Genomic DNA, 72,089 nt, shown 5'->3' with positions numbered 1-72,089 from the left:
TAGCATGGATAATAAACGATTATCTTGATACAAGAATTATAATAATAACTATATTTATTATTGCCTCTAGGCATAATTCCAACAGTCTCCCACTTGCACTAGAGTCAATAATCTAGCCCTCACATCACCATGTGAATTACATTGTAATAAATCTAACACCCATACAGTTCTGGTGTTGATCATGCTTTGCCCGTGGAAGAGGTTTAGTCAGCGGGTCTTCTACATTCAGATCCGTGTGCACTTTGCATATATTTACGTCCTCCCCTTCGACGTAGTCGCGGATGAGGTTGAAGCGTCGTTTGTTGTGTCTGTTCTTCTTGTGAAACCGTGGTTCCTTTGCTAAGGCAATGGCACCCGTGTTGTCACAGAACAAGGTTATTGGATTCAGTGCGCTTGGCACCACTCCAAGATCCGTCATGAACTACTTCATCCAGACACCCTCCTTAGCCGCCTCCGAGGCAGCCATGTACTCCGCTTCACATGTAGAATCAGCTACGACGCTTTGCTTGGAACTGTACCAGCTTACCGCACCCCCATTAAGAATAAATACGTATCCGGTCTGCGACTTAGAGTCGTCCGGATCTGTGTCAAAGCTTGCATCGACGTAACCCTTTACGGCGAGCTCTTCGTCACCTTCATACACGAGAAACATCTCCTTAGTCCTTTTCAGGTACTTCAGGATATTCTTGACCGCCGTCCAGTGATCCACTCCTGGATTACTCTGGAACCTGCCTGCCATACTTATGGCCAGGCTAACGTCCGGTCTAGTGCACAACATTGCGTACATGATAGATCCTATGGCTGAAGCATAGGGGACGGTGCTCATATGCTCTCTATCTTTATCAGTTGTTGGGCACTGAGTCTTACTCAATCTATCATGAACTGTTCCATTTTGAACATCTTCAAAACTTTATCAAGGTATGTGCTTTGTGAAAGTGCTATCAGGCGTTTTGATCTATCCTTGTAGATCTTAATGCCTAGAATGTAAGCAGCTTCTCCTAGGTCCTTCATAGAGAAACTTTTATTCAAGTAATCCGTTACGCTCTCCAAAAACTCTACGTTGTTTCCAATCAGCAATATGTCATCCACATATAATATTAGAAACACCACAGAGCTCCCACTCACTTTCTTGTAAATACAAGATTCTCCAACCACTTGTATAAACCCAAATGCTTTGATCACCTCATCAAAGCATTTATTCCAACTCCGAGATGCTTGCACCAGTCCATAAATGGATCGATGGAGCTTGCATACCTTGTTAGCATTTTTAGGATCGACAAATCCTTTGGGTTGCATCATATACAACTCTTCCTTAAGGAAACCGTTAAGGAACGCCGTTTTGACATCCATCTGCCAGATTTCATAATCGAAAAATGCAGCTATTGCTAACATGATTCTGACGGACTTAAGCATCGCTACGGGTGAGAATGTCTCATCGTGGTCAACTCCTTGAACTTGTGAAAAACCCTTTGCCACAAGTCGAGCTTTATAAACGGTCACATTGCCGTCAGCGTCCGTCTTCTTCTTAAAGATCCATTTGTTCTGAATAGCCCTCCGGCCCTCAGGTAGCACTTCCAAAGTCCACACTTTGTTTTCATGCATGGATCCTATCTCGGACTTCATGGCCTCCACCCAATTGTTGGAATCTGGGCCCACCATTGCTTCTTCATAATTCGCAGGCTCATTGCTGTCCAACAACATGATTGATAAGACGGGATTACCGTACCACTCTCGAGCAACACGTGCTCTCGTCGACCTGCGTGGTTCGATAGGAACTTGAACCGGAGTTTCATGATCATCATCATTAACTTCCTCCTCAACTGGCATCGCAACGACAGGGGTTTCCCCTTGCCCTGCGCCACCATCCAGAGGGATGAGAGGTTCGACAACCTCATCAAGTTCTATCTTCCTCCCACTCAATTCTCTCGAGAGAAACTCCTTCCTGAGAAAAGCTCCATTTTTAGCAACAAACACTTTGCCCTCGGATTTGAGATAGAAGGTTGTTGGAGCATATATTGAGCATATATCTCCATATGTGGTTTTGGTACTTGATGACAATTCCTATGGACTAATGGTTGCCTTAAGTTACATTTATAGGATTTGTCCATAGGCACTTCTTGAAGTCCATCTGTTGGGTTCAAGGAGTTTATATGATGACCAAGATGGTATTCAAGGTATTATCCAAAGAATGGTCATAGAGACGCATGGTTGATCAAGATCTCAGACAAAGAGTAAATCAAGATGATCAACACACAAAGCCTACAAGATGTACCGAGAGGGATCAAGTGATCCCATGGTATGGATTTGTCCATAGGCACTTCTTGAAGTCCATCTGTTGGGTTCAAGGAGTTTATATGATGACCAAGATGGTATCCAAGGTATTATCCAAAGAATGGTCATAGAGAGACATGGTTGATCAAGATCTCAGACAAAGAGTAAATCAAGATGATCAACACACAAAGCGTACAAGATGTACCGAGAGGGATCAAGTGATCCCATGGTATGGTAAGCATTGTCCATTACGTGTTTGTGTACTAACCCATGGTCTTCGTGAGAGTTCTATGTGGGGGTTAGGTGTGTTTACATGGGCTTGCGTCAAAAGGAAGATCTCATACAACCCATGGAGTATGACGTCAAGTTGTGATCATCATCAATGGTTGATCAAGATCTCAGACAAAGAGTAAACCAAGATGATCAACACACAAAGCGTACAAGATGTAGCGAGAGGGATCAAGTGATTCCATGGTATGGTAAGCATTGTCCATTACGTGTTTGTGTACTAACCCATGGTCTTCGTGAGAGTTCTATGTGGGGGTTAGGTGTGTTTCCATGAGCTTGCGTCAAAGGGAAGATCTCATACAACCCATGGAGTATGACGTCAAGTTGTGATCGTCATCAAGATTGCGACGTGCAAGTTCACGAAGATAGCATGCTTGAAGCTTGCCGTCCATTATGGTGGCAATGGACTTGTGAAGATATGCTGAAGAGTGGCTCACCCATAGTGAGTATGGGGGAGCAATCAACTAGTATTCATCAAGCCAACACAATCAAGAAAGGTGGTCCATCTTGAGGAAGCCAAGATCATCATCATCTAGCTCAAGAGGATGAGGTGCAAGGTATAGGTTTGCCCTTGATAGGTTTTCTGGTTAGGATAGATTGTTGTTCTATCAAGGGGGGCTCTCAAGTGAGTAGCTTGATCGTATCGTTCGTTGAGAGCTCAAACCATTTGCATCCTTGCATCATACTTCTTGGTTCTTAGTTGGTGTTTCTCTTTGTGAGTTTTAGAGCTTATGGTCATCTTCATGACAAGCTCGAGTTCATCGAAAACGGAGTCCATATGCATCTACTATGATGTTTTCGATGTTGGAGTTTTGGCCGGTTCTTCATTCATAGAGATCTCACATCTCTATATCTTTGGCATATTCATAACCGCATGGTCGTTGTTTGGATAGCCCTTCTCGTCCTGAATCCAACAAGCTTGGGTTTGCTCGATTCGGAGCTCGTATGCGAAAGTTATGGCTGTTTCAGTGGCGAGCGGTAGTACCGCTGGACCTAGCGGTAGTACCGCTGGACCTAGCGGTAGTACCGCTAGAGTTGGCGGTAGTACCGCTGGCCCTAGCGGTAGTACCGCTGGCTCGCGGTAGTACCGCCCCTGGTCAGCGGTAGTACCGCTCCAGGAGCTTAGTACCGCCTGCCTAGCGGTTGTTCGTGGACGGACCTTTTTGCGAAGACTTTCTTGGCGGTGGTAGTGCCGTTGCACTACCAGGGGCCCAGCGGTAGTACCGCTGGGGCCAGCGGTAGTACCACTGGAGTGCCGGCGGTAGTACCGCTGCAGCCAGCGGTAGTACCGCTGCAGCCAGCGGTAGTACCGCTAGCTAGCGGTAGTACCGCTGCAGCCAGCGGTAGTACCGCTAGCTAGCGGTAGTACCGCTGGAGTACCAGCGGTAGTACCGCTGGAGTGCCAGCGGTAGTACCGCTGGAGTGCCAGCGGTAGTACCGCTGAAGCCAGCGGTAGTACCGCTGGAGCTCGGGCAGAAAGTGGGGGTAACGGTCTGATTCCTTCCCCCACTATATAAAGGGGGTCTTCTTCCCCCTTGGTCTTATCCATCGGTTGAGCTCTTGTTCTATCTCCATTGTTGACATTCTTAGAGCTTGATTACTCTCTATCCCTCCAATGATTCTTGCTTGTTCTTGAGGGAAAAGAGAGAGGAGATCTAGATCCACATCTCCACCAATCACTTTCTCCTCTATGTGAGGGGAACCCCTTGGATCTTGATCTTGGAGTTCTTTGTGAGCTCCTTGTTCTTCCTCTCATATTTCTCCATAGCTTTTGTTGTTGTGGAGGGATTTGAGTGTGAGGGACTTGACCACTTCGTGTGTTCTTGCCATTGCATTAGTTGCATCGGTTTGAGTTCTCCACGGTGATACGTGGAAGTGAGAAGTTGAGAAGCTTACTACCTTTGGTACTTAGTACCCTTGATATTGTTCTTCGTGGATGCTTTGGCGTCCTAGAAGCTTGGTGGTGTCTCGGAGCTCAATCATTGTGGTGTGAAGCTCCGGGAAGCGTCGGGGTCTCCAATAAGGTTGTGGAGATTGCCCCGAGCAATTTGTACGGGTACCGGTAACCGCCCCCAAGGGTTGCCACGTGTACGGGTTCGGTGACCGCCCCCAAGGGTTGCCATTTGTACGGGTTCGGTGACCGCCCCCAAGGGTTGCCATTTGTACGGGTTCGGTGACCGCCCTCAAGGGTCCCTTAGTGGAATCACGGCATCTTGCATTGTGCGAGGGCGTGAGGAGATTACGGTGGCCTTAGTGGCATCTTGGGGAGCATTGTGCCTCCACACCGCTCTAACGGAGATTAGCATCCGCAAGGGTGTGAACTTCGGGATACATCATCGTCTCCCCGTGCCTCGGTTATCTCTTACCTGAACCCTTTACTTATGCACTTTACTTTGTGATAGACATATTGTTTATTGTAATATATCTTGCTATCACTTAGTTGTTTATCTTGCTTAGCATAAGTTGTTGGTGCACATAGGTGAGCCTAGTTGTTTGTAGGCTTTGTGCTTGACATATTAAACGTTAGTTTTATTCCGCATTTGTTCAAGCCTAAACCTTAACTATTTTAAAGCGCCTATTCACCCCCCCCCCTCTAGGCGACATCCACGTCCTTTTCAAAGGTGTACCCAACTGTCTCTTTTGGGTAACCTATGAAGATGCACTTTTCCGCTTTGGGTTCCAGCTTTTTAGGCTGAAGCTTTTTGACATAAGCATCACATCCCCAAACTTTAAGAAACGACAACTTTGGCCTTTTGCCATACCACAGTTCGTATGGTGTCGTCTCAACGGATTTTGATGGTGCCCTATTTAAAGTGAATGCAACTGTGTCTAATGCATAACCCCAAAACAATAACGGCAAATCGGTAAGAGACATCATAGATCGCACCATCTCTAATAAAGTACGATTACGACGTTCGGACACACCATTACGCTGTGGTGTTCCAGGCGGTGTCAACTGTGAAACAATTCCACATTGTCTTAAGTGAGCACCAAACTCGAAACTCAGATATTACACCCCCACGATCAGACCGTAGGAACTTGATCTTCTTGTTGCGATGATTTTCAACTTCACTCTGAAATTGCTTGGACTTTTCAAATGTTTCCGACTTGTGCTTCATTAAGTAGACATAATCGTATCTACTCAAATCGTGAGTGAAGGTGAGAAAATAACAATATCCGCCGCGTGCCTCCACGCTCATCAGACCGCACACATCGGTATGTATGATTTCCAACAAGTCACTTGCACGCTCCATTGTTCCAGAGAACGGAGTTTTAGTCATCTTGCCCATGAGGCATGGTTCGCACGTGTCAAGTGAATCAAAGTCAAGTGACTCCAAAAGTCCATCGGTATGTAGTTTCTTCATGCGCTTTACACCAATATGACCTAAGCGGCAGTGCCACAAAAACATGGCGCTATCATTGTTAACTCTAACTCTTTTGGTCTCAATGTTATGTATATGTGTATTATCACTATCAAGATTCAATATGAACAATCCTCTCACCTTGGGTGCATGACCATAAAAGATGTTACTCATAGAAATAGAACAACCATTATTCTCTCACTTAAAAGAGTAACGTCTCGCAATAAACAAGATCCAGATATAATGTTCATGCTCAACGCAGGCACTAAATAATAATTATTCAAGTTCATAACTAATCCTGATGGTAACTGAAGTGAAACTGTGCCAACGGCGATTGCATCAACCTTGGAACCATTTCCTACGCGCATCGTCACCTCATCTTTCACTAGCCTTCGCCTATTCCGCAGTTCCTGTTTCGAGTTGCAAATATGAGCAACAGAACCGGTATCGAATACCCACGCACTACTACGAGAGCCGGTTTAAGTACACATCAATAACATGTATATCAAATATACCTGATTTTTCTTTGGCCGCCTTCTTATCAGCCAGATACTTGGGGCAGTTGCGCTTCCAGTGACCCATACCCTTGCAATAGTAGCACTCTGTTTCAGGCTTATGTACAGCTTTGGGTTTCTTCGTCGGATTGGCAACAGGCTTGCCGCTCTTCTTTGAATTACCCTTCTTCCCTTTGCCGTTTCTCTTGAAACTAGTGGTCTTATTCACCATCAACACTTAATGCTCTTTGCGGAGTTCAGACTCTGCGACTTTCAGCATCGTAAACAACTCGCCGGGTGACTTGTTCATCCCTTGCATGTTGTAGTTCAACACAAAGCCCTTATAGCTTGGTGGCAGTGATTGAAGAACTCTGTCAGTGATAGCCTATTGCGGGAGTTCAATCCCCAACTCAGCTAGACGGTTTGAGTACCCAGACATTTTGAGCGCATGTTCACTGACAGACGAATTCTCCTCCATCCTGCAAGCATAGAATTTATCGGAGGTCTCATACCTCTCGATCCGGGTGTTCTTCTGAAAGATAAACTTCAACTCCTAGAACATCTCATATGCTCCATGGTGCTCAAAGCGACGTTGAAGTCCTGGCTCTAAGCCATAGAAGACTGCACATTGAACTACTGAGTAGTCCTCCTTACATGTTAACCAAGCGTTCTTAACATCTAGGTCAGCCGTAGCGGGTGGTTCATCTCCTAGCGCAGCATTAAGGACATAATCCTTCTTCCCAACTTGTAGGATCAACTTAAGATTACGAGCCCAGTCTACAAAGTTGCTTCCATCATCTTTCAACTTAGATTTCTCTAGGAACGTATTAAAATTCAGGGTGACTGTTGCGTGAGCCATGATCTACAACACAAATATATTCAAAGTGGACTTAGACTATGTTCAAGATAATTAGAGTTTAACTTAATCAAATTACTTGCTAAACTCCCACTCAAAAAGTACATCTCTCTAGTCATTTGAGTGGTTCATGACCCACTTACACTAGCTCAAGTCCGATCATCACGTGAGTTGAGTATAGTTTCAGTGGTAAGCATCCCTATGCTAATCATATCAACTATATGATTCATGATCGACCTTTCGGTCTCATGTGTTCCGAGGCCATGTCTGCACATGCTAGGCTCGTCAAGCTTAACCCGAGTGTTCCGCGTGTGCAACTGTTTTGCACCCGTTGTATGTGAACGTTGAGTCTATCACACCCGATCATCACGTGGTGTCTTGAAACGACGAATTGTAGCAATGGTGCACAGTCAGGGAGAACACAATTTCGTCTTGAAATTTTAGTGAGAGATCACCTCATAATGCTACCGTCGTTCTAAGCAAAATAAGGTGCATAAAAGGATTAACATCACATGCAATTCATAAGTGACATGATATGGCCATCATCACGTGCTCCTTGATCTCCATCACCAAAGCACCGGCACGATCTTCTTTTCACCGGCGCCACACCATGATCTCCATCAACGTGTCGCTATCGGGGTTGTCGTGCTACTCATGCTATTACTACTAAAGCTACATCCTAGCAAAATAGTAAACGCATCTGCAAGCACAAACGTTAGTTTAAAGACAACCCTATGGCTCCTGCCGGTTGCCGTACCATCGACGTGCAAGTCGATATTATCTATTACAACATGATCATCTCATACATCCAATATATCACATCACATCGTTGGCCATATCACATCACAAGCATACCCTGCAAAAACAAATTAGACGTCCTCTAATTTGTTGTTGCATGTTTTACGTGGTGACCATGAGTATCTAGTAGGATCGCATCTTACTTACGCAAACACCACAACGGAGATATATGAATTGCTATTGAACCTTATCCAAGGACCTCCTCGGTCAAATCTGATTCAACTAAAGTTGGAGAAACCGACACTTGCGAGTCATCTTTGAGCAACGGAGTTACTCGTAGCGATGAAACCAGTCTCTCGTAAGCGTACGAGTAATGTTGGTCCAAGCCGCTTCAATCCAACAATACCGCGGAATCAAGAAAAGACTAAGGAGGGCAGCAAGACGCACATCACCGCCCACAAAAAACTGTTGTGTTCTACTCGAGATTACATCTACGCATGAACCTGGCTCATGATGCCACTGTTGGGGAACGTTGCATGGGAAACAAACATTTTCCTACGCGCACGAAGACCTATCAGGGTGATGTCCATCTACGAGAGGGGATTTCCGATCTACGTACCCTTGTAGATCGCATAGCAGAAGCATTAGTGAACGCGGTTGATGTAGTGGAACGTCCTCACGTCCCTCGATCCGCCCCGCGAACCGTCCCACGAACTGTCCCGCGATCCGTCCCACGATCTAGTGCCGAACGGACGACACCTCCGCGTTCAGCACACGTACAGCTCGACGATGATCTCGGCCTTCTTGATCCAGCAAGAGAGACGGAGAGGTACATGAGTTCTCTGGCAGTGTGACGGCGCTCCGGAGGTTGGTGGTGATCTAATCTCAGCAGGGCTCCGCCCGAGCTCCGCAGAAACGCGATTTAGAGGTAAAACCGTGGAGGTATGTGGTCGGGCTGCCTTGGAAAAGTTGTCTCAAATCAGCCCTAATAGCTCCATATATATAGGAGGAGGGAGGGGAGGCTTGCCTTGAGGCTCAAGGATCCCCAAGGGTTGCGCACCAAGGGGAGGAGGAGTCCTCCTCCAATCCCAGTCCAACTAGGATTGGAAGGTGGAGTCCTTCTCTCCCTTCCCACCTCTTTTTTTTTCTTTTCTCTTTGATTTTCTATCTATGGCGCACAGGGCCTTCTTGGGCTGTCCCACCAGCACACCAAGGGCTGGTGCGCCACCCCCAATGCCTATGGGCTTCCCCGGGGTGGGCTGCCCCCCCCCCCCCCCCCGGTGAACACACGGAACCCATTCGTCATTCTCGGTAACTCCGAAAACCTTCCGGTAATCAAATGAGGTCATGCTATATATCAATCTTTGTTTCCGGACCATTCCGGAAACACTCGTAACGTCCGTGATCTCATCTAGGACTCCGAACAACATTCGGTAACCAACCATATAACTCAAATACGCATAAAACAACGTCGAACCTTAAGTGTGCAGACCCTGCGGGTTCGAGAACTATGTAGACATGACCCGAGTGACTCCTCGGTCAATATCCAATAGCGGGACATGGATGCCCACATTGGATCCCACATATTCTACGAAGATCTTATCGTTTGAACCTCAGTGCCAGGGATTCATATAATCTCGTATGTCATTCCCTTTGTCCTTCGGTATGTTACTTGCCCGAGATTCGTTCGTCAGTATCCGCATACCTATTTCAATCTTGTTTACCGGCAAGTCTCTTTACTCGTTCCGTAATACAAGATCCCGCAACTTACACTAAGTTACATTGCTTGCAAGGCTTGTGTGTGATGTTGTATTACCGAGTGGGCCCCAAGATACCTCTCCGTCACACGGAGTGACAAATCCCAGTCTCGGTCCATACTAATTCAACGAACACCTTCGGAGATACCTGTAGAGCATCTTTATAGTCGCCCAGTTACGTTGCGATGTTTGATACACACAAAGCATTCCTCCGGTGTCAGTGAGTTATATGATCTCATGGTCATAGGAACAAATACTTGACACGCAGAAAATAGTAGCAACAAAATGACACGATCAACATGCTACGTCTATTAGTTTGGGTCTAGTGCATCACGTGATTCTCCTAATGACGTGATCCAGTTGTCAAGCAAAAACACTCTGTACATAGTCAGAAGACCCTGACTATCTTTAATCAACTGGCTAGCCAACTAGAGGCTTGCTAGGGACAGTGTTTTGACTATGTATCCACACATGTATATAAGTCTTCATTCAATACAATTATAGCATGGATAATAAACGATTATCTTGATACAGGAATTATAATAATAACTATATTTATTATTGCCTCTAGGGCATAATTCCAACAACAGGCTGGATTCCTATGGCTTAGGATCGGGGTCCTGACAGTGAACACCGACTAACAAAGTGAAAGCGTAAGCAAGAATATAAAGTCAGTGAGAAACACGTACTCCCCCAAGCTTAGGCTTTTGGCCTAAGTTGGTCTACTCCCAAGGAGGGAAATAACCATCTCTGGGGTACTCTGGAGTGTACTGAGGGTGCCACTGCTAATAAGGAGCAGGCAAAGAAGGGTGCCACTGAGGGTGCCACTCCGAGGTCATAATAATGTACCTGCCTAGATGAAGATTGAACAAAGAAGGAGCAGGCAAGGTAATAGTCTCACGAGTACCCTGACTAAATACCAGGTTATAAATCATCCTCTTATTTATATCTTTATCAAGAAAGTCATGGCGAACCATGCTATCATAATCTAGATATCTTTCAGGAAGAAGAATCTCTTCTTCCTCATGCAGTCTAATAGGTATCTCAAAATGTCTAGCAAGACGGGTAGCATAGATACCTCCATAAACAACGCCTTTAGAACGGTTCGTGTTCAACCATTGACCTACTATAGCGCCAAAGCTATAAGTTTTATCATTATAAAGGGCTTCGCGCAAAACCGCAAGATCTGGGGAGCTAAGGGCCCCAGCTTTCCCACGGCCAATCAAACATTTTCCCACGAATAATGGGAAGTACTGAAGCACGGGAAAATGTATGCTAGCAGCTCTAGCAGAAGACACTCCTCTCTCCTCTCCTACAGCAATAGTATCTATGAAAGCCTCCAAGTCCCTTGGACGAGGTTCATGAATATCCCCAACATAAGGTAATTTGCAAACATTGCAAAAATCCTGAAGTGACATGCGCTGGGGGATATCATATAATTTGAACTCAACCATAGGAGGACTCTTCCTTGGATAGAAGTTAAAGTTGTGCATGAAAATATTAGTGAGGAGGAGGTATTGTGGACACTTATCTTTAACGAAGGTGGTAAGGCTTGCGTTCTCCACCAAGTAGTAGAAGTCCTCATAAAGTCCGGCGGCGCGTAAGAACACATCGCTTGGCCACTCGCACGCTCGAACTTCTGCAACTCGGGGGACCGGATACTTGGGTTTCTTCTTCTCATTTTCATCATCCTTGGGGTCACGGCTTGAAGAGACTCTTAAGAACCTCCTCATCTTTTCCTTTTTCTATCTCCGAAAATTTCTGAAATTTTTAGTAACTCTAAGGAAAAGTGAACAAGGCTCAACGAAACTTATAGCAACTACTCCGACAAGTGCCTAGAGGCCATATTACGCATCAAAACTACTTGGGACCACCTAAAATTAGCATGCAAAGCTCAAGAATAGGGTCACCAAGGCAGCAAAAATACGCAACAAATAAGGCACTAGAGAAAAAACTAATTGGACCAATGAAGGAGTCACATACCAAGGAGCAATTTCCCCAAAACAGTTTGGTGAATGGGGCTTTGCACAAGGAGATTGGAAATCGCACCAAGAAGAGCAAGAACACGGGTTTGAGCTGCGAAACGATTTTTTCTCGAAGTAGGAGAAGGAGATGGGAGCTGGAATAAGTGAAGGGGGGACACGTGGGCCCCACAAGCCTGGTAGGCGCGGCCAGGGGGGTGCCCGCGCCTCCAGGGCTTGTGGCCGACTCGTGCATCCCCGAGACAGCTCTCGATCTCAAAAAAATTCAAAAAATTCAGAAAAAATCATACTTGATTTTCACGACATTTGGAGAACTTTTATTTTCAGGACACTTTTCTATGGGACGCAAAAACAAAAAGCAGGAAAAACTAAAGCTAAATCTATCATTTTTCTTCTAAGCAACCGAAGGTGAAGGCTTGGAACAGAGGGTTGTGACTCCTCGATTCATCCATCCCATGGTCATCAAAAGAAATCCGTCAATGAGGTTGATCAAGTCTCCTTGATAAACTTTTTCGAATCACATAAAAAAGAACGGAGAATTTTCAAATAGTCACTAGGTTACCTCAATGGGGATGTGCATATCCCCAACAAGCAAATCATACTTCATCTTAACAGTAGGTATAGGGCATTCAAAGCTCCCAATAAGAATCGATGAAGTTTTTTCAATAGCATTAATGCAATGTACTCGATATTGTTTCTTTGGAAAGTGCACCGTATGCTCATTACCATTGACATGGAAAGTGACATTGCCTTTGTTGCAAACAATAACAGCCCCTGCAGTGTTTAAAAAGGGTCTTCCAAGGATGACCGCCATGGCATCATCCTCGGGAATATCCAAGATAACAAAGTCTGTTAAGATAGTAACGTTAGAAACCACAACAGGAACATCCTCGCAAATGTCGATAGGGAAAGCTGTTGATTTGTCGGCCATTTGCAGAGAGATTTCAGTGGGTGTCAACTTATCCAGTTCAAGCCTACGATAAAGAGAGAGAGGCATAACACTAACACCGGCTCCAAGGTCGCATAAAGCAGTTCTAATGTAGTTTCCTTTAATGGAGCAAGGTATAGTGGGCACTCCGGGATCACCTAGTTTCTTAGGAGTTCCGCCCTTGAAGATGTAATTAGCGAGCATGGTGGAAATCTCAACCTCAGGTATCCTCCTCTTATTAGTCACAATATCCTTCATGTACTAAGCATACGGAGACATTTTGAGCATATCTGTCAAACGCATTTACAGAAAGACAGGTCTAATCATTTCAACAAATCGCTCAAAATCCTCATCATCATTTTTCTTGGATGGTTTGGGAGGAAAGGGCATGGGTTTCTGAACCCATGGTTCCCTTTCTTTACCATGCTTCCTAGCAGTGAAGTCGTTCTTATCGTATCTCCTATTCTTAGGCTGTGGGTTATCAAGATCAACAGGTTCAATCTCCAGATCCTTATCATTGCTAAGTTGAGCATGAACATCACTATCGATATTATCATTAGGCTCATGTTCATCACCAGATTGCGTTTCGGCATCGGAAACAGAGATATCATTTGGATTCTCAGGTGTAGTAGCAACAGGGTTGCTAGCGTGCAAGTTCCTATCATCTTTCTTCTTCTTCCTAGGATGACTAGGTGCATCAGTGCTAACTCCTTGAGAATCTTGTTCAGTTCTCTTAGGATGACCCTCAGGATACAAAGGTTCCTGGGTCATTCTACCGCCTCTAGTGACGACTCTGACAGAATTGTCATTCAACTCATTTAGCAAGTCATTTTGGGCCTTAAGTACTTGTTCTACCTGAGTAGTAACCATAGAGGCATGTTTACTCAACAGCTTAAGATCATTGACGTTTCTGTCCACACAAGCACTTAAATGACTAAGCATACGAGCATTCTTTTCCAATTGTGTGCTAACATAATCATTGAAACTTTTTTGTTTGTCAACAAAGTTATAAAATTCATCCAGGCATAAGCTAGCAGGTTTATCAAAAGGAATATCATTCTCATTGAATCTACGACGAGAATTTACTTCTACTACCTATATCAGCTTATCAAGACCATGGGTCTCTTCGATAGGTGGTAGATTTTTGACATCTTCAAATTTAATGCCTTTCTCTCATATAGATTTCTTAGCTTCTTGCATATCTTCAGGACTGAGGAATAGGATACTTATTTTATTCGGAGTTGGCTTCGGAGGTGTTTCGGGAATAGTCCAAGCATTCTCATTGCACAAGATATTATTCAATCGGATCTCAGCTTGTTCTACAGTTTGTTCCGTGAAAACACAACCAGCACAACCATCTAGGTGGTCCTTAGAAGCATCGGTTAGTCCATTATAGAAGATATCAAGTATTTCATTCTTTTCAAGAGGGTGATCACGGAAAGCATTCAGTAGTTGGACAAGCCTCCCCAAGCTTCTGGGAGACTCTCTTCTTCAACTTGCGCAAAGTTGTATATTTCCTGCAAGGCAGATTGCTTCTTATGGGCAGGGAAATATTTTTTAGAGAATACGCACACAACGAGGAGCAAGATAAGTGAACCAAGTCTTAGCATCATCCTTTAGCGAGAAAGGAAACAGCTTAAGGATATATTAGTGGCGGATCTTTTCCCTACTCGTGAATAGGGTGGCTATATCGTGCAGTTTGGTAAGATGTGCTACAACCATTTCAGACTCATGATCGTGAAAAGGATCAGATTCGACCAGAGTGATTAACTCAGGGTCGACGGAGAATTCATAATCCTTATCGGTCACAAAGATAGGCGAAGTAGCAAACTTCGGGTCGTATTTCATCCTAGCGTTCAAAGATTTTTCTTTCCACTTGCGTAGTAAATTCTCAACATCATAGCTATCCTTACAAGCAAGAAAGTCCTCAGCTATCTCTCCCTCCATAACATAACCCTCACGCATATGAGGCAATTCATATCTAGGAGAGCTAGTTCTAACAGGCGAAATAGCAGGTTCTACTTCAATAATCTCAGCAATTTCAGAAGTATCATCACATCTAGCAGCAACTCTAGCAATTTGTGCATCAAGGAATGCACCTAGTGGAAAAGTAGTATCGAGAAAAGCATCATCACAAGCATCATGGATAGCAGAAGTAGCATCATCAAGCACAGGCGACACATCAAAATTTCTAGCACGAGGTGGTGTCGCAAACTTACTCATAACTGAAGGTGAATCAAGTGCAGAGCTAGATGGTAGTTCCTTACTTGTCCTCGTAGTTGAGGGCAAGACTTTAGTTTTTGGATCTCTCGGATTCCTCATAGTGATCAGCAGACGTAAATCCCAAGTGACTCAGAGAATATAGCTATACCTCCCCGGCAACGGCGCCAGAAAATAGTCTTGATAACCCACAAGTATAGGGGATCGCAACAGTTTTCAAGGGTAGAGTATTCAACCCAAATTTGTTGATTCGACACAAGGGGAAGCCAAAGAATATTCTCGAATATTAGAAGTTGAGTTATCAATTCAGCCACACCTGAAAGACTTGGTATCTGCAGAGAAGTATCAGTAGCAAGGTAGTGATAGAAACAGTAGCAGCAGTGACAGCAGTCGCGACAGAGTAAGAGTAGTAGCAACGACAGCAATAGCGACAGAGTAACAGTAGCAATAGTGACAACAGTAGCGGCAAAGTAACGTAGCAAGGACCAGTAGGAAAAACTCGTAGGCATTGGATCGGTGATGGATAATTATGCCGGATGATATTCATCATGCAACAGTTATAACACGGAGAGATGTAACTAGCTCCAGTTCATCAATGTAATGTAGGTATGTATTCCGTATGTAGTCATACGTACTTAGGGAAAAGAACTTGGATGACATCTATTGTCCATCCCTCCCGTGGCAGCGGGGTCCTAATGGAAACTAAGGGATATTATGGTTCTCCTTTTAATAGAGAACCGGAACAACGCATTAGCACTTAATGAATACATGAACTCCTCATACTATTATCATCTCCGGGAGTGGTTCGGCTATTGTCACTCTGGGGTTGCCGGGTCATAACACATAGTAGGTGACTATAACTTGCAAAATAGGATCAAGAACACACATATATTGACGAGAACATAATAGGTTCAGATCTGAAATCATGGCACTCGGGCCCTAGTGACAAGCATTAAGCATGGCAAAGTAGTAGCAACATCAATCTCAGAACATAGTGGATACTAGGGATCAATCCCCGTCAAAACTAACTCGATTACATGATAGATCTCATCCAACCCATCACCGTCCAGCAAGCCTACGATGAGATTACTCACGAACTGTGAAGAGCATCATGGAATTGGCGATGAAGGAAGGTTGGTGATAACGATGGCGACGATCTCCCCTCTCCGGAGCCCGGAACGGACTCCAGATCTACCCTCCAGAGGAAGAACATGTGGTGGCGGCTCCTCCGTGTCGTAAAATGCGATGAACTATTCTCCTCGATTTTTTTCCGGACGAAAGGGACTAAATAGAGGTGGAATTGGAGGAGGTGGAGCTCCGAGGGGCCCACAATCCTGCTAGGCGAGGCCAGGGGGCCGCGCCTGGTGGGCTTGTGGGCTCCTCACTCCACCCCTCCGGTTGATTCTTGCGCTAGTATCTTTTATATATTCCACAAAAAATCCTCGTAAAGTTCCAGGTCATTCCGAGAACTTTTATTTCTGCGCAAAAACAACACCATGGCAATTCTGCTGAAAACAGCGTTAGTCCGGTTAGTTCCATTCAAATCATGCAAATTAGAGTCGAAAACAAGGGAAAAAAAGGTTGGAAAAGTAGATACGACGGAGACGTATCAACCCCTCGCAAGAACACCACCGCCTCGCTCACCGGAGTTCTCCACGACCACCGCGCCATTGCTGACGCCCCGCTCGCTCCCGACCTCCCCAGCCACCGTCGCCACCTCAACTGGCATCGCCTTGTTCGCTTGCACCCCTGTTTTCCTTCCCCCGAGCCCAGAGCCACCGGAAACTCCTTCCCAACAAGCACCCGAACGCCCCGCCGCCCCACAGCTCGCCATTGTCACCACCGTCATCCCCGACTACCCCCCCTAATGCCACATGTGTGCTCGTCGTCCTCGCCCGCGCCGACCGGTGCCATCGCCATCACCGGAGACCCCGTGGAATGTCGCCACATCCATGCCCGAGCCACCGTCGCCATCGAGCCACCGTCAGCAATCCCCCCGTGAGCACCTCCTCCTCCTCCTCCCATAGACATCCGAGCCATCGCCGGCAACCCCCCGTGAACACCTCCTCCTCCTCCTCCCATAGACAACCGATATGGATCCTAAAATCCCAATTAGAACAAATTAAACATCAAACTGTTTTCTTTTACAAACTGAGCGTTTGCCCATTTAGACATCGCGTGCACACCTCTCAGCCACTCAGGAGACGCCACATAGCCTTATCCGTTCGTTAGATTTTTTTTTCTTTCTATTTTGTGTTTTAGTTTTTGAAAACACAAAGAGTTCTGGTTTTATTATAGCTACATCTATTATGTTTTAAAAAAAATCAGTAAAACTATTTTGCATTGTGTCAAAAATTTGTCTAGTTTGTGTAGATATAAAGTTTGACCATGTTTGAATATTTTAAATTTAAATTCAAACAGATTTGATTCAAATCTTGTTTTGCTTATATCTTGAGTTTAAAAATAGTTTTTGAGTTAATTCCTTATGCTAGTGGCCACTAATGACCTTATTTGTCAGTAGGTATAATTTCACAATTTTTAGAATAGTTTAAACTAAGGTTTTAAGTAAAATAGATTTTGTTTTAGTTCTTTTTAGGAGCTTTGCTATTTCTTTTGTTTTAATTAATTTAATTTAATTTAATTTTTTATTAGTAGACAAGTTTTACTTTGTTTTCTGTTTGTTAACATTAGTATTTCAACAAAAATTATTTTTATTTTATTTATTGTTATTTGATAGCATGAAATCAATTCAAGTTCTATAGTAACTTGAAATTGATTTCAATTTTAATAAATTCTTTTGGAAAATACTTTCTATGAATTGTTTTATTATGTTTATTCTATGTTAATTTTAGTTTAGATCAGAAACAATTTGTATTATAGTTGAAATTGTTTTTGATTTAATTCAAGTTAACCTTGTTTAGTTCATAAGAAGGGTTTAACAAAAGCTTGTCAATTAGTTCCTTTTGCTAATAAGGTTTTATGAAAAATAATTTTTGTTATGTTAGTTGTTTTATATTTTTGTTTTCTGTTATTTTACTATTTTACTGTTTTTCGTTGCTATTAAGTTTCATTAGGACAAAAACATTTTTGTGTTGTTGTAGTAGAAGACTCCATAGCTTTTCTTTGAAGTTTCTTTTGGATTCTTATTTGATCATTCCTACTGACTTTATTGCATCAATTTTAATTGTTGTTTGTTATATTGATTGTTAGGATGATTTCTAGTATGATTTCTTATGTGAATACTATGTTTGATTATATGGATTTCATCGGAGAGTGATGAATACTTCTATCAAGTTTTTTTCTGTGAGCGATATTTATCTTCATCTACCTGGCCACGTAAGTTCACATTGATCATGTTTTTACCTATGGTTTTATTGCATTAGTTCAACCTTCTACACCCATTGCATGCAAAGTAGGTACTCGGAAATTTGGTTCTTGAGTAGTACTCCCTCTGTAAACTATTATCAGAGTGTTTAGATTACTAAAATAGTGTTCTAAACGCTCTTATATTAGTTTACAGAGGGAGTATCATGTGGTAGGCACCCATCAACCCTTGTTACTTTGGCCCGGGATGTTATTTTTATTTTTTCTATGCTTCTAGTAGACGGGATTTGGTTGAGTGTTTATCATGAGTGTTGTGAGAACTTAATAATCAAGACCGAAAGACTTCAAGACTTTCAAGACCGCATGATGTAATATATCTCTGGGTGAAGGATGGTTTAGATGGGCACCCTGGAGAAGCTAGTGGATGACCCGGGATGCATGGAGAAGCGCCATGACACATCGTGGAAAGCTTCACCCATGCACGAAGAGATGGACGGATACTTCAAGAACCGAGGCTTACATGCACAGCCACAAGTCATTATGGGCTCTGGCTTGGTTGGACATCGTGATGACTGGACGAGCGGTGCTATGAGATGTAGAAGAACGATAGGATTGGATGGGCACCGACAGTGGCTCAGAGAAACCCTTTGGAAGACCATGTTTTGATCATCTGGTTCTCAAACACCCTGAAGTGCAAGGACTTAAACCTGTGTCCACCGTCAAAACTCTGTATAGTACTGAAACCTAATCGATTAGCTGTGTCCACCGTCATGGACGACTTGAGCCATAGGAACTAAAACCATGAGGAATTCTGAACACCAATAACTTAATGATGTGGGTATTATCGATAACTTGGGTATGAGAAATGGTTGGTGGAACCTTCTCATTAGCAACCAACAATGTAGTAAATTTTGCTTTTACCCTCTCTCTTGTTGTAGGAAAAATTTGCTTTACGCAAAACTTAAACTTCAGCCCCACCTGCCATATATGCATATAGTATAGATGATATTGTCACCCCTCTCTTTTGTGACTTGCCGGCATATTCAATCTGCTGACCTACAGGATGCAACATCTTATGTTGCAGATACTTTCTACGACGAGTAAGAGTACGATTCAGGGTTACGGTCTGCACTCAACCTGTCGTTCGTGTTTATTGGGACTCCACTCCCATTGACTGTTTCCGCTGAGATTTTGAGGTATATATCAGTTTTACGTTATTTACATGTGATTGCACTTTGATATATACATTGATGTACATGTTGGGGAACATCACATGGGAAACAAACAATTTCCTACGCACATGCAATACCTATCCATGGTGATGATCATCTACGAGAGGGGAGAGTGAATCTACATACCCTTGTAGATTGCTAAGCGGAAGCGTATATAATGCGGTTGATGTAGTGGAACATCTTCGCAATCCAAATTGCAGCCCGTCCCGTGATCTCATCACGATCCGTCCCGCGATCCCATCAAGATCCATCCCAATCTAGAGTCGAACGGACGGCACCTCCGCGTTCAGCACACGTACAGCTCGATCACGATCTCCGCCTTCTTGCTCCAGCAAGAGAGACAGGGAAGTAGATGAGTTCTCCGGCAGCGTGATGGCGCACTGGTGATGGTGGTGATCTATTCCTGTAGGGCTTCGCGTGAGCACCGTAGAAATCCGATCTAAAGGAAGAACTACAAACTAGAGGAGAGGGTTGCACGTGGCTGAAATTGTGTCTCAAAAACACTAAAACCACTAGTATATATAGGAGGAAGGAAGGGCTAGGCTTGCCCACCAAGGGAGCCTTCCCTTGGCTCACCTAACTAGGAGAGGAGGAGTCCTCCTCCAATCCTACTTCGAGTAGGACTCCTCCCCAAGTTGTCCACCTCTTTTGGTTTTTCCACTTTTTACCTCATGGGCTTTCTTTGGTTGACTAGTCAGCCCACTAAGAGCTATTGCGCCTCCATCAAGTCTACGTGGCCCTCTTGGGGAGTGGTGGGCCCACCTGATGGGCCCTCGGTACCCATTCGTCAATCCCGGTACATTGCCGATAATCCCGAAATCCTTGCGGAATCCAAATACCAACTTCCTATATATCAATCTTCGTTTCCGGACCATTCCGGAACTCCTCCTGACATCCGGGATCTCATCCAGGACTCCGAAAAAAACTTCGATCACCAACACCCATCACTCAACTATACCAAAACGTCACCGAACCTTAAGTGTGCAAACCCTGCGAGTTCGAGAACTATGCAGACATGACCTGAGGCACTCTCCGGTCAATATCCAATAGCGGGACTTGGATGTCCATATTGGATCCTACATAGTCTACGAAGATCTTATCGGTTGAATCTCTATGTCAAGGATTCATATAATTCCATATACCATTCCCTTTGTTCTTCGATATGTTACTTGCCCGAGATTCGATCGTCGGTATCTCCATACCTATTTGAATCTCGTTACCGGCAAGTCTCTTTACTCGTTCCGTAATACAAGATCACGTGAATAACTCTTTAGTCACATTGCTTGCAAGGCTTGTATGTGATGTTGTATTACCGAGTGGGCCCCGAGATACCTCTCCGTCACACGGAGTCACAAATCCCAGTTTTGATCCATGCCAACCCAACAGACACCTTTGGAGATACCTTTAGATCACCTTTATAGTCACACAGTTACGTTGCGAAGTTTGATAACACACAAGGTATTCCTCCGGTGTCCGGGACTTGCATGATCTCATGGTCATAGGAACAGATACATTGACATGCAGAAAACAATAGCAATAAACTGACACGGTCATATGCTACGTTCATAGTTTGGGTCTTGTCCATCACATCATTCTCCTAATGATGTGATCCCTTTATCAAGTGACAACACTTGTCTATGGCCAGAAAACCTTGAACATCTTTGATCAACGAGCTAGTCAACTAGAGGCTCACTAGGGATAGTGTGTTGTCTATGTATCCACACATGTATTTGAGTTTCCAATCAATATAATTCTAGCATGGATAATAAACGATTATCATGAACAAGGAAATATAATAATAACCGATTTATTATTGCCTCTAGGGCATATTTCCAACAGTACTATGTGTGCCGGCATACTGATCCAGGAATGGCACAGAAGACACAAAGGCTTGACTCGTTTTGAGTCAGGTCGCTACAATTTGTTAAGTGTTCCTGTTGCTAGCATCTTATAGGTTGCTCACTTAGTTCCATATCTATACAACCTATTTGTTGCTAAACTTAATTTGATTAAGAGAAGCTTAAAAATCATTAGTTGCCTATTCACCCCCCCCCCCCCCCCGCCGCCGCCTCTAATCAACCATATCAGTCCTTTTACACGGGGGCTGGGGCATCTATGTGGGGCCCACAAGCCATAGGGCGCTTAGAGGGTGGGCGTGACATGTTGGCTTGTGGCCAGTAGGTGGCCCCCCTCTGGTATATTTTAGGCATAATAACTCTTATATATTCCATAAAAATTCTCTGTGAATTTTTAGGTGAATTGGAGTCGAGTGAATTTTCACCCTTTTTCTTGGTTTTTAGGTCCAGAATTTCAATTCCCCGCAATTTACCTCTTTGTGATGTACCTTGTAAATGCAAAGAGAACAGGCGTAAGAATTGTATCATAAAGTGGAATAATGATCAATAATAACATAAATATCAATAGGAAATCATGATGCAAGATGGACGTATCAACTCCCCCAAGCTTAGACCTCGGTTGTCCTCAAGCGAAAGCCGAACTCGATAATAATGACCACATAATTTGAGAGAGAGGTGTCAATAAAAATAGAATACAAACATGAAAGCATCATGAATATTAACATAGCATCAAGTTTTTCATCATATAACTACTCATAAATATGTAACAATCTATTCAAAATTGTTGAAGTATGAAGCATAAACTTTATTTACAATGAACAAACTATATTCTTAGTCATTTAGACAATCATAACTCATCAAATTTCAGAGAACGGTCTATGTAAGAGCTTTCATTTTAGCAATTCACATACTCGACTATCATCTAGTCTTGTATGATTGTTGACTCTCATTGCATATTTTTGGAGCTAATGTTTCCATCAGACACATGGGAAGAAAAGGGGTTTATTTTTTTGCCACCCAACTCATTTACCTCAAGGATTATGTCAACAATAATGAATCATGATCACCTACATTCAACCGGATATACATATTTGGATCTTTTCCCAATACATGATGCTTGCCACCTATAGAGTTAATAGGTAGGAATAGGGATAAACATTACTGACTCCTGCATGAAAATAAATACATGAAAGTAAAAGATAGGCCCTTCACAGAGGGGAGCATAAAAATATACATACTTTTAGTTTGGATTTCTCTTAATGGAAAGGTACATCACTTTATGTTGCCCCTTATGATAGCAAACTTTATTATGCAGTATGTCGCTTTTATTTCTTTGCCATCACAAGATCGTACGAAGCTTATTTTCCCTTACAATAAAAGGTCATACATGTTTAGGAGCAATTTTTATTGCTTTGTGCACCGATGGCAACTTACATGAAGGATCTTATTCAATCCATAGGTAGGTATGGTGGACTCTCATCGCAAGAACGTGGATTTAAGGGTTATGGATGCACAAGTAGTATATCTACTTAGTGAGAATTTTGGCCTAGCAAAGGATCTAAAACAAGCACCACATGTTAGAGGATCCATGGAAATATAACTTCTATGTGAATATAAGCAAACATAACCATTAGATTGTCTTCCTTGTCTAATATCAACACTTCGATCATTATATAATATTTGGTGGGGGCTTACAATCATAAAAGATGTCTAAGATAGTATATTTGTATATGAATCTCCTCTCCTCTATCATAATCTTTCATAGATTGTATCAATGATTAATGCTATGTTTGTTTACTCCCAATAACTTTTATCTATCATAATTTTCTATGTGGAGTCATCACTCCCCATGGGATTAGCATATGATATTTCTATTTCTTTTGTTTCATCACTATGTTTGATGCATGAGATTATATCAAGAAAGCTCAAACTAATATTTATTATATAATTCTTACACTCGGTTAGAAGGATAGATCGATCTCAAAGCAAACACTCTAAGCAAAGCAAACTTGAAATTTTATTCCTGTAAATCACGACATAACTAAGGATCAAACTAGGATAGATAATAATGGTAAAAGTGATGGTAATACGACACCGGGGTACCACCCCCAAGCTTGAAACAAGCTAAGGGTGGTGCCCATACTCGTGTACTCACATGTCGGTGATGGTGGTGGTTGATAACTCACAAGTATAGGGGATCGCGATAGTCTTAACATGTAGTATTTCACCCTAATTTATTGATTCTACAAAATGGGAGCCAAAGAATTTTTTTTGGCCATAATAGTTGAGTTGTCAATTGAACTGCACCCTGGATATCTCAGTGGAGCAAGGATTTAGTAGCACAGAAAATGATAGTAGCAACAGTAATAGTGATAGCAACAATTTTGTAACAGTAGTAACAATAGCAATTGAGTAGCAGGTGTGACAGCAGCAGCAATAGTAGTAGCTTAGCAAGATTCAGTATATATAAAGCGTAGGCACATGGATCGGTAATGGATAATTATTTAGATCAAATTGATCATGTAACAGTTACACACTAGGGCGACACAAAACTAGCTCCAATTCATCAATATAATGTAGGCATGTATTCCGTATATACTCATATGTGCTTGCGATAAGAACTTGCATCACATCTTTTGTCCTACCCTCCCATGGCAGCAAGGTCCTATTGGAAACTAAGGGATATTAAGGCCTTCTTTTAACAGAGAACCGGAACAAAGCATTAAGCCATGATGAATACATGAACTCCTCAAACTACGGCAATCACCGGAAAGAATCCCTATTATTGTCACCTTGGGGTATGGGATCAAGACACGTAATAGGTAACTAAAACTTGCAAGATAGGATCCAAATAACTCTTATATTCATGAAAACCTAATAGTTTCAGATGTGAAATCACGGCACTTTGGCCCTAGTGACAAGAATTAAGCATAGCAAAGTCATAGTAACATCAATCTAAGGACATAGTGGATACTAGGGATCAAGCCCTATCAAACTTACTCGATTACATGATCTATCTCATCCAATTCCACCACCTTCCAACAAGCCTACAAAGGAATTACTCACTCCCAGTGGTGACCATAATAATAGTGTCGATGGAGAAGGGTTGGTGATGACGACAGCGATGAACCCCCCTCTCCGGAGCCCAAACGGACTCCACATCAGCCCTTCGGAGGAAGAACAGGAGGTGGCTGTGGCTCCGGCTCGTGAAACGCGATGAAAATATTGTTCTAATTTTTTTCTCTTGAGATGTGATTTTATAGGACCAGAATTAGGGTCACACGAGCAACGTGGCCCCCAAAAGCCATTAGGGCGCAGCCTCGGGGGCGCCCTGTTGGCTTGTGGCCCCGTGGGAGCGTTTCTCCCATAGGTATTTGCTTGATAATTCACCATAAATCCCAGAAATAATTCACAAAAAGTTCCGTCCAATTCCGAGAACTTCTATTTCTACACAAAAATAACCCCAAGGTATTTCTGCCGAAAACAACGTCAGTCCGGGTTAGTTTCATTCAAATCAGGAAAATTAGAGGTCAAAACTAGATCAATAGTGTTTGGAAAAGTACATACGATGGAGACGTATCAACTCCCCCAAACTTAATTCATTTCTTGTCCTCAAGCAATTCAGATGATAAACGAAAAGTGATAAAGAAAACTTTTACAAACTCTTTTGTTCTTGTCGTTATACACATGCTTAGCTAGTTGTTCAAGTTTTTAGCATAAATAATAAATAACCACATCCATGATAAAAATTAAGCATCATATTCAATCATTGCAATACATAACCAACTAGCGAGCGATAATAAGCTATCTCACATGCCAACAAATTGTCAAAGCAATAACGATATAATATGGTGACATGGTATCTCGCTAGCCCTTTCTGAGACCACGAAACATAAATGCAGAGCACCTCTGAGATCCAAGTGGTGACTAAGTATTATAATTCGGAATAGAAAAGATCCTAGTCATACAGATATCCAACATTGACTAGACTTAATGCATAAAATGACAATAGTTCTCTCCAGTTTGATGCTTTAGGTAAGAGGGCGATGACTCAACATAAATTAAATAGATAGTCCCTTCGGAAATCGAAGCATTGATTTCTAGAGATGCAAGAGCTCAAGTTTTTAAGAAAGATTGAAAATATAGTTTTTGAGTCGCGTTCTTTACTATCAACGTTATGACAAAGGTTTTCAGTATCTCCATGCTAAACTCATTATTGGTGGTTCCCAAATAGAATTATAAAGTTTTACTCCTATCCACCATCCATACACAACCATGGCTAGCCGAATTCACGGGTGCCCTCTGATACATCTCCAACGTATCTATAATTTTGTATTGTTTCATGCTATTGTATTATCTGTTTTGGATGTTTAATATGCATTAATATGTTGTTTTATATTATTTTTGGGACTAACCTATTAATCTAAAGACTAGTGCTAGTTTCTGTTTTTTCCACGTTTTTTAATATTGCAGATAAGGAATATTAAACGGAGTCCAAAGGGAACAAAATATCCAAAAAGATTTTTCTTGAACCAGAAGTCACCCAGGAGACTTGGAGTAGGGGGCAAGGCACTTGCTGGGAGGCCACAAGCCTGCACGGTGCGCCCTGGGGGGTGGCCGTGCCCCCTGGCTTGTGGCCCCCTTCAGGTCTCCTAACCCAATTTCTTCGCCTATAAGTTCCCAAATATTCCTGTACCGCCAAAAAGAGCCACGAAAATACTTTTACGCCGTCGGGAGCCTTTGTTCCCGAGAGATTCAATCTACGAGCCTTTTTCGGTAATCTTCCGAAGATGGAATTGATCACGGAGGGCATCTACATCAACTCCATTGCCCCTCCGATGATGTGTGAGTAGTTCACCATAGACTTACGGGTCCATAGCTAGTAGCTAGTGTTGGAAATATGGCCTAGAGGTTATGATAAAATAGTTATTATTATATTTCCTATTTCAAGATAATCGTTTATTATCCATGCTATAATTGTATTGAATGAAAACATAGATACATGTACGGATACATAGACAAAACAATTTCCCTAGCAAGCCTCTAGTTGGCTAGCTAGTTGATCAAGGATGGTCAAGGTTTTCTGACCATATGCAAGTGTTGTCACTTGATAACTAGATCACATCATTAGGAGCATCATGTGATGGCCTAGACCCAAACTATGAATGTAGCATGTGATCGTGTCATTTTATTGCTATTGTTTTCTGTGTGTCAAGTATTTATTCCTATGACCATGAGATCATATAACTCACTGACACCGGAGGAATACCTTGTGTGTATCAAACGTCGCAACGTAACTGGGTGACTATAAAGGTGCTCTATAGGTATCTCCGAAGGTGTCTGTTGAGTTAGTATGGACCAAGACTGGGATTTGTCACTCCATTTGACGGAGAGGTATCTCAGGGCCACTCGGTAATACAACATCACAAACAAGCCTTGCAAGCAATGTGCCTAAGTGTAAGTCACGGGTCTTGTATTACGGAACTAGTAAAGAGACTTGCCGGTAACGAGATTAAAATAGGTATACAGATACCGACGATCGAATCTCGGGCAAGTAACATACCAAAGGACAAAAGGAATGACATACGGGATTATATGAATCCTTGTCACAGAGGTTCAACCGATAAGATCTTCATAGAATATGTAGGATCCAATATGGGCATCCAGGTCGCGCTATTGGATATTGACCGAGGAGTGTCTCGGGTCATGTCTACATAGTTCTCGAACCCGCAAGGTCTGCACACTTAAGGTTTGATACTGTTTTAGTATAGTTGAGTTATATGTGTGGTTACCGAATGTTGTTCGGAGTCCCGGATGAGATCACGGACTTCAGAGGTTTTCCGGAATGGTCCGGAAACGAAGATTGATATATAGGATGGTTTCATTTGGTCACCAAAAAGTTTCGAGCATTTCCGGCAGTGTACCGGGAGTGACGAATGGGTTCCGGGTATTCACCGGGAGTGGCCCACCAACCCGGGAGTGAGCCCAGTGACCCTAGGGTGGCGCACCAACCCTTAGTGGGATGGTGAGGCCAGCCCAATAGGGCCATGGCGCCACAAGTGGAAAAACACCAAAGGAAAGAAAAAAAGGAAAGAGGGAGGTGGGAAGGGAGAGGAGGACTCCTCCTTCCCCAAACCGAATTGGAGTTGGAGTCCTCCTCTCCACTTCAGTTGGCGCCCTTGGGGCTCCCTTGAGCCCCAAGGCTAGCCCCTCCCCTCCTCCTATATATACTGGTGGTTTTAGGGCTTTTGAGACACAACTTTGCCACGTGCAACTCAAACCTATACCATGTAGTTTTGCCTCTAGATCGGATTTCTACGGAGCTCGGGCGGAGCCCTGCAGGAGTAGATCATCACCACCACCGGAGCGCCATCACGCTGCCGAAGAACTCATCTACTTGTCCATCTCTCTTGCTAGATCAAGAAGGCCGAGATCGTCATCGAGTTGTATGTGTGCTGAACGCAGAGGTGTCGTCCGTTCGGCGCTAGATCGGAACGGGTCGTGGGACGACGGTGATTTGAATCACGAAGTTGTACCACTACATCAACCGCGTTTCTTAATGCTTCCCGCTTAGTAATCTACAAGGGTACATAGATATAATCTCCTCGCGCAGATGAACATCACCATGATACGTCTTCGTGTGCGTAGGAAAATTTTTGTTTCGCATGAAATGTTCCCCAATAGTGGCATCATGAGCTAGGTTCATGCGTAGATGTTATCTCGAGTAGAACACAAAAGGTTTTGTGGGTGTTGATATTAGATTTGCTACCCTCCTTAGTCTTTTCTCGACTCGGCGATATTGTTGGATTGAAGCGGCGCCCACCGACATTACTCGTACGCTTACGAGAGACTGGTTTCATCGACTAACATGCAACCCGTTGCATAAGGATGACTGGCGGGTGTCGGTTTCTTCAACTTTAGTTGAATTGGTTTTGACCGAGGCGGTCCTTGGAGAGAAGTTAAATAGCAATTTGCACATCACCGTTGTGGTTTTTGCGTAAGTAAGGTGCGATCATACTCGATACCCATAGCAGCCACGTAAAACATGCAACAACAAATTAGAGGACGTCTAACTTGTTTTTGCAGGGCATGGTTGTGATATGATATGGCCAATGACGTGATGTGATATATTGGATGTATGAGATGATCATGTTGTAATAGTTAATATCGACTTGCACATCGATGCTACGGCAACCGGCAGGAGCCCTAGGGTTGTCTTTAAACTAACGTTTGTGTTTGCAGACTCGTTTACTATATTGTTAGGTTGTAGCTTTAGTAGTAATAGCATAGATAGCACGACAACCTCGATGGCGGCACGATGATGGAGATAATGATGATCAAGATCATGGTGTGGTGCCGGTGACAAGAAGATCATGCCGGTGCTTTGGTGATGGAGATCAAGAAGCACAAGATGATGGCCATATCATGTCACTTATGAATTGCATGTGATGTTAATCCTTTTATGCACCTTATTTTGCTTAGAACAACGGTAGCATTATAAGGTGATCTCTCACTAAAATTTCAAGACGAAATTGTGTGCTCCCCGACTGTGCACCATTGCGATAGTTCATCGTTTCGAGACACCACGTGATGATCGGGTGTGATAGACTCAACGTTCACATACAACGGGTGCAAAGCAGTTGCACACGCGGAACACTCGGGTTAAACTTGACGAGCCTAGCATGTGCAAACATGGCCTCAGAACACATGAGACTGAAAGGTCGAGCATGAATCGTATAGTTGATATGATTAGCATAGAGATGCTTACCACTGAAACTATTCTCAACTCACGTGATGATCGGACTTGAGTTAGTGGATTTGGATCATGTAACACTCAAATGACTAGAGAGATGTACTTTTTGAATGGGATTTTATCGGTAATTTGATTAGTTAAACTCTAATTATCTTAAACATAGTCCAAGTCCACTTTGCAACAATTTATGTTGTAGATCAATGGCTCACACAGTAGCAACCTTGAATTTCAATACGTTCCTAGAGAAAGCTAAGTTGAAAGATGATGGAAGCAACTTTGTAGACTGGGCTCATAATCTAAAGTTGCTCCTGCAAGCTGAGAAGAAGGACTATGTCCTTAATGTTGCGCTAGGAGATGAACCACCCGCTGCGTCTAGCCAAGATGTTTTGAACGCCTGGTTAATACGTAAGGAGGACTACTCATTAGTTCAATGTGTAGTCCTGTATGGCTTAGAACCGGGACTTCAACTTCACTTTGAGCATCATGGAGCATATGAGATGTTCCAGGAGTTGAAGTTTATCTTTTCAGAAGAACGCCCAGATCGAGAGGTATGAGACCTCCGATATATTCTATGGTTGCAAGATGGAGGAGAATTCGTCTATCAGTGAACATGTGATCAAAATGTTTGGGTACTCAAACCGTCTAGCTGAGCTGGGGTTGAACTCCCGCAAGAGGCTATCACTGATAGAATTCTTCAATCACTGCCACCTAGCTATAAGAGCTTTGTGTTGAACTATAACATGCAAGGGATGAACAAGTCACCCGGCGAGTTATTCGCGATGCTGAAAGTCGCAGAGTCAGAACTCCGGAAAGAGCATCAAGTGTTGATGGTCAATAAGACCACTGGTTTCAAGAGAAACGTCAAAGGCAAGAAGGATAACTCTAAGAAGAGCGGCAAGCCTTTTTCCAATCCGACGAACAAACCCAAGGCTGGACCTAAGCCTGAAACAGAGTGTTATTATTGCAAGGGAATGGGTCACTGGAAGCGCAACTGCCCCAAGTATTTGGCTGATAAGAAGGCGATCAAGGAAAAATCAGGTATATTTGATATACATGTTATTCATGTGTACTTAACCAACTCTCGCAATAGTGCCTGGGTATTTGATACCGGTTATGCTGCTCATATTTGCAACTCGAAGCAGGAACTGTGGAATAAACGAAGGCGGGCGAAGGATCAAGTGACGATGTGTGTGTGAAATGGTTCCAAGGTTGATGTAATCGCCGTCGGCACAGTCTCACTTCAGTTACCATCAGGATTAGTTATGAACTTGAATACCTGTTATTTAGTGCCTGCGTTAAGCATGAACATTATATCTGGATCTTGTTTATTGCGAGATGGTTACTCGTTTAAGTCGGAGAATAATGGTTTTTCTATTCCTATGAGTAATATCTTTTATGGTCATGCACCCAATGTGAGAGGATTGTTCATATTGAATCTTGATAGCGACGATACACATATACATAACATTGAGATCAAAAGATGTAGAGTTAACAATGATAGCGCCATGTTTTTGTGGCACTGCCGTTTAGGTTATATTGGTGTAAAGCGCATGAAGAAACTCCATTCCGATGGGCTTTTGGAGTCACTTGATTTTGAATCACTTGACACGTGCGAACCATGCCTCATGGGCAAGATGACCAAGACTCCATTCTCCAAAACAATGGAGCATGCAAGTGACTTGTTGGAGATCATACATACCAATGTGTGCGGTCCAATGAGTGTGGAGGCACACGACGGATATCGTTATTTTCTCACCTTCACTAACGATTTGAATAGGTATGGATATATCTACTTGATGAAGCACAAGTTTGAAACGTCTGAGAAGTTCAAGCAATTTAAAAGTGAAGTTCAAAATCATCATAACATGAAGATCAAGTTCCTATGTTCTGATCATGGGGGTGAATATCTGAGTTTCGAGTTTGGTGCTCACTTAAGACAATGTGGAATTGTTTCACAGTTGACACCGCCTGGAACCCCATAGCGTAATGGTGCGTCCGAATATCGTAATCGTACTTTGTTAGAAATGGTGTGATCTATGATGTCTCTTACGGATTTGTCGTTATCATTTTGGGGTTATGCATTAGAGACAGTTGCATTCACTTTAAATAGGGCACCATCAAAATATGTTGAGACGACACCATACGAGTTGTGGTATGGCAAAAGACCAAAGTTGTTGTTTCTTAAAGTTTGGGGATGTGATGCTTATGTCAAAAAGCTTCAGCCTAAAAAGCTGGAACCCAAAGCGGAAAGGTGCGTCTTCATAGGTTACCTAAAGGAGATAGTTGGGTACACCTTCTATCTCAAATCTGAGGGCAAAGTGTTTGTTGCTAAGAATGGAGCTTTTCTTGAGAAGGAGTTTCTCTCGAAAGAATTGAGTGGGAGGAAGATAGAACTTGATGAGGTTGTCGAACCTCTAATCCCTCTAGATGGTGGCGCAGGGCAGGGGAAACCTCTGTCGAAGCGATGCTGGTTGAGGAGGAAGTTAACGATGATGATCATGAAACTTTGGATCAAGTTCCTATCGGACCTTGCAGGTCGACAAGATCAAGTACTACTCCTGAGTGGTACAATAATCCAGTCTTATCAAACAGGTTGTTAGACAACAATGAACCTGCGAATTATGAAGAAGCAATGGTGGGCCCGGATTCCAACAAATGGTTGGAGGCCATGAAGTCCAAGATAGGATCTATGTACGAAAACAAAGTGTGGACTTTGGAAGTATTACCTGAAGGCCGCAAGGCTATTCAGAACAAATGGATCTTTAAGAAGAAGACGACCGCGGACGGTAATGTGACCATTTATAAAGCTCTACTTTTGGCAAAGGGTTTTTCACAAGTTCAAGGAGTTGACTACTGATATGTCTCAAACGTATCTATAATTTTTGATGGTTTCACGCTGTTATCTTGTCATCTTTGGATGTCTTATGTACCTTTTATATCTTTTTTTGGGACTAACTTATTAAATCAGTGCCAAGTGCCAGTTCCTGTTTTTTCTGTGTTTTTGGCTCTTTCCAGATCTGATTTTGGAATGGAGTCCAAACAGAATAAAATCCCCGAAATGATTTTTCCCCGAAAGGAAGAAGATCAGGGGGGCCTGTGGGCCAAGCCAGGAGGGCTCCAGGGAGCCCACAAGCCCCCACTCCACCACCAGGGGGAGGCGGCGATGGCAGGGCTTCTGGCCTCCCTGGGTGCCCCCTGACCTAGATCTTTGGCCTATATATTCCGAAAAATACAACAAAAAATCAGGGGAGCCTCGAAAATATTTTTCCACCGCCGCAAGCTTCCGTTTCCGCGAGATCTCATCTGGAGACCCTTCCCGGCGCCCTACCGGAGGGGACTTTGGAGTTGGAGGGCTTCTTCATCATCATCATCGCCCCTCCAATGACTCGTGAGTAGTTCACTTTAGACCTACGGGTCCGTACTTAGTAGCTAGATGGCTTCTTCTCTCTCTTGGATCTTCAATACAAAGTTCCCCATGATCTTCATGGAGATCTATCCGATGTAATCTTCTTTGGCGGTGTGTTTGTCTAGATCCGATGAATTGTGGATTTGTGATCAGATTATCTATGATATATATTTGAGTCTTTGCTGATTTATTATATGCATGATTTGATATCCTTGTAAGTCTCTCCGAGTCTTGGGTTTTGTTTGGCCAACTAGATCTATGATTCTTGCAATGGGAGAAGTGCTTGGTTTTGGGTTCTTACCATGTGGTGACCTTTCCCAGTGAAAGTAGGGGCAGCAAGGCACACATTGAGTGGTTGCCATCAAGGGTAACAAGGTGGGCTCTATCGTTGATATGATATTGTCCATCTACATCATGTCCTCTTGCTTAAGGCGTTACTCTGTTCTTTTGGACTTAATACACTAGATGCATGCTGGATAGCGGTCAACGTGTGGAGTAATAGTAGTAGATGCAAAAAGCATCGGTCTACTTGTTTTGGACGTGATGCCTATAGATATAATCATTGCCATAGATATCGTCATGACTTTGCACGGTTCTATCAATTGCTCGACAGTAATTTGTTCACCCACCGTTTATTTACTTTCATGAGAGACGCCACTAGTAAACACTACGGCCCCCGGGTCTATTCACATCTATCGTTTACACCTCCGCTTTTACTTTGCTTTGTTACTTTGTTGCTTTCAGTTCTCACTTTGCGAACAATCTATAAGGGATTGACAACCCCTTCATAGCGTTGGGAGCAGGTTCTTTGTGTTTGTGCAGGCACTTGTGATACTCCTTCACTGGATCGATACCTTGGTTCCCAAAAGTGAGAGAAATACTTACCACCGCTGCGCTACATCACCCTTTCCGCTTCGAGGGAACACCAACGCAAGGCTCCAAGGCCATGGGGAAATCCTCTGCATATTTGCCTAGGAAGTCCCTAAAGGCGTAGCCGTAGTAGAAGGATTCCTGGTGCCGTTGCTGAGGAGAATGAAGACAAGAACAGTCTCCCATCAGCACGTGTTTCCGGCGCCGTTGGAAGGTCTTTTGTTGCAGTAGCAAGTATGATGAGACATTATCACCGGTAGCGATGCTTAAGTCCGTCTGAATCATGTTAGCAATAGCTGCATTTTTCGATTATGAAATCTGGCAGACGGATGTCAAAACGACATTCCTTAACGGTTTTCTTAAGGAAGAGTTGTATATGATGCAACCCGAAGGTTTGGTCGATCCAAAGAATGCTAACAAAGTATGCAAGCTCCAGCGATCCATTTATGGAGTGGTGCAAGCATCTCGGAGTTGGAATAAGCGCTTTAATGAGGTGATCAAAGCATTTGGGTTTACACAAGTGGTTGGATAATCTTGTATTTACAATAAAGTGAGTGGGCGCTCTGTGGTGTTTCTAATATTATATGTGGATGACATATTACTTATTGGAAACAACGTGGAGTTTTTGGACAGTGTAAAGGATTACTTGAATAAAAGTTTCTCTATGAAGGACCTAGGAGAAGCTGCTTACATTCTAGGCATTAAGATCTATAGGGATAGATCGAGATGCCTGATAGGACTTTCACAAAGCACATACCTTGATAAAGTTTTGAAGAAGTTCAAAATGGAACAGTTCAAGAAGGGGTTCTTGCCAGTGTTACAAGGTATAAAATTGAGTAAGACTCAGTGCCAAGCAACTACGGAAGATAGAGAAGAGATGAGTTCCATCCCCTATGCTTCAGCCATAGGTTCTATCATGTATGCAATGTTGTGCACTAGACCGGACGTCATCTTGGCCATAAGTATGGCAGGCAGGTGATACGTCTCCAACGTATCTATAATTTTTTATGGCTTCATCCTATTATCTTGTCAAACTTTGGATGTTTTGCATGCCTTTTATATATTTTTTGGGACTAACTTATTAACTCAGTGCCAAGTGCCAGTTCCTGTTTTTCCATGTTTTTGACCCCTTTCAAAGGAGGATTTTGAACGGAGTCCAAACGGAATAAAACTTCCGAAAAGATTTTTTCCGGAACGGAAGAAGATCGGGAGGCTTGAGAACCAAGGCAGGGGGTCCTCAGGGACCCCACAAGCCCTCATGGCGCGGCCAGGGGGAGCCCGCACCGTCCAGGCTTGGGGGCTCCCTAGGACACCTTTGCCCTAGGTTTTGCGCCTATATATCCCCAAAAATTCCACAAAAAATCAAGAGATCATCGAAAGTACTTTTCCGCCGCCGCAAGCTTCTGTCTCCGCAAGATCCCATCTGGGCACGTTCTGGTGCCCTACCGGAGGGGAGATTCGGACACGGAGGGCTTCTTCATCAACACCATGACTTCTCCGATGATGCGTGAGTAGTTCACCATAGACCTACGGGTCCATAGTTAGTAACTAGATGGCTTCTTCTCTCTCTTGGATCTTCAATACAAAGTCCTCCATGATCTTCATGGAGATCTATCCGATGTAATCTTCATGGAGATCTATCCGATGAATTGTGGATTTATGATCAGATTATCTATGAATCTTATTTGAGTTTCTTCTGATCTCTCATATGCATGATTTCATATCCTTGTAATTCTCTTCGAGTTGTGGGTTTTGTCTGGCCAACTGGATCTATGATTCTTGCAATGGGAGAAGTGCTTGGTTTTGGGTTCATACCGTGCGGTGACCTCACCCAGTGACAGAAGGGGTAGCGAGGCACGCATCATGTTGTTGCCATCAAGGGTAAAAATATGGGGTTTTCATCATTGGTTTGAGATTATCCCTCTACCTCATGTCATCTTGCTTAAAGCGTTACTCTGTTCGTCATGAACTCAATACACTAGATGCATGCTGGATAGCGGTCGATGTGTGGAGTAATAGTAGTAGATGCAGAAAGTATCGGTCTACTTGTCTCGGACGTGATGCCTATATGTATGATCATTGACTTAGATATCGTCATGACTTTGCGCGGTTCTATCAATTGCTCGACAATAATTTGTTCACCCACCGTAATACTTGCTATTTGGAGAGAAGCCTCTAGTGAACACTATGGCCCTCAGGGTCTACTCCACACCATATTTTCAGCCTTACACTTTTTTACTTCGTTGCACTTTTTGCCTTCAGATCTCACTTTGCAAACAATCTTGAAGGGATTGACAACCCCTTTGAAGCGTTGGGTGCAAGCTCGTTTGTGATTGCGCGGGTACTCTGGACTTGACGAGACCCTCCTTTTGGATTGATACCTTGGTTCTCAAACTGAGGGAAATACTTATTGCTCGTGTGCTGCATCACCCTTTCCTCTTCAAGGGAAAAACCAACGCAAGCGCAGCCTCTGTCAACGTGTCAATTTCTGGCGCTCTTGTCTGTGGGACAGCAGAAGAATTATTGGCGTCGTTGCCGGGGAGGATCAAGTCAGGAACTCATCCAAGTAAGTGTCGCAAACTCATCTCTTGCATTTACTTTTTTGCCTCTCATTTTCTTGTCTTTTGTGTGAGCATCATTGAATTATCAATGCCTAGCTAAGGGCGTTAAACAATAGCGCTTGTTGGGAGGCAACCCAATGAATTTATTTCTTTTTATTTCTATTTTGTCGCGTCCACACCATCATAATTCTGTTGTGATTGTGTTTTTTGTGTTTCTTTTTGTGTTTGAGCCAAGCAAAACCTTTATGACTAGTCTTGGTAATGGTTGTTTGATCCTGCTGGAAAAAGACAGTAACTTTTCGCTCACGGGATGATTTTTCATTTTTATTCAGAAAGAGCTTTTGGGTTGATTCTTTTTGCTACTGGCTGATATGCCTTTTTCCTAGGCATTCGTAACTTTTCAGATTTGTTTAGGTACCAGAAGTATACAAAGTATACAGATTGCTACAGACTGGTCTGTTTTTGACAGATTCTGTTTTTTGTTGAGTTTATTGCTTGTTTTGATGAAACTATGGTTAGTATCGGGGGGTACTAGCCATGGAAAAGTGAGGATACAGTAGCCCAACACGAATATAGATAGAATTCAAGTTTTCTACAGTACCAGAAGAAGTGGTTGTTTGCTTTCTTGTGGTAATGTTATCACGAGTTTCTGTTTAAGTTTTGTGTTGTGAAGTTTACAAGTTTTGGGTGATGTTCTCATGGACAAAGAGATAAGGAGTGGAAAGATCTCAAGCTTGGGTATGCCCAAGGCATCCCAAGCCAAATTCAAGGACACCAAAAAGCCTAAGCTTGGGGATGCCCCGGGAAGGCATCCCCTCTTTTGTCTTCAATCCATCGGTAACATTACTTGGAGCTATATTATTATTCACCACATGATATGTGTTTTGCTTGGAGCGTCTTGTATCTTAGGAGTCTTTTCTTTTTGTTGTGTCACAATCATCCTTGCTGCACACCTTTTTGAGAGAGAGAGACATGCACTCATTGTAATTTTGCTAGAATGCTCATAGTGCTTCACTTATATCTTTTGAGCTAGATACTTTTGCTCTATGTGCTTCACTTATATCTTTTAGAGCACGGCGGTGCGTGACTTGGTAGTTGGCTTATGCTATGAAAGTAGTCCCAAAGGTGATAGGTACCCAAAGATGATGCAAAAACCTCCATCGTCATGTGCATTGAGTAGAAAGAGAAGTCTCGATTCCTCTCAATTAGTTTTGAGACGTGGATTTGGTAATATTAAGAGCTATGTTAGTAGGGTGTTGTGAATCTAGAAATACTTGTGTTGAAGTTAGTGATTCCCGTAGCATGCACGTATGGTGAACCGCTATGTTAGGAAGTCAGAGCATAATTGATCTATTGATTGTCATCCTTTGTGTTGAGGTTGGGATCGCGCGATGGTTAACACCTACCAACCCTTCCCTAGGAGTATGCGTTTAGCACTTTGTTTCGATTACTAATAAAAACTTTCGCAACAAGTATGTGAGTTCTTCATGACTAATGTGAGTCCATGGTATAGATGCACTTTCACCTTCCACCATTGCTAGCCTCTCTAGTGCCACGCAATTCTCGCCGGTGCACAAACCCACCATATGCCTTCCTCAAAACAGCCACCATACCTACCCACTATGGCATTTTCATAGCCATTCCGAGATATATTGCCATGCAACTCCCACCGTTCCATCTCATGACTTGTGCCGTCACTCTCATATTGCCATTGCATAATCATAAGATAGCTAGCGAGATGTTTCAACATCATACGCCATGCTAGATCGTTGCACATCCCGGTACACTGTCGGATGCATTTCCTGTAGAATCATCATCATTATGAGCTTTGAGCTGTGAGTAATAAAAGTGTGATGATCATCATTATTAGAGCATTGTCCCATGTGAGGAAAAAAAAGAGAAAAAAATAGAGGCCAAAGAGCCCAAAAATAAAAAAGAGAAAAAAAAGAGGCCCAAGAGCCCAAATAAAAAAAAGGAGAAAAAGAGAGAAGGGACAATGCTACTATCCTTTTCCACACTTGTGCTTCATAATAGCACCATGTTCTTCATGGTTGAGAGATTTTGCTTTGTCACTACCATATGCTAGTGGGAATCTTCATTATATAACTTGGCTTGTATATTCCAATGATGGGCTTCCTCAAAATTGCCCTAGGTCTTCGTGAGCAAGCAAGTTGGATGCACACCCACTAGTTCTCCTTTTGAGCTTTCACATACTTATAGCTCTACTGCATCTCTTGTATGGCAATCCCTACTCATTCACATTGATATCTATTAATGGGCATCTCCATAGCCTTTTGATACGCTGAGTCAATGTGACCATCTCCTCCTTTTTTGTCTCACAACCACCACCACACTCTATTCCACTTATAGTATTATATCCATGGCTCACGCTCATGTATTGCGTGATAGTTATAAAAAGTTTGAGAAAGTAAGAGTGCGAAAACAATTACTTGACCAATACCGGGGTTGTACATGATTTACATTAGTTGTGTGAGGATGCTGGAGCATAACCAGACTATATGATTTTGTAGGTATAACTTTCCTTGGCCTTGCTATTTTGAAAGTTCATGATTACCTTACTAGTTTGCTTGAAGTATTATTGTTCTCATGTCAATATCAAACTATTGTTTCGAATCTTACGGATCTGAACATTCATGTCACGTGAAAGAAGTTGCAAAGGACAACTATGCTAGGTAGCATTCCACATCAAAAATTCATTCTTTATCACTTCTCTACTCGAGGACAACCAGGAGTTAAGCTTGGGGATGCTTGATACGTCTCCAACGTATCTATAATTTTTGATGGTTTCATGCTATTATATTGTCAAACTTTGGATGTTTTGCATGCCTTTTATATATTTTTTGGGACTAACTTATTAACTCAGTGACAAGTGCCAGTTCCTGTTTTTTCCATGTTTTTGACCCCTTTCAGAGGAGGATTTTGAACGGAGTCCAAACGGAATAAAACTTCCAAAAAGATTTTTTTTTGGAACGGAAGAAGATCGGGAGACTTGAGAACCAAGGCAAGGGGTCCTCAGGGACCCCACAAGCCCTCATGGTGCGGCCAGGGGGAGCCTGCGCCGTCCATGTAGCGACCCGACTCAATACGAGTCAAGGCTCTGATGTTTTCGTACCATCCCAAGATCATGCTGGTACACACTCAGTACATCAATGTATATATCAAGAGTTCAATCACACAACTTTATTAATCGAAAATATCATATCGAGTACTTTATTACAATAATGGATTACAATAAAGTGGCTGAAGGCCATCTCATGAGATATCTAACGAAGACTAGCGGAAGCATCATGTAGACGAGTCCATCCGACTCCAGGGCATGTCGTTGAGCGTAGATAGTAGCCTCACTCCTGGTCGGAAAAGTACTCTGCAATATGATACGTTGCATCCGTGTAGGTCAGCATATGGAATATGCCGGCAAGTTGTAAGTGCATCTAGTGCCCCTTAGTGATTTTGGTGGTTTGAAGACTTATAGGTTAAGTATCTAATGTGTTTGTGAGTGTACACAGGATCTATAAGTCATTGAGGAGTTTGAGATATTTGAAGAATATCAACCCCTAAAAATATATGTCTTCAGTTGAAGAAATTGGTCTGAAGATGAAGAAATGAATCGCGAGGAATCTGCGATGAAATTGATATTCCTCATGAAGATACTGATATTGAGGAATCCGGTGTGTCCTGAAGAAAATCACTCTGAAGAATTTGAAGCATGAAGATTTACACTTTCTGTTTTATTTTCTTCGCATTTGAGTAATAGGAACACCGTACTATTAAAGGGGGTCGAAGTTACACTATGGAATGAATTTCCTCATGATGCTCAACCCAAGCCTAATCCTACCAAAAGCCTCAAGTGAGGAATACGAGTGACATGAGGACTCTCATAGTTGAGGGTTCCGACCGTTTCGATAGCCACGCCAAGTCATTGGTCTTATCCACTCCAACGATCATATTATTTAAGGGCATTAGTGTCTAATCATGTCGGGATGCTCCTAGGCTATAAATAGCCACCACCACAACCATTAGCTGGTTGGCTGCTCCGTTAGAAACTGACACTTGTCATAAGAGCAACCCAATTCCTCAGAGTCTTCAAGAGTAATTCATCAGTGAGGAAATATCCCATACACCGAAACCACAAACCAAACCTAGTGATTGAGCATCACTGAAGAAGTTGTTCCTGTGTGGGACTGAAGCCTTTTACCTTTGAGGACTGTGCATCCTCCAGACGGTTAGGCGTCATGGTCTAGAGCTTTCCAGCAGTCAATTGTGGATCGCCGGGTGACCAAGTTTGTGAGGGTTTGGAAGTCTCCCCTGAAGACTTACCACGAGTGTTGGGCGAGGACTGTGTGTCCTTAGCTCAAGGAGAATACGGTAGGGACTGGGTGTCCCGGGACTGTGTGTCCTTTGGTTTCAATACCAAGCCGCTCCAAACCAGATGTACGACTGTCACAGCAGTTGGAACTGGGTCATCAACGACTGTCTTCACTGAGAAACGGGTTCTAATTCCTCAACCCCTTACTTTCCTCGTATTATGTGTTGATGACTTTCACTGCGACTGTTTGAAGAATTTGCTAAAGACTTTCTCTGAATTTCTTCAACCCCAAATTCTTCACGTCAGTTAATCCTCATCTGTATTCTGCGTGCCTGCTCACAGTGCAATCTGTTTTCACATTCTTCACTCTGAAAAACTGCTGTTGTGAAACTTTGCACTTCTGATCCTTTACTGTGTCCGCTGTAAGTTAGTCATCAGTGAGGAATTTCCTCAAAAGGAATTTCCTCAGTGATGAAATTCTAAAAATCTCCTATTCACCCCCCCTCTAGTCGATATAACGCACTTTCAATTGGTATCAGAGCAAGGTACTCCCTTGTTCTGTGTGATTTTGGTTTAACCACCTGGAGTTTTAGTTATGTCGACTGCACGCATGTTTAAGGTGACTGGAGCATGTCCTACCTTCGAAGGAAAGAACTTTTCCTTCTGGAAGAACAAAATGCAAATGCATCTACAAGCTATTGATAATGATATCTGGTATATTGTGGAACATGGCGTCCCCATCATCTCTGCTAGTGTCTCTGGTGCTAATGTGAAGAAATTCAAGCAACTCGATTCTCAAGCGAAGAATATCATCTGTGGCCATCTAAGTCCAGGCCAGTTTGGAAGAGTAAGTGCTTTGGGCTGTGCAACACTGATCCGGGAGAGACTTTGCAAAGTAAATGAAGGAGTATCAACCCAGCGTGACTCTCGTGTTGATATTCTTCGCAATCTCTTCAATCGCTTCAAGAGACATGACAATGAAAGCTGCCAAGACACTTTTGATCGCCTCACTCAAATATCAAATGAACTGCAAGCACTAGGAGCTCGAGACATCACTGATCACAAAGTTGTGAAGAAACTGCTGAGATCTTTGGATTCTTCATTTGATACTTTAGTTCTGATGATTCAAGAAAGACCAGACTACAAGATGCTTGATCCAGCTGATATACTTGAAAGGCTAAATAATCATGAATTCCAGCTAGAAGAAAAGAAAGATCTATATGGACCAAGCTATTCCAGACCACGTGCACTGAAGGCTAGAGCAATTTCCTCATCTGAAGAAGAAGACACAGATGACAACATTGGTGACCCTGAAGAATTTGGACAGGAGCTTGCAATGCTCGTGAGGAAATTCCAGAGATTTACACGACGTGGCCAGTTCGGTAAATCTTCAAGAAGAGACATGAGGAAATCAGAATCTTCATCTGAGGACTACAAGAAACGAACCTTCCACAAGTGCAAGAAATCAGGTCATTACATTACTGATTGTCCCCGTTGGGGAAAGGAATCAAAGAAGAAGAAATACAAGGATGACAGTTCTGATGACTCGAAGAAGAAGAAGAAATCTTCAAAATCCTCATCTTCAAAGCCCTCATCGCACAAGAAGACTAGTTTCAGAAAGGCTCGGGCACTTATTGGCAAGGAAATGGACTCCGAGGCAGAATCAGAGGAATGTGATGAAGAAGAGGGTTCTGATGAAGACTCACAATCTGGACAGGCTAGTCTTGCACTGGCAACCACTTTCGTCAGCAAGTCAATCTTCAACCTTGAAGAAAATGATAGCACCATCCACACTGATGACTATGCTGATGACTTCACTCCAACCTATTGCTTCATGGCAAAAGGTTCAAAGGTACCAAATAATGCCTCCTCCTCTGATTCAAGTGACTGTGAACCTATTGATTATAAGAAACCCAGTTACAGTAAACTTGCTATCATTGCCACTAAACAACAAACTGCCCTGGAAAAGCTTCAGAAACTACTAGATAAAAGTGATGATCTGTTGAATGATGAAATGAACCTTACCCAAATCCTCACTGAAGATGTGAAAAGTGTTCAGTCTAGATTTGATAATCTTCAGGATCGTTATGATACACTCCTCACTGATCATGAGAAGCTTTCCTATGAATTTCTTCAAAGGAAGCTTGATCTTGAGAAGCTGAGGATGTCTCATGATGATCTTCGTATGGAAAATGATTCATTACTAGCACAACAGATCAGGGCTGGTCAAGTTGAATTCATTCCTCCATGTCTTAAATGCATTGAACGCGAAACTGCTAATTCCTCACCAGAATCATCAAATGCTACCATTGCTACAAATTCTTCAACTGCACATGTTGTGTCTATTTCCTCACTTGAGGAAAACACAAATGTTACTGATGAAAATGCAGGGTTGAAGAAATTGTATGTGACAGGCATATACAAAAGCCTCAAAGGACATCAAACCCTGTGTGATGTGCTCAAAAAGCAGATCTTGAACAGGAACCTGAGGAAAGAAGGAATTGCCTTTGAGAGGAAATTAAATGCCGATGGATCTTATTGGAAACCTGAGCAATATCCCAAAACCACATGGGTTGCTGCTACTGGGCCTCCTTTTCATCCATCTAATCTAACTGGCTTTTCATGTGAATTATCCTATTCCTCAGATGAGTCATTTGACTCCAACTATAAACTGTTCAAAAATCAATTTGGTGAACTATTTGCTCGATATGTTGGAACTAACTACAGGAATGGCCCTCCGCTGAGGAAAATCTGGGTTCCCAAAAGCTGTCTTGAAAATCTTCAGGTGAATGTCCTCATGACACCACCACTGAAGAATCTGAACCCCAGATCAAATTCCTCAGGAGGACCAAAGTCTTCAAGAGGATCAAAGTCCTCAACTGGTCAAAACTATGCTCGTACCCGTGCTAATGCGTCTAACATGCAGGGAAACTACAAGGAATATGAATATGAGTGTTACTCCTCAAATCATTATGTTCATAAATCCTCAAACCAGTTCTCTGCATATTCATATGAGTACTTTAACCCCCCTACTGTTAAGAGAAGTGCATTGGCTTCAATGCCACCTTTCTCATATGGTGCTCGCGGGATGATGAATGCTTTTGTTAGAGCATATATCTCCATATGTGGTTTTGGTAATTGATGACAATTCCTATGGACTAATGGTTGCCTTAAGTTACATTTGTAGGATTTGTCCATAGGCACTTCTTGAAGTCCATCTGTTGGGTTCAAGGAGTTTATATGATGACCAAGACGGTATTCAAGGTATTATCCAAAGAATGGTCATAGAGACACATGGTTGATCAAGATCTCAGACAAAGAGTAAATCAAGATGATCAACACACAAAGCGTACAAGATGTACCGAGAGGGATCAAGTGATCCCATGGTATGGTAAGCATTGTCCATTACGTATTTGTGTACTAACCCATGGTCTTCGTGAGAGTTCTATGTGGGGGTTAGGTGTGTTTCCATGGGCTTGCGTCAAAGGGAAGATCTCATACAACCCATGAAGTATGACGTCGATGACCAAGATGGTATTCAAGGTATTATCCAAAGAATGGTCATAGAGACACATGGTTGATCATGATCTTAGACAAAGAGAAAATCAAGATGATCAACACACAAAGCGTACAAGATGTACCGAGAGGGATCAAGTGATCCCATGGTATGGTAAGCATTGTCCATTACGTATTTGTGTACTAACCCATGGTCTTCGTGAGAGTTCTATGTGGGGGTTAGGTGTGTTTCCATGGGCTTGCGTCAATGGGAAGATCTCATACAACCCATGAAGTATGACGTCAAGTTGTGATAGTCATCAAGATTGCGATGTGCAAGTTCAAGTGGATCAGCACGAAGATATCATGCTTGCAGCTTGTCGTCCATTGTGGTGGCAATGGACTTGTGAAGATATGCTGAAGAGTGGCTCACCCATAGTGAGTATGGGGGAGCAATCAACTAGTCTTCATCAAGCCAACACAATCAAGAAAGGTGGTCCATCTTGAGGAAGCCAAGATCATCATCATCTAGCTCAAGAGGACGAGGTGCAACGTATAGGTTTGCCCTTGATAGGTTTTCTGTTTAGGATAGATTGTTGTACTATCAAGGGGGCTCTCAAGTGAGTAGCTTGATCGTATCATTCGTTGAGAGCTCAAACCATTTGCATCCTTGCATCATACTTCTTGGTTCTTGTTTGGTGTTTCTCTTTGTGAGTTTTAGAGCTTATGGTCATCCTCGTGACAAGCTCGAGTTCATAGAAAACGGAGTCCGTATGCATCTACTATGATGTTTTCGATGTTGGAGTTTTTGCCGGTTCTTCGTTCATAGAAGACTCACATCTCTATATCTTTGGCATTTTCATAACTGCATGGTCTTAAGATTTCCAACAAGCTTGGGTTTGCTCGATTCGGAGCTCGTATGCGAAAGTTATGGTTGTTTCAGTGGCGAGCGGTAGTACCGCTGGACCTAGCGGTAGTACCGCTAGAGTTGGCGGTAGTACCGCTGGCCCTAGAGATAGTACCGCTGGCTGGCGGTAGTACCGCCCCTGGTCAGCGGTAGTACCGCTCCAGGAGCTTAGTACCGCCTGCCTAGCGGTTGTTCGTGGACGGACCTTTTTGCGAAGACTTTCTTGGCGGTGGTAGTGCCTTTACCAGGGGCCCAGCGGTAGTACCGCTGAGGCCAGCGGTAGTACCGCTGGAGTGCCAGCGGTAGTACCGCTGCAGCCAGCGGTAGTACCGCTGCAGCTCGGGCAGAGAGTGGGGGTAACGGTCTGATTCCTTCCCCCACTATATAAAGGGGGTCTTCTTCCCCCTTGGCCTTATCCATCCGTTGAGCTCTTGTTCTACCTCCATTGTTGACATTCTTAGAGCTTGATTACTCTCTATCCCTCCAATGATTCTTGCTTGTTCTTGAGGGAAAAGAGAGAGGAGATCTAGATCCACATCTCCACCAATCACTTTCTCCTCTATGTGAGGGGAACCCCTTGGATCTTGATCTTGGAGTTTTTTGTGAGCTCCTTGTTCTTCCTCTCATATTTCTCCATAGCTTTTGTTGTTGTGGAGGGATTTGAGTGTGAGGGACTTGACCACTTCGTGTGTTCTTGCCATTGCATTAGTTGCATCAGTTTGAGTTCTCCACGGTGATACGTGGAAGTGAGAAGTTGAGAAGCTTACTACCTTTGGTACTTAGTACCCTTGATATTATTCTTCGTGGATGCTTTGGCGTCCTAGAAGCTTGGTGGTGTCTCAGAGCTCAATCATTGTGGTGTGAAGCTCCGGGAAGCATCGGGGTCTCCAATTAGGTTGTGGAGATTGCCCCGAGCAATTTGTACGGGTACCGGTAACCGCCCCCAAGGGTTGCCACGTGTACGGGTTCGGTGACCGCCCTCAAGGGTCCCTTAGTGGAATCACGGCATCTTGCATTGTGCGAGGGCGTGAGGAGATTACGGTGGCCTTAGTGGCATCTTGGGGAGCATTGTGCCTCCACACCGCTCTAACGGAGATTAGCATCCGCAAGGGTGTGAACTTCGGGATACATCATCGTCTCCCCGTGCCTCGGTTATCTCTTACCCGAACCCTTTACTTATGCACTTTACTTTGTGATAGACATATTGTTTATTGTAATATATCTTTCTATCACTTAGTTGTTTATCTTGCTTAGCATAAGTTGTTGATGCACATAGGTGAGCCCACTTGTTTGTAGGTTTTGTGCTTGACATATTAAACGTTAGTTTTATTCCGCATTTGTTCAAGCCTAAACCTTAACTATTTTAAAGCGCCTATTCACCCCCCCCCCTCTAGGCGACATCCACGTAATTTCAGCTTTGCCACCCCTTCAGATGTGGGTCGTGAAGAAATCGAACTAATCACAACTGCAGGTCAGGTCTCCAGATGAAAATCATCATCTGAAGAATTTGCTGGAGACCTGACGAAATGCTTGATAGGACGCAAGCTAATGATTGATGAAATAGAAATATTTCACACGTCCTTATATTTTTGCTATGATGAAATTCTTATCTGACGAAATCAATATCATATTCTTCAAATCTGAAGCATATGAGATGGTAAGCTGTACTAATTCATCTGCAGGATGACAAACCCAAGAATACTGAGTGGGTTCTTGATAGTGGCTGCACACATCACATGACTGGTGATAAAAGCTTACTGATGAATATGCCACTAACTCCATCACCTCTGAAGCAAATCACATATGCTGACAAAGTTAAAAGCAAGGTATTGGGACTTGGCAAAGTGGCTATTTCCAAGGATAGGCATATGGACAAAGTGATGCTTGTTGAATCCCTTGGTTTTAACCTAATGTCTGTCTCGATGCTTTGTGATCTTGATATGATTGTTATCTTTGGTAGATATAGATGTGTAGTCATCATGGAATCTAACAGATCCAAAGTCTTCGAAGGTGTAAGAAGAGGGGATTTGTACATTGTTGATTTCTCTACAGGTCCTCCACCAGCCACTTGCTTACTAGCAAAAACCTCAGATGGATGGTTGTGGCACCGAAGACTAGGTCATGCAGGCATGAGGAATTTGCACATGCTCGCAAAGAAGAAGCATGTCATCGGCATCGAATCAGTCAAATTCCTCAAGGATCATCTCTGCGGTGTTTGTGAATCTGGGAAAATGACCAGATCCAAGCATCCCTCGAAGACTATCATGACCACTACACGTCCATTCGAATTACTTCATATGGATCTATTTGGACCTACTCACTATGCCACACTAACCAATGCAGCATCTTTATATGGCTTCGTCATAGTTGATGATTATTCCAGATATACTTGGGTGCATATCATAGTGTATAAAACTGAAGTGCAGGAAATCTTCAAACGATTTTCTTCAAGGGCCTCGACGAACTTTGGCATCAAAATCAAACATATCAGGAGTGATAATGGAACCGAGTTCAAAAACACTGGTCTTGATGATTATCTTGATGAACTTGGTATTACGCACGAGTTATCTGCTCCTTATACTCCTTAGCAGAATGGTGTCGTCGAAAGGAAGAACAGGACTCTGGTTGAAATGGCAAGAACTATGCTTGAAGAATATCAGAATCCTCGTCGCTTTTGGCCTGAAGCAATCAACACTGCATGCCATATCATCAACAGGGTATATCTTCACAAATTCCTCAAGAAAACCTCATATGAACTCCTCACTGACAAGAAACCCAATGTAAGTTATTTCAAAGTCTTCGGTGCAAAATGTTGGATTAGAGATCCTCACCATAGCTCAAAACTTGCACCTAAGGCACATGAAGGTTTTATGCTCGGTTATGGAAAGGACTCGCACACTTACAGAGTCTTCAACAACTATCACAACAAAGTTGTTGAGTCTGTAGATGTGTGGTTCGATGAAACTAATGGCTCGCAAAGAGAGCAATTGCCTTCTGATCCAGATAAGTTGTCTCCTGAGGAAGCAATAAAGCTCAAGCCTACTGAAGACATTGTCCCCACTGAGGAAATTGGTGAAGAAACGATCCCCATCACTGATGAAAATCGAGAAGATGCTCCTGAGGAAATTGCACCAGAACCACTTCCTCAGCCCAGACGAAATCCTCAACCAGCTCATCCGAGGATTGCAAATCAAGTAGAACTTGACAAAATCCTCAACGACATCAACGCGCCAGGTCCTCTCACTCGCTCAAAAGCTTCACAATTAGTTAACTTTTGTGGGCATTTTTCCTTTGTATCCATCACAGAACCCTCAAATGTTGTTGAGGCTTTTCTGGAACCGGAGTGGATCCAAGCTATGCAAGACGAACTTCTTCAATTCAAGCTGAATGACGTATGGGAGCTCGTCAAACGACCAGATCCTCGCAAGCACAACATCATCGGGACCAAGTGTATTTTCCGAAACAAGCAAGATGAGGACGGTCAAGTGGTGAGGAACAAGGCACGACTTGTAGCCCAAGGCTACACCCAGGTTGAAGGAATAGATTTCGATGAAACTTTTGCACCTGTTGCTAGACTTGAAGCTATTCGAATACTACTTGCCTATGCTAATCATCATAACATCATCTTATATCAAATGGATGTGAAAAGTGCATTCCTCAATGGTAAGCTTGAGGAATTAGTATATGTTGCTCAGCCCCCAGGTTTTGAGGATCCAAAGAATCCAGACAAAGTCTTCAGACTCAAAAAGGCTCTTTATGGTCTCAAGCAAGCCCCTCGGGCATGGTATGATACATTGAAGGAATTCCTCATGAAGAAAGGCTTCAAACCTGGTTCACTTGATCCAACTCTTTTCACTAAATCCTATGATAATGAGCTATTTGTGTGTCAAATATATGTTGATGATATCATATTTGGCTGTACTGACAAACAATACAGTGATGAATTTGCCTACATGATGAGTGAATAATATCAGATGTCCATGATGGGGGGGCTGAAATTCTTCTTAGATCTTCAAATTCGTCAACAAAGCAATGGAATCTTCATATCACAGGATAAATACCTCAAGGATGTTCTGAGGAAATTCGACATGCATGAATGCAAAGGTGCCAAGACTCCAATGCCTACCAACGGCCACCTCGGCAATGATGAAAATGGTAAAGATTTCGATCAGCGGGTATATCGTTCTATGATTGGTTCTTTATTGTATCAATGTGCATCTAGGCCAGATATAATGCTTAGTGTTTGCATGTGTGCATGTTTTCAAGCAAAACCGAAGGAATCACACCATAAGGCTGTGAAACATATTCTTCGATACTTAGCTCACACACCAACACTAGGATTATGGTATCCCAAGGGCTCAAATCCTCATCTGGTAGGGTATTCTGATTCTGACTATGCTGGTGACCGTGTGGATCGCAAGTCAACTTCTGGCACATGCCATTTCCTTGGAAGATCACTAGTTTGCTGGTCCTCAAAGAAGCAGAACTGCGTATCACTCTCCACTGACGAAGCTGAGTACATTGCTGTTGGTTCTTGCTGTGCTCAATTACTATGGATGAAGCAAACCCTCAAGGACTACGACATCAACATGAAGAATGTGCCTCTCTACTGTGACAATGAGAGTGCTATCAAGATTGCATACAACCCAGTACATCACTCGAAGACCAAGCACATCCAGATTCGTCATCATTTTCTTCGGGACCATGTCCTCAAGGGCAATATCCTCATCGACCATGTGAAGACTAATGATCAACTGGCAGATATCTTCACTAAGCCCTTGGATGAGAAAAGGTTTTGCAAGTTGCTGTGTGAGCTAAATATCTTAGAATATTCAAATGTTTTATAAAACATGCACACATCCTAACACTTATGCAAAATTGATGACTTAGATGTGCAACACATGATGAATCGATTTTCTTCAACTGATGAAGAATGTCACTCTGAATGTGAAGAAATCAACGAAGAAATTGTTTCTCAGGGCCCTACGACAATTGTATGCGGCGTCTGTAATCAACATTCTTATATGGTGGGTCACGCCACCGCCCAATGTGAAATTCCTCAAGTTGATTTTCTTCAAATGTTCTATTTCCTCAAAAAATGTTTTTCTTCAAAACAGTTGTTCTTCATTGTGACGATTTATCACAAAATCTTCAAAAACACTTGATGACTTTCATTTGACTAGATAGACTGTAATTTCAAGTCCTCAACAGCATTCACTTATTGCTATTTCTTCAAGTTGATATTTCTGCTAAGTGAATGTGATCGGACCCTACTTTCCCTCTATGCTATAGTCATCCAGTCTATTCAATTCTTCATATGCGTTCTACTTGAAACTTTGTTCAAAATCCTCACTGCGTCCTTGTCAGCTGATGATTTTGTAACGAAAATCCTCAAATCTTCAAAAATTGTTTCTTTAATACACAGTAACTGAACCCCGCTTCCCACGATCGGATAACCACGATCTCCACTATCTCCACCGCATTGTTCGGGAGCTACACGTGTCCTGCGGAGACGTAGAGGCAGGGGCTGTTTGGTCCGAAATTTTCTTGACAACAGTAACTTTTGGCTATAAATATGTCCTTATCCCCCTCGGCATACTCTTCTTCGCTCCATCGCTCTTCTGCCACAGCAAACACCACCGAACCCTAGCGCCATCGCTGGTAGTCTCGTCGCCGGTGAGGAAGAGCTTCACTGCATCGACTTCTCCGTTGTCGGAACCACGCGGGAGTCGGACCATCTTCGTCCGCCGCCGCCGTAGACGTCCTTTGTCGCCGGGTTAGGGTGCATTGGACACTCGACCGAAGAGCTTCTCTACACACCTTTCTGTTTTCTTCGTGCGCACCTTCCAGGGTAAATAAATCCCATTTTTACAGCAAGTTAGATCTAAAATTATACATCTTCTATGTGAAATTTGTTTTACCTCAAGAATCGATAAGCACTTGATTCCTCAAACACTGCCTATCACCACATCATTGATGAACTATGCTAAGCATCTAAGATTTTCACGAGATTCCTCAATTGTGCAAATTTTCGGATCTGTACAACTCTGGAACCCAAGAACACTATGCTTAGGAAAATTCCTCAACCACTGGTTATATTCCTCAACTGTCACACTTCTTCATTTTCTTCAAATCTGAGAACACATATGACCTCTCCAAATTCCTCGCAACTATACTCTGTTCACACGTACACACATGTCAGTTGATGAATCTCTCGGCTCTCATCACATTAACTCATTTGCAGCGTTTCTGGAAGAAAATCTTCAAGTCTCATCAGAATCCTCAAGAGTTCAATCTCATCAGCAAAATCCTCAGTTGAAGAAAATGTAGGATGACAGAAAACAGAAGGGAGGAAAGAAACTTGAGCAAAACACAGCTGTGGATATCCTTGAGGATATTTACTTGGACTATTGCACACCTGATGAAAATGAGACAATGGCCAAGAGAAAGATACGGCTGCAGAAGATAGAACACCGATGGGCGAAGGAATGGAAGGAATACAGATTTGTGACTCCCAAGTATGCGAAGAAATTCGCTCTCAAGCCCCCTGGCAGACGGGCCCCACTTGAGGATCATCAAGTAGCACATTCCTCAAGCCTCATGACCATTGATGACTATCCAGATGAGAAGGAAAAGCATCTGGCTAAGCTCAAGAAGCACGTGGAAACTGCAGTGAGGAAATTCAATGAATCCTCAGCTGCTGCTACTTCCTCTGCCGCTGAGACCTCTGGCTCAGAAATTCCTCAAATGCAGTCTATACCATCAAAACCAAGGGCTCCAAAGCCTCAAGAGAAGTCTGCTCAGGCTTCAGTCACAAAACCCTCAGCACCAAAACCTTCAACACCAAAACCATCAGCGCCAAAGCCCTCAGTACCAATCTCCTCACCTCCAAAATCCACAGAACCACCACCAAAGCCTCAAGAGAAACCATTACAGAAGCAAGTCATGAAGCCTATGACCGCCAGCTCCAGCTCCTCACTCCGAGCTGCAACCAGCTTGGAGACAAAGTCTTCAACACCTCCTGTGAAGACTCAGGTATCTGCTGAACGTGCAACTCTGCCAAGCCCCAGCAAAATCATCACCGTCCCGTCTGCATCAGAGGGCAATGATGAATTTGATGATCAAACCCTGCAAGCAATCATCAGAAACAAGCAAGAAAGAGTAGCTCAAGTGTCAGGCAGTACTAGTCCTCTGGCAATGGACCCCAAGGTCCTCCTTGACTACATCAACATCTGGTATGAGGACCCAAACACTCCACTTGATGATTTAAAACATCCCCTGGCATCAGCCACATGGTGACCACATGCCACATGGTGACCACTTTCATCAACGAAGCCAAGTGGAAAGAACAGCAGGCCAAGCAGGCCAAAGTTTCAAAGCTTAAAAAGGAGAAATTCCTCAAGCAGAATCTCCTCAAGTCGACTCCTGATGCACTGGTATCAACACACGCATAGCTGAAGAAATTGACTGACAAGTATTCAAAGCTGTCAGATCGTAAGAGTCTCAAAAGCAATTTCATCAAGCTGGCCACTAGTGTTGTTGATGACTACAATAAGAAAGCTGCAACCACAACACCAACTTCTCAGCCCTTGATTGAGGAGCCAACAGATGAATCTCCTCATGATGAGGAAACTCCTAAAGATGAGGAAGTACACCAAGAACGTCGTGTGGATGAACCGGCTATTGAAGAAATCATCATGGAAACTCCAGCTGATGAATTTGCTGCAGCTGATGAGACTACCCCTGACCCAGCTGCTTCGCCAAAGCAAGCTGATGACTCTGTTCCAGCTGGTTCCAGCAGCTGAAGAATCTGTCAAGAGAACCCCTTCACTAATAGCTTCAACGGTGAAGAAGATGACTCCGTCTGCATCAAACATGAAGAAAACCAGGGCTGCTGAGAAGGAAGCCAAAAAGAGAAAGGCCTCCTCAGCAGAAGAAGAAACAGAGGCCAAGCGCCTCAAAGCACTTGAAGAAACTGCTCCTCTGGACCCTGTGCCCCTGAATGTCGCTCCTTCTTATGAAATGGTCATCATTGATGATCCAGCGAAAAAGGCAGATGAAGAAATGAAGGATGCCGCCTCTGAGGAACACACTGACGAGGAAATTCATATAGACGACAGTCCTCAGCCTTTCATTCCTCAGAAAGACACTGCTCAAGAATCAGCTGCACCAGCTGATTAAACTGCATCTGCCACCAAGCCAGCTGAGGAAGAACAAACTGAAAATCCTCAAACTGATGACATTGAACGCTCTGAGCAAAATCCTCAAGATGAAGAACAGGCTGACCCAACTCCTCCAACTGAGCAAGAAGAAGCTATTCCTCAGCCTGATGCACACCCAGAGCAAGCCCCTCAGCCTGAAGGCCAGGCAACTCCATCCCCTCAGCCTGAAGTACCAGCCACTGAAATTCCTCACCCTGAGGAAAATGCTGAGGAGAATGCACCTGACCAAGACAATGCATTCGTCGTGCTCAACCCAGAGACTGCCATTGTTGTCTCCCCTCCTGTTCCTCAGCAAAATCTTAAGCCAGTTCAGCGTCATCCATTCTCCAAGCTTCCTAAGTTTCAAAAGGAAAATTTATTTGAAGAACGGATGTACTTCATTGGAGAGAACCCCTATGACAAGCCTCAAATGAGGCATCTCAAGTTTTGGACTAGGACTCAGATGAATTACTATGCCTCTGTGCTATGTGGACGAAACAAGATATTCCAGCACAGGCATATTCCTCATGTTGAACTTGAAGCAATACCGTGCCTGGAGCCAGTCCTTAGTTTACTTCATGATGCTGGTTTACTCCCAATGTGCTCCGACATCTCTGACTGGAACAGTGAGCTAATTCTTCAGTTCTATGCCACTCTTCACATATCTGGCAACCCTAAAGACATTAACACTTGGGTGTTTGATTGGATGTCACAAAACACTCACTACAAGGCTCCTGCTACTGAACTCCTCCGAGAACTGCCTGTACCAATTCCCTCATATGAGGCTGTGAAGCTTTATGGTGAGCATGAGCTGCCAAATGGGATGATGGAAGTCCTCATGAAGCCTTTGGCTGAAGGAAAACCTCCGAGAACAACCTTCCTCGTCCACGAGCTCAAGTACACACCCAGGTCTGTCTACAGAATCCTCTGCAGTGTGCTCGCGCCGATCAAAGGCCATGATGATGAAGAAGATGTTGTAGGCCTCATGAAGAATATCCTCTTCAACATTATCCATGGTATTCCTATCAACATCCATGATTTCTTCTTGAGGACTTTGGCCGACAATGCTATGTGTCCTTTTGATCACAAAATATATGCCCCATGGATCATGAGATTCATCAGGACAAGGACAGGCATCAACTTCCACGCTGATTTCCAAAACCATGTTGGTTATATGCCTCCTATCCGGGTCAACAAGAAGACTTTCGAGTCCATTGAAGGAAAAGGCAAATATGTGATTGAAGAAGGCAGTAGGCCCCTTGATGGCCAGTTCAGAGAGCCAGAAGATTATTCTTCATGGGATGATACTGAGACTCGTCCGGCAAGCCCCGTTCCTCCTCGCGTGATGAATACAAGAGAGCTCCTCCTCAGTCTTCACCAGAAGGTGGATCGCAATCACAAGTGGGTCAAACGTCAGTTTGGCGCCATTGTGAAACCCCTCACTCACACACGGAACTCTGTGAAGCTCAACCATCATTATCTGCATGAGGTTTTTGATCGCACCTGGGCTACACTTGCACATCTGAAGACTCAGACTGAGCTTGAAGAAATGGACTTTGAGCGAGACTTTGAATGGTCGTGGCCTCCCAAGAAGAAGTTCAGGCCTATTCCAGTGCCAGACCTTGAAGACAGCTCCTTTTCTTCATTCCGCACTACTGAAACTGATGAAGAACAGCTCGACACTGCTATCGGTCCAAGGAAGAAGACTACTCCCAAGAAGCATCACGGCTCTTCCTCAACTGCCACGAAGTGAAGTCTTCACGGACGTTAGTCCTCAGTTTGTCCCTTTTTGTCACTTGATGACAAAGGGGGAGAAACTTGAGAGTTAGTCTTCAAGCGGGATATTTTTGGGGCTTATGAACTATATTTAAGTTACAAACTCTTGGCACTTATGAAGTTTTTATGTAATGAGTTGTAACTTAAACCCGATGGTACTTTGACGCTTTTGAACGTTTTTCTTCGCATACTTATTCCTCAAGTTTTAATGCACGCATGCTGGAATTCGTCAGATACCATTTGTCATCATGCATTTTCATTTTCTTCATATGATATGTTATATGTATGCATGATTTACAAGACTCAGGGGGAGATCTCCATGATATAAATCATCAATGTGCATTTGCTGTGAAAAGCAAAATCCTCAAGATATGCACATCTTCAGGGGGAGTCTCTCTGAATCTTGATTTCAAATTCCTCAAATGAGTATTGACACTTCATATTTTTGATCCCTGTTGAAGACTTAACCTAATTGTCATCAACCACCAAAAAGGGGGAGATTGTAAGTGCATCTAGTGCCCCTTAGTGATTTAGGTGGTTTGAAGACTTATAGGTTAAGTATCTAATGTGTTTGTTAGTGTACACAGGATCTATAAGTCATGGAGAAGTTTGAGATATTTGAAGAATATCGACCCCTAAAAATATATGTCTTCGGTTGAAGAAATTGGTTTGAAGCTGACGAAATGAATCGCGAGGAATCTGCGATGAAATTGATATTCCTCCTGAAGATACTGATATTGAGGAATCTGGTGTGTCCTGAAGAAAATCACTCTGAAGAATTCGAAGCATGAAGATTTACACTTTCTGTTTTATTTTCTTCGCATTTGAGTAATAGGAACACCGTGCTGTTAAAGGGGGTCGAAGTTACACTATGGAATGAATTTCCTCATGATGCTCAACCCAAGCCTAATCCTACCAAAAGCCTCAAGTGAGGAATACGAGTGACATGAGGACTCTCACAGTTGAGGGTTCTGACCGTTCCGATAGCCATGCCAAGTCATTGGTCTTATGCACTCCAACAGTCATATTATTTAAGGGCATTAGTGTCAAATCATGTCGGGATGCTCCCAGGCTATAAATAGCCACCCCCACAACCATTAGCTGGTTGGCTGCTCCGTTAGAAACTGACACTTGTCATAAGAGCAACCCAATTCCTCAGAGTCTTCGAGAGTAATTCATTAGTGAGGAAATATCCCATACACCAAAACCACAAACCAAACCTAGTGATTGAGCATCACTGAACAAGTTGTTCCTATGTGGGACTGAAGCCTTTTACCTTTGAGGACTGTGCATCCTCCAGACGGTTAGGCGTCATGGTCTAGAGCTTTCCAGCAGTCAATTGTGGATCGCCGGGTGACCAAGTTTGTGAGGGTTTGGAAGTCTCCCCTGAAGACTTACCACGAGTGTTGGGCGAGGACTGTGTGTCCTTAGCGCAAGGAGAATATGGTAGGGACTGTGTGTCCCGGGACTGTGTGTCCTTTAGTTTCAATACCAAGCCGCTCCAAACCAGATGTACGACTGTCACAGCAGTTGGAACTGGGTCATCAACGACTGTCTTCACTGAGAAACGGGTGCCAATTCCTCAACCCCTTACTTTCCTCGTATTATGTGTTGATGACTTTCACTGCGACTGTTTAAAGAATTTGCTGAAGACTTTCTCTGAATTTCCTCAACCCCAAATTCTTCACGTCAGTTAATCCTCATATGTATTCTGCGTGCCTGCTCACAGTGCAATCTGTTTTCACATTCTTCACTCTGAAAAACTGTTGTTGTGAAACTTCGCACTTCTGATCCTTTACTGTTTCCGCTGTAAGTTAGTCATCGGTGAGGAATTTCCTCAAAAGGAATTTCCTCAGTGATGAAATTTTAAAAATCTCCTATTCACCCACCCTCTAGTCGATATAACGCACTTTCACAAGTCATCAAAGAGAGGTGAAAAATAATAACCAACTATCTCTACATGCATATTTGGCAGGTGAGGCTATAAATTTTAGCCTAAAGCCAATTTTCTCCTACAACAAGAGAGGGCTGAAAGCAAAACATTACTACATTGTTTGTTGTTAACGATATGGTTCCGCCAACCAATTCTCATACCCGAGTTGTTGATAATTCCCACAACATTATTAAGTTGTGTCGAGAGTTCAGGGAAATTTCAATGCCTTTGACTCAAGTTGTCCATGACCGTGGACACGGCTAATCGATTAGGTTTGGGCACTCTGTAAAGTTTTGCACACGTTCCCCACAAGATTTGATCGCCTCCGGGCATGTCCTCGCACTTCAGGGGGTTTGAAAACCGGATGATCAAAACATGGTCTTTCAACGGGTCCCTTTGAATCCCTGTCGGTGCCCATCCATTACTACCGTTCTTCTACATCTGTTGGCACTTCCTGTCCAGAGTCGCCGCGTTGTCCAACCAAGCTAGAGCCCATAATGACTTGTGGCTGTGCAGGTAAGCCTTGGGTCTTGAAGCCTCCGTCCGTCTCTTCGAGCCTGGGTGAAGCTTTCCGCAAGATGTCATGGCACGTCTCCAGCATCCCGGGGTCGTCCACTGGTTTCTCCAGGGAGCCCGTCAAAACGTCCTTCACCCAGAGTTGCATTGCTTCATGAGGTCTTGAAAATCTTGACTTAACCGGTCTTGGTTATTTAATTATCCTCGCATCACTCGTGTTATGCGCTCAACCAGAATCCCGTCTACTCAAGCATAGCAATATGAAATTTGTCGTCCCGGGCCAAGTATCAGGGTTGTTGTGTGCCTACCACATGATACTACAACCTATAACTAAAATTTCCAAGTACCTACTTAGCATGCAATTGGGCAAAGAAAGGTGAAACTACCATGCATAGAAAAACATAGGAGATAGTATGATCAAAATGACTTGCCTTGATGCTAGTTGTCTTGATCGAGCACTTCTAAGTAACAAGCTTCGCACTCCGGGTGATCTACCGATACAAACAATACACACCATAAGCACTACAATCATCAACAAGTAAAATAACATCACAAGCATAAAGTAGCTTTGGCATAAAGTGAAAGAATTCACTTCACCTAACTAAGGCAGAAATTGTTTCTGTTAAAACCCCAAGTAAAAATATTAAAAAATATTTGAAACTTATACCACAGTAAGATATAATCACTAGGAAGTAGTAGCAAAACGAATCAAATTAAAAGCTATTTTTAAACTCCTGGAATAAGCAAAACAAGGTTTAAACTAAATCTGATCTAATTCACATTTGAAAATTTCAAAAATAGGCAAATTTTATGTTTTTGCAAACTACAGAAAAATTGGGATCTACTGGAAAAGTAATCAACCTCATTGGAGTCCTAGAACAAAAGTTACAAAGAAAACAAAATTGAAACTTTCTCTGTTTTGCAATTAAACAGAAAAAAATAGAAACTGATTCTAACAGACAGGGGTACACGTGGCAGCCCCTGATTGGTTGCGGGTTCGTTTGCTGCGGGAAAATCTAGCAAACGGCCGGAATCTAACTGATACCTCTTCGTCTAATATTTAAGTGAATAAAAACCGGCTTGGTTTTATCTAGAAGACCGAAAGGGTACGGGTGTTCTAATCTACCGCGTTAGATTACGATCGGATGGCTATGGGAGAGATGGGGTGCTCAGGGAGCTGGCTCACCGTGGCAGTAGGTTCTCCGACGAGGCGGGAAGTGGTGCTCGTCATTGGCATCGCGGCGGTGGTCGGTTACGGCGTCCGAGGTGTTGAGGAGGTGGCGGCGGGTCTCCTCCGTCGGATGGCGGCGACGGTGAGGCTTCTCATGGCCAGGGAAGAGCTCGGGGAGGTTGGGAGGCTACTGTGCTGGCCGAACTCCGGCGAGGTGCGGGGGGTGGCGTGGAGCGGTGGAGCTCGGGGTTTGGTGAAAAAATGGAACGCGGTGGAGGCGAGGGTGCTGTTGGTGGCGTTGGTTGGTGCGGGGAGGGGCGCTAGTGGCCGGGGAAGCGAGGATATGTTTCCCCTGGAGCCTGGCTCCAGTGAGGCAGTGAGGGCACGGCGAGGCGGCGAGGGGGGCGTGGCGGCGTGGGGGCGTGGCGGCGTGGGGAGGAGGTGTAACATCCCAAATTTTGGAATGTTAAAATAATTATTAGATTGTTTGTTTGTTTGCTTGAGTGATTGAAACTTGAGTGAAATTTGAAACTTTTCAAAACTTTTGAATGAGAGGAAATAAAATAACTTTCCCCTTTTTCCTGTGAATTCAAATTCATTTTTTTTAAATCAGCGAGAGGAGATAGCATGACTTCTTCAACTATAAAGAATTTGAATCAAGGTGGCATTGGAATTCCTTTCGGTTTTGCTTTGCATTTTGTTTCTTCCACACTCACGGAAGCCGGAACCATATCTTGTCAAGCAAGAAAAAGAGAGGAGAAACATGACCCTCCAAAACCCGGGGATATTCTTTGAAATATTTGAGCTATGAAAACCAAGATTTATTTGAGAAAATATTTGCAAAAAGAAATAAAGCATTTAGGGATTTCCTAAAAAAACATTTTTTTTCAAGTATTTATTTTGGTAGTGGAAAAATGCCCATCTTTTTGGATTTATTTTTCTGAAAATTTTAATATATTATACCCCTATATTCCGAGGATATTCTATTTCCTTTTAATCGTATTAATTACTGTTTTAATAAAAAGGGAAAGAGATCTCTTATTTTAGGAATGTACTTGGGCCACGTTAGGAAACCAATCTGGCCCAATCCCACCTTCTTCTTCCTCCTCACGAGCTTCCTTCTGTGGCCATTGCAGAAGCTTCCCAGGAACTTTCCCTCCCCCGATTCACGGGCTACATTTCCTTCCCGAGCCTCCCACCACCCCTATAAGAACGTCCCTCCTCTCCTCGTTCCATTTTCCCCATCAGCTCGCCCTCTCCCTGCCCGTAGCCACGACGCCCCCACCATTGTTGTTCCTGCAAGGAACCGAACAGAAGAACACCCAGGAGCCCGTGACGCCCCCTTCCTCGCCTCCGGGACCCCCTCCGCCGTTCCCCCTCCCCGCCAGCGCACTGCCCACCTCGCCGGAGCAGCTACCTCGCCGGAGTTCTTCCTCTCTCTCACCCATGGTGAGATTCACGAAATCCCGTATTGCACTTTTTTCAGAAAATTGCAATCTTAGAAAATTCATATCTATTAGTCTATAACTCCGAATTAGGTGATTATTTTTGCATTGGATCACAAATGTTATGCAGTTTCTGTAGATATATAACTTGTCTATGTTTGGATTTATAAAAATTGAGTTAGATCAGATTTGAATTAAAGCTTGTTTTGCTTATTCCGGGAGTTTAAAAATAGCTTTTAATTTGATTCTTTTTGCTGCTGCTTCCTATTGATCATATCTTTCAATAGTTTAAGTTTCAATGTTTTTTAAATATTTTTACTTAGGGTTTTAAGCAAAACAGATTCTGTTTTGGCCTTTTTGTTTTCTTGCTATTTATTTTGTATTAATTGTTCTTAATTTGTTTTTTTTTGTAATTGTGTAAAGTTATATTTTGTTTTCTGATATTTACCAGTAACTTTTGAACAACAACAAAATTTTATTTTATTTATTCTTATTTGTTTCCATGGAATCAATTCTAGTTCTATACTAACTTGCGAATTGATTGCATTGCTAGTTTGATTTCCTATTTTGAAAATACTTATAAAATAATATTGTTTTGTAAATTTTACTTCTGTTATCTCAGTTATTTTATATTTTGTTTTCTATTATTTTTTCTATTTTAGTGTTTTATTTTCAGTTAGAACAAAAACTATATAGTGTTTGATGTAGTAGAAGGCTTCCTAGCTTCTTTGAAGTTTCCTTTGGATTTTTATCCGCTCTCTCTTATTGATTTTTGATTGCATCAACTTTTATTGCTGTTTGTTAATTGATTGCTAGAATGATTGCTAGTGTGAGTGCTTATGTGAATACTATGTTTGATTATATAGATTTCATCGGAGAGTGACGAATAGTTCTATCACGTATTTCCCGAGAACGAAAATTCTTCTTCGTCAACATCACCAGGCAAGTCACTTTGATCATACTATCACCTATGTTTTATGCATCGTAGTTCTACCATCCTATGCCCAATTGCATGCTGCTTAGGTACTTGGAAATTGTAGTATAGATTGTAGTATCATGTGGTAGGCACACAACAACCCCGATACTTGCCCCGGGACGACAAATTTCATATTGCTATGCTTGAGTAGACGGGATTTCGGTTGAGTGCATAACACGAGTGATGCGAGGTTGATTAATAATCAAGACCGGTTAAGACAAGGTTTTCAAGACCTCGGACGCAAATGCAACTCTGGCTGAAGGACGGTTGATCGGCTCCCTAGAGAACCCAGTGGATGACCCGGGATGCTGGAGAGGCCATGACATCCTGCGGAAAGCTTCACCGAGGCTCAAAGAGACGGACGGATATTTTCAAGACCCAAGGCTTACCTGCACAGCCACAAGTCATTATGGGCTCTGGCTTGGTTGGACAACGCGGCGACTCTGGACAGGCGGTGCTAGCAGATGTAGAAGAACGGTAGGAATGGATGGGCACCGACAGGGATTCAGAGGGACCCGTCGAAAGACCATGTTTTGATCATCCGGTCTTCAAACACCCTGAAGTGCGAGGACATACACGGAGGCGATCAAATCTTGTGGGGAACGTGTGCAAAACTCTGCAGAGTACTCAAACCTAATCGATTAGCCGTGTCCACGGTCATGGACAACTTGAGCCAAAGGAACTGAAGTTATCTGGATTTCTCAACACCATTATATATAATTGATGAGGGTAATTATTGACAACTCGGGTACGAGAATTGGTTGGCGGAACCATCTCGTTAACAACCAACAATGTAGTAACATTTCGCTTTTAGCCCTCTCTTGATGTAGGATAAAACTTGCTTTTCGCTAAAAACTTATAGCCCCACCTGCCATATATGCATATAGTATAGATGATTACTTTTCACCCCTCTCTTATGTGACTTGCCGGCATATTCAATATGCTGACCTACACGGCTGCAACGTCTTACGTTGCAGTTATTTTTCTTCGACGAGTAAGAGTACGATTCAGGGTTACGGTCTACACTCAACTTGCCGTTGGTGTTTATTGGGACTCCACTCCCTTGACTGCTTCCGCTGAGATATCTAAGGTATATATCAGTTTTACACTATTTACATGTGATTGCACTTTGATATATACATTGATGTACTGTGTGTGCCAGCATACTGATCCAGGGATGGCACAGAAACACAGAGGCTTGACTCGTCTTGAGTCGGGTCTCTACAGAGATGGTATCAGAGCACATGTTGACTGTAGGACGTGACCCTAGAAACTGGAAATTTCTTAGGAAAAGATCCCTCAAAAATTCTGTTTTCTCAAGAACACCTTTTACTTCTCATCTCTTCTGATTTCATCAAACGTTGTCTCTCTCCTCAAATAGTTAGACAACGCCCTTACCCCTTTGACGACATGAAGGATCAACTGAGTCCCACTTCAAAGTAAAGAGGATTTCATCATGCATTTGAAGAGTTCAAGCTGCACCAATCGAAGACTCTCAAGACCCGAAGAATTCGAAGAACCTGAAGTGTTCGAATAATTGTGACCATTAGAAGTCCAAACCCCTGTTATATACCCACGCTAGATACGATGATTTGTGAGCCGTCATTGGTGTGTCTTTTCCAATGGCCACAAAGAAAACCTATTCTCAAAAATATTGTTTGTATTGTGTGTATCTCCCTCCCTCTCTTACCCGTCTCATCCCCAAAACCTCAACCCTACCAGATGGAGATGAAGCTCATGACCACCATGATGAAGCGAAAGATGGATGATTTCAAGGAGCACCTCGGAAAGTTCGAGTGGAACTAAAGTACCTCCAAGAGAGATGAATGAATAATGTTGGCAGAAATGCTCGACCATACCGAACAATGTGGATGGCAGCATTTGTAATAAATTACTTTTGAGTTGGAATTTTGAAGAAAGCAAGGATGTAATAAAGGATTGATTATGAAATGAATATGATTTATGGAAGAAGCTATGATGGATCAGCAAACGTTTTCTTAGGAGCATACGAAAACCTGAGAGTTGTGAAGATACGATAGATGTTTCGTTCAGCTTGCAGAACCAATGGATTATCCAAACTTCGTTCGTGGACAAGAGAAATTCTGCAACGCTTGTGAGGATGCCCAAGTGTTAGAATGCGAGATTCGCTAAACCTTATACAGAGAAATGATTTGGGTGCGGAATGGATTGATCACCATGACGACATACTCTTATCATTTATCTTGTTATTCGGAATGGTAAATCTGAGAGACTTACCCATAGTGAGAGACGACGTTCTTTCTAGCTTTTGTTTAAGCCTTAGAATGGTATGATGAACGCCCCATGTACATGGCATCTATTGTCACGCGTAGGAAATTTTACGGTAAGAATGAAACCAAGACCCTTCTCTCTGCAGGATAACCACAAATGGTAGACCACCATGAGAATCATCGATAGGTTAAATTAGAGTTGATCACGAGACTGTGAGTTAAGAAGACCCAGTAACGGAGGAAGCTTATATCAATGGTAGAGCCCTCGTTTTTGATGGAGACGTTATGAATATAACGGAAGATATGAAGACTGTGAGGAGTCAGATGCCAAAACCCCAGAGGATTGTTAAAATCTTAAAGGACCAGTAGCCTTCGTTTTAAGTGTGGTAGCATCCCACTTTGCAGGAGATTGGAATTGTTAGAAGACCCCCAAACCCTAACCTTTCTTTCTAGCCTCTTCGAATCTCGAGGACGAGATTCATTTTAAGTGTGGTAGGTTTGTAACATCCCAAATTTTGGAATGTTAAAATAATTATTAGATTGTTTGTTTGTTTGCTTGAGTGATTGAAACTTGAGTGAAATTTGAAACTTTTCAAAACTTTTGAATGAGAGGGAATAAAATGACTTTCCCCTTTTTCGTGTGAATTCAAATTCATTTTTTTAAATCAGCAAGAGGAGATAGCATGACTTCTTCAACTATAAAGAATTTGAATCAAGGTGGCATTGGAATTCCTTTCGATTTTGCTTTGCATTTTGTTTCTTCCACACTCACGGAAGCCGGAACCATATCTTGTCAAGCAAGAAAAAGAGAAGAGAAACATGACCCTCCAAAACCCGGGGATATTCTTTGAAATATTTGAGCTATGAAACCCAAGATTTATTTGAGAAAATATTTGCAAAAAGAAATAAAGCATTTAAGGATTTCCTAAAAAAACATTTTTTTTTCAAGTATTTATTTTGGTAGTGGAAAAATGCCCATCTTTTTGGATTTATTTTTCTGAAAAATTTAATATATTATACCCCTATATTCCGAGGATATTCTATTTCCTTTTAATCGTATTAATTCCTGTTTTAATAAAAAGGGAAAGAGATCTCTTATTTTAGGAATGTACTTGGGCCACGTTAGGAAACCAATCTGGCCCAATCCCACCTTCTTCTTCCTCCTCACGAGCTTCCTTCTGTGGCCATTGCAGAAGCTTCCCAGGAACTTTCCCTCCCCCGATTCGCGGGCTACATTTCCTTCCCGAGCCTCCCACCACCCCTATAAGAACGTCCCTCCTCTCCTCGTTCCATTTTCCCCATCAGCTCGCCCTCTCCCTGCCCGTAGCCACGACGCCCCCACCATTGTTGTTCCTGCAAGGTGCCGAACAGAAGAACGCCCAGGAGCCCGTGACGCCCCCTTCCTCGCCTCCGGGACCCCCTCCGCCGTTCCCCCTCCCCGCCGGCGCACTGCCCACCTCGCCGGAGCAGCTACCTCGCCGGAGTTCTTCCTCTCTCTCACCCATGGTGAGATTCACGAAATCCCGTATTGCACTTTTTTCAGAAAATTGCAATCTTAGAAAATTCATATCTATTAGTCTATAACTCCGAATTAGGTGATTATTTTTGCATTGGATCACAAATGTTATGCAGTTTCTGTAGATATATAACTTGTCTATGTTTGGATTTATAAAAATTGAGTTAGATCAGATTTGAATTAAAGCTTGTTTTGCTTATTCCGGGAGTTTAAAAATAGCTTTTAATTTGATTCTTTTTGCTGCTGCTTCCTATTGATCATATCTTTCAATAGTTTAAGTTTCAATGTTTTTTAAATATTTTTACTTAGGGTTTTAAGCAAAACAGATTCTGTTTTGGCCTTTTTTGTTTTCTTGCTATTTATTTTGTATTAATTGTTCTTAATTTGTTTTTTTTGTAATTTTGTAAAGTTATATTTTGTTTTCTGATATTTACCAGTAACTTTTGAACAACAACAAAATTTTATTTTATTTATTCTTATTTGTTTGCATGGAATCAATTCTAGTTCTATACTAACTTGCGAATTGATTGCATTGCTAGTTTGATTTCCTATTTTGAAAATACTTATAAAATAATATTGTTTTGTAAATTTTACTTCTGTTATCTCAGTTATTTTATATTTTGTTTTCTGTTAATTTTTCTTTTTTAGTGTTTTATTTTCAGTTAGAACAAAAACTATATAGTGTTTGATGTAGTAGAAGGCTTCCTAGCTTCTTTGAAGTTTCCTTTGGATTTTTATCCGCTCTCTCTTATTGATTTTTGATTGCATCAACTTTTATTGCTGTTTGTTAATTGATTGCTAGAATGATTGCTAGTGTGAGTGCTTATGTGAATACTATGTTTGATTATATAGATTTCATCGGAGAGTGACGAATAGTTCTATCACGTATTTCCCGAGAACGAAAATTCTTCTTCGTCAACATCACCAGGCAAGTCACTTTGATCATACTATCACCTATGTTTTATGCATCGTAGTTCTACCATCCTATGCCCAATTGCATGCTGCTTAGGTACTTGGAAATTGTAGTATAGATTGTAGTATCATGTGGTAGGCACACAACAACCCCGATACTTGGCCCCGGGACGACAAATTTGATATTGCTATGCTTGAGTAGACGGGATTTCGGTTGAGTGCATAACACGAGTGATGCGAGGTTGATTAATAATCAAGACCGGTTAAGACAAGATTTTCAAGACCTCGGACGCAAATGCAAATCTGGGTGAAGGACGGTTGATCGGCTCCCTAGAGAACCCAGTGGATGACCCGGGATGCTGGAGAGGCCATGACATCCTGCGGAAAGCTTCACCGAGGCTCAAAGAGACGGACGGATATTTTCAAGACCCAAGGCTTACCTGCACAGCCACAAGTCATTATGGGCTCTGGCTTGGTTGGACAACGCGGCGACTCTGGACAGGCGGTGTTAGCAGATGTAGAAGAACGGTAGGAATGGATGGGCACCGACAGGGATTCAGAGGGACCCGTCGAAAGACCATGTTTTGATCATCCGGTCTTCAAACACCCTGAAGTGCGAGGACATACACGGAGGCGATCAAATCTTGTGGGGAACGTGTGCAAAACTCTGCAGAGTACTCAAACCTAATCGATTAGCCGTGTCCACGGTCATGGACAACTTGAGCCAAAGGAACTGAAGTTATCTGGATTTCTCAACACCATTATATATAATTCATGAGGGTAATTATTGACAACTCGGGTTCGAGAATTGGTTGGCGGAACCATCTCGTTAACAACCAACAATGTAGTAACATTTCGCTTTTAGCCCTCTCTTGATGTAGGATAAAACTTGTTTTTCGCTAAAAACTTATAGCCCCACCTGCCATATATGCATATAGTATAGATGATTAATTTTCACCCCTCTCTTATGTGACTTGCCGGCATATTCAATATGCTGACCTACACGGCTGCAACGTCTTATGTTGCAGTTATTTTTCTTCGACGAGTAAGAGTACGATTCAGGGTTACGGTCTACACTCAACTTGCCGTTGGTGTTTATTGGGACTCCACTCCCTTGACTTCTTCCGCTGAGATATCTAAGTTATATATCAGTTTTACACTATTTACATGTGATTGCACTTTGATATATACATTGATGTACTGTGTGTGCCAGCATACTGATCCAGGGATGGCATAGAAACACAGAGGCTTGACTCGTCTTGAGTCGGGTCGCTACAGAGATGGTATCAGAGCACATGTTGACTGTAGGACGTGACCCTAGAAACTGGAAATTTCTTAGGAAAAGATCCCTCAAAAATTCTGTTTTCTCAAGAACACCTTTTACTTCTCATCTCTTCTGATTTCATCAAACGTTGTCTCTCTCCTCAAATAGTTAGACAACGCCCTTACCCCTTTGACGACATGAAGGATCAACTGAGTCCCACTTCAAAGTAAAGAGGATTTCATCATGCATTTGAAGAGTTCAAGCTGCACCAATCGAAGACTCTCAAGACCCGAAGAATTCGAAGAACCTGAAGTGTTCGAATAATTGTGACCATTAGAAGTCCAAACCCCTGTTATATACCCACGCTAGATACGATGATTTGTGAGCCGTCATTGGTGTGTCTTTTCCAATGGCCACAAAGAAAACCTATTCTCAAAAATATTGTTTGTATTGTGTGTATCTCCCTCCCTCTCTTACCCGTCTCATCCCCAAAACCTCAACCCTACCAGATGGAGATGAAGCTCATGACCACCATGATGAAGCGAAAGATGGATGATTTCAAGGAGCACCTCGGAAAGTTCGAGTGGAACTAAAGTACCTCCAAGAGAGATGAATGAATAATGTTGGCAGAAATGCTCGACCATACCGAACAATGTGGATGGCAGCATTTGTAATAAATTACTTTTGAGTTGGAATTTTGAAGAAAGCAAGGATGTAATAAAGGATTGATTATGAAATGAATATGATTTATGGAAGAAGCTATGATGGATCAGCAAACGTTTTCTTAGGAGCATACGAAAACCTGAGAGTTGTGAAGATACGATAGATGTTTCGTTCAGCTTGCAGAACCAATGGATTATCCAAACTTCGTTCGTGGACAAGAGAAATTCTGCAACGCTTGTGAGGATGCCCAAGTGTTAGAATGCGAGATTCGCTAAACCTTATACAGAGAAATGATTTGGGTGCGGAATGGATTGATCACCATGACGACATACTCTTATCATTTATCTTGTTATTCGGAATGGTAAATCTGAGAGACTTACCCATAGTGAGAGACGACGTTCTTTCTAGCTTTTGTTTAAGCCTTAGAATGGTATGATGAACGCCCCATGTACATGGCATCTATTGTCACGCGTAGGAAATTTTACGGTAAGAATGAAACCAAGACCCTTCTCTCTGCAGGATAACCACAAATGGTAGACCACCATGAGAATCATCGATAGGTTAAATTAGAGTTGATCACGAGACTGTGAGTTAAGAAGACCCAGTAACGGAGGAAGCTTATATCAATGGTAGAGCCCTCGTTTTTGATGGAGACGTTATGAATATAACGGAAGATATGAAGACTGTGAGGAGTCAGATGCCAAAACCCCAGAGGATTGTTAAAATCTTAAAGGACCAGTAGCCTTCGTTTTAAGTGTGGTAGCATCCCACTTTGCAGGAGATTGGAATTGTTAGAAGACCCCCAAACCCTAACCTTTCTTTCTAGCCTCTTCGAATCTCGAGGACGAGATTCATTTTAAGTGTGGTAGGTTTGTAACATCCCAAATTTTGGAATCTTAAATTAATTATTAGATTGTTTGTTTGTTTGCTTGAGTGATTGAAATTTGAAACTTTTCAAAACTTTTGAATGAGAGGGAATAAAATGACTTTCCCCTTTTTCGTGTGAATTCAAGTTCATTTTTTTTAAATCAGCAAGAGGAGATAGCATGACTTCTTCAACTATAAAGAATTTGAATCAAGGTGGCATTGGAATTCCATTCGATTTTGCTTTGCATTTTGTTTCTTCCACACTCACGGAAGCCGGAACCATATCTTGTCAAGCAAGAAAAAGAGAGGAGAAACATGACCCTCCAAAACCCGGGGATATTCTTTGAAATATTTGAGCTATGAAACCCAAGATTTATTTGAGAAAATATTTGCAAAAAGAAATAAAGCATTTAGGGATTTCCTAAAAAAACATTTTTTTTCAAGTATTTATTTTGGTAGTGGAAAAATGCCCATCTTTTTGGATTTATTTTTCTGAAAAATTTAATATATTATACCCCTATATTCCGAGGATATTCTATTTCCTTTTAATCGTATTAATTCCTGTTTTAATAAAAAGGGAAAGAGATCTCTTATTTTAGGAATGTACTTGGGCCACGTTAGGAAACCAATCTGGCCCAATCCCACCTTCTTCTTCCTCCTCACGAGCTTCCTTCTGTGGCCATTGTAGAAGCTTCCCAGGAACTTTCCCTCCCCCGATTCGCGGGCTACACTTCCTTTCCGAGCCTCCCACCACCCCTATAAGAACGTCCCTCCTCTCCTCGTTCCATTTTCCCCATCAGCTCGCCCTCTCCCTGCCCGTAGCCACGACGCCCCCACAATTGTTGTTCCTGCAAGGAGCCGAACAGAAGAACGCCCAGGAGCCCCTGACGCCCTCTTCCTCGCCTCCGGGACCCCCTCCGCCGTTCCCCCTCCCCGCCGGCGACCTGCCCATCTCGCCGGAGCAGCTACCTCGCCGGAGTTCTTCCTCTCTCTCACCCATGGTGAGATTCACGAAATCCTGTATCGCAGTTTTTTCAGAAAATTACAATCTTAGAAAATTCATATCTATTAGTCTATAACTCCGAATTAGGTGATTCTTTTTGCGTTGGAATACCAATTTTATGCAGTTTCTGCAGATATATAATTTGTCTATGTTTGCATTTATAAAAATTGAGTTAGATCAGATTTGAATTAAAGCTTGTTTTGCTTATTCCGGGAGTTTAAAAATAGCTTTTAATTTGATTCTTGTTGCTGCTGCTTCCTATTGATCATATCTTTCAATAGTTTAAGTTTAAATGTTTTTTAAATATTTTTACTTAGGGTTTTAAGCAAAACAGATTCTGTTTTGGCCTTTTTTGTTTTCTTGCTATTTATTTTGTATTAATTGTTCTTAATTTGTTTTTTTTTGTAATTGTGACAAGTTATATTTTGTTTTCTGATATTTACCAGTAACTTTTGAACAACAACAAAATTTTATTTTATTTATTCTTATTTGTTTGCATGGAATCAATTCTAGTTCTATACTAACTTGCGAATTGATTGCATTGCTAGTTTGATTTCCTATTTTGAAAATACTTATAAAATAATATTGTTTTGTAAATTTTACTTCTGTTATCTTAGTTATTTTATATTTTGTTTTCTGTTATTTTTTCTATTTTAGTGTTTTATTTTCAGTTAGAACAAAAACTATATAGTGTTTGATGTAGTAGAAGGCTTCCTAGCTTCTTTGAAGTTTCCTTTGGATTTTTATCCGCTCTCCCTTATTGATTTTTGATTGCATCAACTTTTATTGCTGTTTGTTAATTGATTGCTAGAATGATTGCTAGTGTGAGTGCTTATGTGAATACTATGTTTGATTATATAGATTTCATCGGAGAGTGACGAATAGTTCTATCACGTATTTCCCGAGAACGAAAATTCTTCTTCGTCAACATCACGAGGCAAGTCACTTTGATCATACTATCACCTATGTTTTATGCATCGTAGTTCTACCATCCTATGCCCAATTGCATGCTGCTTAGGTACTTGGAAATTGTAGTATAGATTGTAGTATCATGTGGTAGGCACACAACAACCCCGATACTTGGCCCCGGGACGACAAATTTGATATTGCTATGCTTGAGTAGACGGGATTTCGGTTGAGTGCATAACACGAGTGATGCGAGGTTGATTAATAATCAAGACCGGTTAAGACAAGATTTTCAAGACCTCGGACGCAAATGCAACTCTGGGTGAAGGACGGTTGATCGGCTCCCTAGAGAACCCAGTGGATGACCCGGGATGCTGGAGAGGCCATGACATCCTGCGGACAGCTTCACCCAGGCTCAAAGAGACGGACGGATATTTTCAAGACCCAAGGCTTACCTGCACAGCCACAAGTCATTATGGGCTCTGGCTTGGTTGGACAACGCGGCGACTCTGGACAGGCGGTGCTAGCAGATGTAGAAGAACGGTAGGAATGGATGGGCACCGACAGGGATTCAGAGGGACCCGTCGAAAGACCATGTTTTGATCATCCGGTCTTCAAACACCCTGAAGTGCGAGGACATACACGGAGGCGATCAAATCTTGTGGGGAACGTGTGCAAAACTCTGCAGAGTACTCAAACCTAATCGATTAGCCGTGTCCACGGTCATGGACAACTTGAGCCAAAGGAACTGAAGTTATCTGGATTTCTCAACACCATTATATATAATTGATGAGGGTAATTATTGACAACTCGGGTTCGAGAATTGGATGGCGGAACCATCTCGTTAACAACCAACAATGTAGTAACATTTTGCTTTTAGCCCTCTCTTGATGTAGGATAAAACTTGCTTTTCGCTAAAAACTTATAGCCCCACCTGCCATATATGCATATAGTATAGATGATTAATTTTCACCCCTCTCTTATGTGACTTGCCGGCATATTCAATATGCTGACCTACACGGCTGCAACGTCTTATGTTGCAGTTATTTTTCTTCGACGAGTAAGAGTACGATTCAGGGTTACGGTCTACACTCAACTTGCCGTTGGTGTTTATTGGGACTCCACTCCCTTGACTTCTTCCGCTGAGATATCTAAGTTATATATCAGTTTTACACTATTTACATGTGATTGCACTTTGATATATACATTGATGTACTGTGTGTGCCAGCATACTGATCCAGGGATGGCATAGAAACACAGAGGCTTGACTCGTCTTGAGTCGGGTCGCTACAGAGATGGTATCAGAGCACATGTTGACTGTAGGACGTGACCCTAGAAACTGGAAATTTCTTAGGAAAAGATCCCTCAAAAATTCTGTTTTCTCAAGAACACCTTTTACTTCTCATCTCTTCTGATTTCATCAAACGTTGTCTCTCTCCTCAAATAGTTAGACAACGCCCTTACCCCTTTGACGACATGAAGGATCAACTGAGTCCCACTTCAAAGTAAAGAGGATTTCATCATGCATTTGAAGAGTTCAAGCTGCACCAATCGAAGACTCTCAAGACCCGAAGAATTCGAAGAACCTGAAGTGTTCGAATAATTGTGACCATTAGAAGTCCAAACCCCTGTTATATACCCACGCTAGATACGATGATTTGTGAGCCGTCATTGGTGTGTCTTTTCCAATGGCCACAAAGAAAACCTATTCTCAAAAATATTGTTTGTATTGTGTGTATCTCCCTCCCTCTCTTACCCGTCTCATCCCCAAAACCTCAACCCTACCAGATGGAGATGAAGCTCATGACCACCATGATGAAGCGAAAGATGGATGATTTCAAGGAGCACCTCGGAAAGTTCGAGTGGAACTAAAGTACCTCCAAGAGAGATGAATGAATAATGTTGGCAGAAATGCTCGACCATACCGAACAATGTGGATGGCAGCATTTGTAATAAATTACTTTTGAGTTGGAATTTTGAAGAAAGCAAGGATGTAATAAAGGATTGATTATGAAATGAATATGATTTATGGAAGAAGCTATGATGGATCAGCAAACGTTTTCT

This window comes from Hordeum vulgare, chromosome 6H (assembly GCF_904849725.1).
Source record: "Hordeum vulgare subsp. vulgare chromosome 6H, MorexV3_pseudomolecules_assembly, whole genome shotgun sequence".
NCBI lineage: Eukaryota > Viridiplantae > Streptophyta > Magnoliopsida > Poales > Poaceae > Hordeum > Hordeum vulgare.
This window is presented reverse-complemented; position numbering follows the sequence as displayed.